Here is a 72089-nt window from a genome sequence, read left to right as displayed (position 1 = left end):
TGTCATCTGTCATCTGTCATCGGTCATCTGTCATCTGTCATTTGTCATCTGTCATCTGTCATTTGTCATCTGTCATTTGCCCTCTGTCATCTGTCATCTGTCATCTGTTATCTGTCATCTGTCATCTGTCATCTGTCATCTGTCATCTGTCATCTGTCTTCTGTCTTTTTTCATATGTCATCTGTCATTTGTCATCTGTCATCTGTCATTTGTCATTTGCCATCTGTCATCTGTCATCTGTCATCTGTCATCTGTCATCTGTCATCTGTCATCTGTAAAATGTCATCTGTCATCTGTCTTCTGTCATCTGTCATCTGTCATCTGTCATCTGTCATCTGTCATCTGTCATCTGTCATCTGTCATCTGTCATCTGTCATCTCTCATCTGTAATCTGTCATGTGTCATCTGTCATCTGCAATCGGTCATCTGTCATATGTCATCTGTCATCTGTCATCTGTCATCTGTCATCTGTCATCTGTCATCTGTCATCTGTCATCTGTCATCTGTCTTCTGTCATCTGTCATCTGTCTTCTGTCTTTTTTCATATGTCATCTGTCATTTGTCATCTGTCATCTGTCATCTGTCATTTGTCATTTGCCATCTGTCATCTGTCATCTATCATCTGTTATCTGTCATCTGTCATCTGTCATCTGTCATCTGTCATCTGTCATCTGTCATCTGTCATCTGTCATCTGTCATCTGTCATCTCTCATCTGTAATCTGTCATCTGTCATCTGTCATCTGTCATCTGTCATCTGTCATCTGTCATCTCTCATCTGTAATCTGTCATGTGTCATCTGTCATCTGCAATCGGTCATCTGTCATATGTCATCTGTCATCTGTCATCTGTCATCTGTCATCTGTCATCTGTCATCTGTCATCTGTCATCTGTCATCTGTCATCTGTCTTCTGTCATCTGTCATCTGTCTTCTGTCTTTTTTCATATGTCATCTGTCATTTGTCATCTGTCATCTGTCATCTGTCATTTGTCATTTGCCATCTGTCATCTGTCATCTATCATCTGTTATCTGTCATCTGTCATCTGTCATCTGTCATCTGTCATCTGTCATCTGTCATCTGTCATCTGTCATCTGTCATCTGTCATCTCTCATCTGTAATCTGTCATCTGTCATCTGTCATCTGTCATCTGTCATCTGTCATCTCTCATCTGTAATCTGTCATGTGTCATCTGTCATCTGCAATCGGTCATCTGTCATCTGTCATCTGTCATTTGTCATCTGTCATCTGTCATTTGTCATCTGTCATTTGCCATCTGTCATCTGTCATCTGTCATCTGTCATCTGTCATCTGTCATCTGTCATCTGTCATCTGTCATCTGTCATCTGTCATCTCTCATCTGTCATCTGTCATCTGTCATCTGTCATCTGTCATCTGTCATCTGTCATATGTCATCTGTCATCTGTCATCTGTCATCTGTCATCTGTCATCTGTCATCTGTCATCTGTCATCTGTCTTCTGTCATCTGTCATCTGTCTTCTGTCTTTTTTCATATGTTATCTGTCATTTGTCATCTGTCATCTGTCATTTGTCATCTGTCATTTGCCATCTGTCATCTGTCATCTATCATCTGTTATCTGTCATCTGTCATCTGTCATCTGTCATCTGTCATCTGTCATCTGTCATCTGTCATCTGTCATCTGTCATCTGTCATCTGTCATCTGTCATCTGTCATCTGTCATCTGTCATCTGTCATCTGTCATCTGTCATCTGTCATCTGTCATCTGTCATCTCTCATCTGTAATCTGTCATCTGTCATCTGTCATCTGTCATCTGTCATCTGTCATCTGTCATCTGTCATCTGTCATCTGTCATCTGTCATCTGTCATCTGTCATCTGTCATCTGTCATCTGTCATCTCTCATCTGTAATCTGTCATCTGTCATATGTCATCTGTCATCTGTCATCTGTCATCGGTCATCTGTCATCTGTCATTTGTCATCTGTCATCTGTCATTTGTCATCTGTCATTTGCCATCTGTCATCTGTCATCTGTCATCTGTCATCTGTCATCTGTCATCTGTCATCTGTCATCTGTCATCTGTCTTCTGTCTTTTTTCATATGTCATCTGTCATTTGTCATCTGTCATCTGTCATCTGTCATTTGTCATTTGCCATCTGTCATCTGTCATCTATCATCTGTTATCTGTCATCTGTCATCTGTCATCTGTCATCTGTCATCTGTCATCTGTCATCTGTCATCTGTCATCTGTCATCTGTCATCTGTCATCTCTCATCTGTAATCTGTCATCTGTCATCTGTCATCTGTCATCTCTCATCTGTAATCTGTCATGTGTCATCTGTCATCTGCAATCGGTCATCTGTCATATGTCATATGTCATCTGTCATCTGTCATCTGTCATCTGTAATCTGTCATCTGTCATCTGTCATCTGTCATCTGTCATCTGTCATCTGTCATCTGTCTTCTGTCATCTGTCATCTGTCTTCTGTCTTTTTTCATATGTCATCTGTCATTTGTCATCTGTCATCTGTCATTTGTCATCTGTCATTTGCCATCTGTCATCTGTCATCTATCATCTGTTATCTGTCATCTGTCATCTGTCATCTGTCATCTGTCATCTGTCATCTGTCATCTCTCATCTGTAATCTGTCATGTGTCATCTGTCATCTGCAATCGGTCATCTGTCATATGTCATATGTCATCTGTCATCTGTCATCTGTCATCTGTCATCTGTCATCTGTCATCTGTCATCTGTCTTCTGTCATCTGTCATCTGTCTTCTGTCTTTTTTCATATGTCATCTGTTATTTGTCATCTGTCATCTGTCATTTGTCATCTGTTATTTGCCATCTGTCATCTGTCATCTATCATCTGTTATCTGTCATCTGTCATCTGTCATCTGTCATCTGTCATCTGTCATCTGTCATCTGTCATCTGTCATCTGTCATCTGTCATCTGTCATCTGTCATCTGTCATCTCTCATCTGTAATCTGTCATCTGTCATCTGTCATCTGTCATCTGTCATCTGTCATCTGTCATCTCTCATCTGTAATCTGTCATGTGTCATCTGTCATCTGCAATCGGTCATCTGTCATATGTCATATGTCATCTGTCATCTCTCATCTGTCATCTGTCATCTGTCTTCTGTCATCTGTCATCTGTCTTCTGTCTTTTTTCATATATCATCTGTCATTTGTCATCTGTCATCTGTCATTTGTCATCTGTCATCTGTCATCTGTCATCTGTCATCTCTCATCTGTAATCTGTCATCTGTCATCTGTCATCTGTCATCTGTCATCGGTCATCTGTCATCTGTCATCTGTCATCTGTCATCTGTCATCTGTCATCTGTCATCTGTCTTCTGTCCTTTTTCATGTGTCATCTGTCATTTGTCATCTGTCATCTGTCATTTGTCATCTGTCATGTGCCATCTGTCATCTGTCATCTATCATCTGTTATCTGTCATCTGTCATCTGTCATCTGTCATCTGTCATCTGCCATCTGTCATCTGCCATCTGTCATCTGTCATCTGTCATCTGTCATCTGTCATCTGTTATCTGTCATCTGTCATCTGTCATCTGTCATCTGTCATCTGTCATCTCTCATCTGTAATCTGTCATGTGTCATCTGTCATCTGCAATCGGTCATCTGTCATATGTCATATGTCATCTGTCAACTTTTATATGTCATCTATCATCTGTCATCTGTCATCTGTCATCTGTCATCTGTCATCTGTCTTCTGTCAATTGTCATCTGTCATCTGTCATCTGTTATCTGTCATCTGTCATCAGTTATCTGTCATCGGTCATCTGTCATCTGTCATCTGTAATCTGTCATCTGTCATCTGTCATCTGTCATCTGTCTTCTGTCTTTTTTCATATGTCATCTGTCATTTGTCATCTGTCATCTGTCATTTGTCATCTGTCATTTGCCATCTGTCATCTGTCATCTATCATCTGTTATCTGCCATCTGTCATCTGTCATCTGTCATCTGTCATCTGTCATCTGTCATCTGTCATCTGTCATCTGTCATCTGCCATCTGTCATCTGTCATCTGTCATCTGTCATCTGTCTTCTGTCTTTTTTCATATGTCATCTGTCATTTGTCATCTGTCATCTGTCATCTGTCATTTGTCATCTGTCATCTATCATCTGTTATCTGTCATCTGTCATCTGTCATCTGTCATCTGTCATCTGTCATCTGTCATCTGTCATCTGTCATCTGTCATCTGTCATCTGTCATCTGTCATCTCTCATCTGTAATCTGTCATCTGTCATCTGTCATCTGTCATCTGTCATCTGTCATCTCTCATCTGTAATCTGTCATGTGTCATCTGTCATCTGCAATCGGTCATCTGTCATATGTCATATGTCATCTGTCATCTGTCATCTGTCATCTGTAATCTGTCATCTGTCATCTGTCATCTGTCATCTGTCATCTGTCATCTGTCTTCTGTCATCTGTCATCTGTCTTCTGTCTTTTTTCATATGTCATCTGTCATTTGTCATCTGTCATCTGTCATTTGTCATCTGTCATTTGCCATCTGTCATCTGTCATCTATCATCTGTTATCTGTCATCTGTCATCTGTCATCTGTCATCTGTCATCTGTCATCTGTCATCTCTCATCTGTAATCTGTCATGTGTCATCTGTCATCTGCAATCGGTCATCTGTCATATGTCATATGTCATCTGTCATCTGTCATCTGTCATCTGTCATCTGTCATCTGTCATCTGTCATCTGTCTTCTGTCATCTGTCATCTGTCTTCTGTCTTTTTTCATATGTCATCTGTTATTTGTCATCTGTCATCTGTCATTTGTCATCTGTTATTTGCCATCTGTCATCTGTCATCTATCATTTGTTATCTGTCATCTGTCATCTGTCATCTGTCATCTGTCATCTGTCATCTGTCATCTGTCATCTGTCATCTGTCATCTGTCATCTGTCATCTGTCATCTGTCATCTCTCATCTGTAATCTGTCATCTGTCATCTGTCATCTGTCATCTGTCATCTGTCATCTGTCATCTCTCATCTGTAATCTGTCATGTGTCATCTGTCATCTGCAATCGGTCATCTGTCATATGTCATATGTCATCTGTCATCTCTCATCTGTCATCTGTCATCTGTCATCTGTCATCTGTCATCTGTCATCTGTCTTCTGTCATCTGTCATCTGTCTTCTGTCTTTTTTCATATGTCATCTGTCATTTGTCATCTGTCATCTGTCATTTGTCATCTGTCATCTGTCATCTGTCATCTGTCATCTCTCATCTGTAATCTGTCATCTGTCATCTGTCATCTGTCATCTGTCATCGGTCATCTGTCATCTGTCATCTGTCATCTGTCATCTGTCATCTGTCATCTGTCATCTGTCTTCTGTCCTTTTTCATGTGTCATCTGTCATTTGTCATCTGTCATCTGTCATTTGTCATCTGTCATGTGCCATCTGTCATCTGTCATCTATCATCTGTTATCTGTCATCTGTCATCTGTCATCTGTCATCTGTCATCTGCCATCTGTCATCTGCCATCTGTCATCTGTCATCTGTCATCTGTCATCTGTCATCTGTTATCTGTCATCTGTCATCTGTCATCTGTCATCTGTCATCTGTCATCTCTCATCTGTAATCTGTCATGTGTCATCTGTCATCTGCAATCGGTCATCTGTCATATGTCATATGTCATCTGTCAACTTTTATATGTCATCTATCATCTGTCATCTGTCATCTGTCATCTGTCATCTGTCATCTGTCTTCTGTCAATTGTCATCTGTCATCTGTCATCTGTTATCTGTCATCTGTCATCAGTTATCTGTCATCGGTCATCTGTCATCTGTCATCTGTAATCTGTCATCTGTCATCTGTCATCTGTCATCTGTCTTCTGTCTTTTTTCATATGTCATCTGTCATTTGTCATCTGTCATCTGTCATTTGTCATCTGTCATTTGCCATCTGTCATCTGTCATCTATCATCTGTTATCTGCCATCTGTCATCTGTCATCTGTCATCTGTCATCTGTCATCTGTCATCTGTCATCTGTCATCTGTCATCTGCCATCTGTCATCTGTCATCTGTCATCTGTCATCTGTCATCTGTCATCTGTCATCTGTAATCTGTCATCTGTCATCTGTCATCTGTCATCTGTCTTCTGTCATCTGTCATCTGTCATCTGTCATCTGTCATCTGTCATCTGTCATCTGTCATCTGTCATCTGTCATCTGTCATCTGTCATCTTTCATCTGTCCTCTATCATTTGTCATCTGTGTTCTGTCATCTGTCATCTGTCATTTGTCATCTGTCATCTGTCATCTGTCTTCTGTTATTTGTCATTTGTCATCTGTCATCTGTTATCTGTCATCTGTCATCTGTAAAATGTCATCTGTCATCTGTATTCTGTCATCTGTCATCTGTCATCTGTCATCTGTCATCTGTCATCTGTCATCTGTCATCTGTCATCTGTCATCTGTCATCTGTCATCTCTCATCTGTAATCTGTCATGTGTCATCTGTCATCTGCAATCGGTCATCTGTCATATGTCATCTGTCATCTGTCATCTGTCATCTGTCATCTGTCATCTGTCATCTGTCATCTGTCATCTGTCATCTGTCATCTGTCATCTGTCATCTGTCTTCTGTCATCTGTCATCTGTCTTCTGTCTTTTTTCATATGTCATCTGTCATTTGTCATCTGTCATCTGTCATTTGTCATCTGTCATTTGCCATCTGTCATCTGTCATCTGTCATCTGTCATCTGTCATCTGTCATCTGTCATCTGTAAAATGTCATCTGTCATCTGTCTTCTGTCATCTGTCATCTGTCATCTGTCATCTGTCATCTGTCATCTGTCATCTGTCATCTGTCATCTGTCATCTCTCATCTGTAATCTGTCATGTGTCATCTGTCATCTGCAATCGGTCATCTGTCATATGTCATCTGTCATCTGTCATCTGTCATCTGTCATCTGTCATCTGTCATCTGTCATCTGTCATCTGTCTTCTGTCATCTGTCATCTGTCTTCTGTCTTTTTTCATATGTCATCTGTCATTTGTCATCTGTCATCTGTCATTTGTCATCTGTCATTTGCCATCTGTCATCTGTCATCTATCATCTGTTATCTGTCATCTGTCATCTGTCATCTGTCATCTGTCATCTGTCATCTGTCATCTGTCATCTGTCATCTGTCATCTGTCATCTGTCATCTGTCATCTGTCATCTGTCATCTCTCATCTGTAATCTGTCATCTGTCATCTGTCATCTATCATCTGTCATCTGTCATCTGTCATCTGTCATCTGTCATCTGTCATCTGTCATCTGTCATCTGTCATCTGTCATCTGTCATCTGTCATCTGTCATCTGTCATCTGTCATCTGTCATCTCTCATCTGTAATCTGTCATCTGTCATATGTCATCTGTCATCTGTCATCTGTCATCGGTCATCTGTCATCTGTCATTTGTCATCTGTCATCTGTCATTTGTCATCTGTCATTTGCCATCTGTCATCTGTCATCTGTCATCTGTTATCTGTCATCTGTCATCTGTCATCTGTCATCTGTCATCTGTCATCTGTCATCTGTCTTCTGTCTTTTTTCATATGTCATCTGTCATTTGTCATCTGTCATCTGTCATTTGTCATTTGCCATCTGTCATCTGTCATCTATCATCTGTTATCTGTCATCTGTCATCTGTCATCTGTCATCTGTCATCTGTCATCTGTCATCTGTCATCTGTCATCTGTCATCTGTCATCTGTCATCTGTCATCTGTCATCTGTCATCTCTCATCTGTAATCTGTCATCTGTCATCTGTCATCTGTCATCTGTCATCTGTCATCTGTCATCTGTCATCTCTCATCTGTAATCTGTCATGTGTCATCTGTCATCTGCAATCGGTCATCTGTCATATGTCATATGTCATCTGTCATCTGTCATCTGTCATCTGTCATCTGTCATCTGTCATCTGTCATCTGTCATCTGTCATCTGTCATCTGTCTTCTGTCATCTGTCATCTGTCATCTGTCATCTGTCATCTGTCATCTGTCATCTGTCATCTGTCATCTGTCATCTGTCATCTGTCATCTGTCATCTCTCATCTGTAATCTGTCATCTGTCATCTGTCATCAATCATCTGTCATCTGTCATCTGTCATCTGTCATCTGTCATCTGTCATCTGTCATCTGTCATCTGTCATCTGTCATCTGTCATCTGTCATCTGTCATCTATCATCTGTTATCTGTCATCTGTCATCTGTCATCTGTCATCTGTCATCTGTCATCTGTCATCTGTCATCTGTCATCTGTCATCTGTCATCTGTCATCTGTCATCTGTCATCTGTCATCTGTCATCTGTCATCTGTCATCTGTCATCTGTCATCTGTCATCTGTCATCTGTCATCTCTCATCTGTAATCTGTCATCTGTCATCTGTCATCTGTCATCTGTCATCTGTCATCTGTCATCTGTCATCTGTCATCTGTCATCTGTCATCTGTCATCTGTCATCTGTCATCTGTCATCTGTCATCTGTCATCTCTCATCTGTAATCTGTCATCTGTCATATGTCATCTGTCATCTGTCATCTGTCATCGGTCATCTGTCATCTGTCATTTGTCATCTGTCATCTGTCATTTGTCATCTGTCATTTGCCATCTGTCATCTGTCATCTGTCATCTGTCATCTGTCATCTGTCATCTGTCATCTGTCATCTGTCATCTGTCATCTGTCATCTGTCATCTGTCATCTGTCATCTCTCATCTGTAATCTGTCATCTCTCATCTGTAATCTGTCATCTGTCATCTGTCATCTGTCATCTGTCATCTGTCATCTGTCATCTGTCATCTCTCATCTGTAATCTGTCATGTGTCATCTGTCATCTGCAATCGGTCATCTGTCATATGTCATATGTCATCTGTCATCTGTCATCTGTCATCTGTCATCTGTCATCTGTCATTTGTCATCTGTCATCTGTCATCTGTCATTTGTCATTTGCCATCTGTCATCTGTCATCTATCATCTGTTATCTGTCATCTGTCATCTGTCATCTGTCATCTGTCATCTGTCATCTGTCATCTGTCATCTGTCATCTGTCATCTGTCATCTGTCATCTCTCATCTGTAATCTGTCATCTGTCATCTGTCATCTGTCATCTGTCATCTGTCATCTCTCATCTGTAATCTGTCATGTGTCATCTGTCATCTGCAATCGGTCATCTGTCATATGTCATATGTCATCTGTCATCTGTCATCTGTCATCTGTCATCTGTCATCTGTCATCTGTCATCTGTCACCTGTCATCTGTCATCTGTCTTCTGTCATCTGTCATCTGTCTTCTGTCTTTTTTCATATGTCATCTGTCATTTGTCATCTGTCATCTGTCATTTGTCATCTGTCATTTGCCATCTGTCATCTGTCATCTATCATCTGTTATCTGTCATCTGTCATCTGTCATCTGTCATCTGTCATCTGTCATCTGTCATCTGTCATCTGTCATCTGTCATCTGTCATCTGTCATCTGTCATCTGTCATCTGTCATCTGTCATCTGTCATCTGTCATCTGTCATTTGTCATCTGTCATCTGTCATCTGTCATTTGTCATTTGCCATCTGTCATCTGTCATCTGTCATCTGTCATCTGTCATCTGTCATCTGTCATCTCTCATCTGTAATCTGTCATGTGTCATCTGTCATCTGCAATCGGTCATCTGTCATATGTCATATGTCATCTGTCATCTGTCATCTGTCATCTGTCATCTGTCATCTGTCATCTGTCATCTGTCTTCTGTCATCTGTCATCTGTCTTCTGTCTTTTTTCATATGTCATCTGTTATTTGTCATCTGTCATCTGTCATTTGTCATCTGTCATTTGCCATCTGTCATCTGTCATCTATCATCTGTTATCTGTCATCTGTCATCTGTCATCTGTCATCTGTCATCTGTCATCTGTCATCTGTCATCTGTCATCTGTCATCTGTCATCTGTCATCTGTCATCTGTCATCTGTCATCTCTCATCTGTAATCTGTCATCTGTCATCTGTCATCTGTCATCTGTCATCTGTCATCTGTCATCTGTCATCTCTCATCTGTAATCTGTCATGTGTCATCTGTCATCTGCAATCGGTCATCTGTCATATGTCATATGTCATCTGTCATCTCTCATCTGTCATCTGTCATCTGTCATCTGTCATCTGTCATCTGTCATCTGTCTTCTGTCATCTGTCATCTGTCTTCTGTCTTTTTTCATATGTCATCTGTCATTTGTCATCTGTCATCTGTCATTTGTCATCTGTCATCTGTCATCTGTCATCTGTCATCTCTCATCTGTAATCTGTCATCTGTCATCTGTCATCTGTCATCTGTCATCGGTCATCTGTCATCTGTCATCTGTCATCTGTCATCTGTCATCTGTCATCTGTCATCTGTCTTCTGTCCTTTTTCATGTGTCATCTGTCATTTGTCATCTGTCATCTGTCATTTGTCATCTGTCATGTGCCATCTGTCATCTGTCATCTGTCATCTGTTATCTGTCATCTGTCATCTGTCATCTGTCATCTGTCATCTGTCATCTGTCATCTCTCATCTGTAATCTGTCATGTGTCATCTGTCATCTGCAATCGGTCATCTGTCATATGTCATATGTCATCTGTCAACTTTTATATGTCATCTATCATCTGTCATCTGTCATCTGTCATCTGTCATCTGTCATCTGTCTTCTGTCAATTGTCATCTGTCATCTGTCATCTGTTATCTGTCATCTGTCATCAGTTATCTGTCATCGGTCATCTGTCATCTGTCATCTGTAATCTGTCATCTGTCATCTGTCATCTGTCATCTGTCATCTGTCTTCTGTCTTTTTTCATATGTCATCTGTCATTTGTCATCTGTCATCTGTCATTTGTCATCTGTCATTTGCCATCTGTCATCTGTCATCTATCATCTGTTATCTGCCATCTGTCATCTGTCATCTGTCATCTGTCATCTGTCATCTGTCATCTGTCATCTGTCATCTGTCATCTGTCATCTGTCATCTGCCATCTGTCATCTGTCATCTGTCATCTGTCATCTGTCATCTGTCATCTGTCATCTGTAATCTGTCATCTGTCATCTGTCATCTGTCATCTGTCTTCTGTCATCTGTCATCTGTCATCTGTCATCTGTCATCTGTCATCTGTCATCTGTCATCTGTCATCTGTCATCTGTCATCTGTCATCTTTCATCTGTCCTCTATCATTTGTCATCTGTGTTCTGTCATCTGTCATCTGTCATTTGTCATCTGTCATCTGTCATCTGTCTTCTGTTATTTGTCATTTGTCATCTGTCATCTGTTATCTGTCATCTGTCATCTGTGATCGGTCATCTGTCATCTGTAATCTGTCATGTGTCATCTGTCATCTGTCATCTGTCATCTGTCATCTGTCATCTGTCATCTGTCATCTGTCATCTGTCATCTGTCATCTGTCATCTGTCATCTGTCATCTGTAAAATGTCATCTGTCATCTGTATTCTGTCATCTGTCATCTGTCATCTGTCATCTGTCATCTGTCATCTGTCATCTGTCATCTGTCATCTGTCATCTGTCATCTGTCATCTCTCATCTGTAATCTGTCATGTGTCATCTGTCATCTGCAATCGGTCATCTGTCATATGTCATCTGTCATCTGTCATCTGTCATCTGTCATCTGTCATCTGTCATCTGTCATCTGTCATCTGTCATCTGTCATCTGTCTTCTGTCATCTGTCATCTGTCTTCTGTCTTTTTTCATATGTCATCTGTCATTTGTCATCTGTCATCTGTCATTTGTCATCTGTCATTTGCCATCTGTCATCTGTCATCTGTCATCTGTCATCTGTCATCTGTCATCTGTCATCTGTAAAATGTCATCTGTCATCTGTCTTCTGTCATCTGTCATCTGTCATCTGTCATCTGTCATCTGTCATCTGTCATCTGTCATCTGTCATCTGTCATCTCTCATCTGTAATCTGTCATGTGTCATCTGTCATCTGCAATCGGTCATCTGTCATATGTCATCTGTCATCTGTCATCTGTCATCTGTCATCTGTCATCTGTCATCTGTCATCTGTCATCTGTCATCTGTCTTCTGTCATCTGTCATCTGTCTTCTGTCTTTTTTCATATGTCATCTGTCATTTGTCATCTGTCATCTGTCATTTGTCATCTGTCATTTGCCATCTGTCATCTGTCATCTATCATCTGTTATCTGTCATCTGTCATCTGTCATCTGTCATCTGTCATCTGTCATCTGTCATCTGTCATCTGTGATCTGTCATCTGTCATCTGTCATCTGTCATCTGTCATCTGTCATCTGTCATCTCTCATCTGTAATCTGTCATCTGTCATCTGTCATCTATCATCTGTCATCTGTCATCTGTCATCTGTCATCTGTCATCTGTCATCTGTCATCTGTCATCTGTCATCTGTCATCTGTCATCTGTCATCTGTCATCTGTCATCTGTCATCTCTCATCTGTAATCTGTCATCTGTCATCTGTCATATGTCATCTGTCATCTGTCATCTGTCATCGGTCATCTGTCATCTGTCATTTGTCATCTGTCATCTGTCATTTGTCATCTGTCATTTGCCATCTGTCATCTGTCATCTGTCATCTGTTATCTGTCATCTGTCATCTGTCATCTGTCATCTGTCATCTGTCATCTGTCATCTGTCTTCTGTCTTTTTTCATATGTCATCTGTCATTTGTCATCTGTCATCTGTCATTTGTCATTTGCCATCTGTCATCTGTCATCTATCATCTGTTATCTGTCATCTGTCATCTGTCATCTGTCATCTGTCATCTTTCATCTGTCATCTGTCATCTGTCATCTGTCATCTGTCATCTGTCATCTGTCATCTGTCATCTCTCATCTGTAATCTGTCATCTGTCATCTGTCATCTGTCATCTGTCATCTGTCATCTGTCATCTGTCATCTGTCATCTCTCATCTGTAATCTGTCATGTGTCATCTGTCATCTGCAATCGGTCATCTGTCATATGTCATATGTCATCTGTCATCTGTCATCTGTCATCTGTCATCTGTCATCTGTCATCTGTCATCTGTCATCTGTCATCTGTCTTCTGTCATCTGTCATCTGTCTTCTGTCTTTTTTCATATGTCATCTGTCATTTGTCATCTGTCATCTGTCATTTGTCATCTGTCATTTGCCATCTGTCATCTGTCATCTATCATCTGTTATCTGTCATCTGCAATCGGTCATCTGTCATATGTCATCTGTCATCTCTCATCTGTCATCTGTCATCTGTCATCTGTCATCTGTCATCTGTCATCTGTCTTCTGTCATCTGTCATCTGTCTTCTGTGTTTTTTCATATGTCATCTGTCATTTGTGATCTGTCATCTGTCATTTGTCATCTGTCATCTGTCATCTGTCATCTGTCATCTCTCATCTGTAATCTGTAATCTGTCATCTGTCATCTGTCATCTGTCATCGGTCATCTGTCATCTGTCATCTGTCATCTGTCATCTGTCATCTGTCATCTGTCATCTGTCTTCTGTCCTTTTTCATGTGTCATCTGTCATTTGTCATCTGTCATCTGTCATTTGTCATCTGTCATGTGCCATCTGTCATCTGTCATCTATCATCTGTTATCTGTCATCTGTCATCTGTCATCTGTCATCTGTCATCTGCCATCTGTCATCTGCCATCTGTCATCTGTCATCTGTCATCTGTCATCTGTTATCTGTCATCTGTCATCTGTCATCTGTCATCTGTCATCTGTCATCTGTCATCTCTCATCTGTAATCTGTCATGTGTCATCTGTCATCTGCAATCGGTCATCTGTCATATGTCATATGTCATCTGTCAACTTTTATATGTCATCTATCATCTGTCATCTGTCATCTGTCATCTGTCTTCTGTCAATTGTCATCTGTCATCTGTCATCTGTTATCTGTCATCTGTCATCAGTTATCTGTCATCGGTCATCTGTCATCTGTCATCTGTAATCTGTCATCTGTCATCTGTCATCTGTCATCTGTCATCTGTCTTCTGTCTTTTTTCATATGTCATCTGTCATTTGTCATCTGTCATCTGTCATTTGTCATCTGTCATTTGCCATCTGTCATCTGTCATCTATCATCTGTTATCTGCCATCTGTCATCTGTCATCTGTCATCTGTCATCTGTCATCTGTCATCTGTCATCTGTCATCTGTCATCTGTCATCTGCCATCTGTCATCTGTCATCTGTCATCTGTCATCTGTCATCTGTCATCTGTCATCTGTCATCTGTAATCTGTCATCTGTCATCTGTCATCTGTCATCTGTCTTCTGTCATCTGTCATCTGTCATCTGTCATCTGTCATCTGTCATCTGTCATCTGTCATCTGTCATCTGTCATCTGTCATCTGTCATCTTTCATCTGTCCTCTATCATTTGTCATCTGTGTTCTGTCATCTGTCATCTGTCATTTGTCATCTGTCATCTGTCATCTGTCTTCTGTTATTTGTCATTTGTCATCTGTCATCTGTTATCTGTCATCTGTCATCTGTGATCGGTCATCTGTCATCTGTAATCTGTCATGTGTCATCTGTCATCTGTCATCTGTCATCTGTCATCTGTCATCTGTCATCTGTCATCTGTCATCTGTCATCTGTCATCTGTCATCTGTCATCTGTCATCTGTCATCTGTCATCTGTCATCTGTAAAATGTCATCTGTCATCTGTATTCTGTCATCTGTCATCTGTCATCTGTCATCTGTCATGTGTCATCTGTCATCTGTCATCTGTCATCTCTCATCTGTTATCTGTCATGTGTCATCTGTCATCTGCAATCGGTCATCTGTCATATGTCATATGTCATCTGTCATCTGTCATCTGTCATCTGTCATCTGTCATCTGTCATCTGTCATCTGTCATCTGTCTTCTGTCATCTGTCATCTGTCTTCTGTCTTTTTTCATATGTCATCTGTCATTTGTCATCTGTCATCTGTCATTTGTCATCTGTCATTTGCCATCTGTCATCTGTCATCTATCATCTGTTATCTGTCATCTGTCATCTGTCATCTGTTATCTGTCATCTGTCATCTGTCATCTGTCATCTGTCATCTGTCTTCTGTCAATTGTCATCTGTCATCTGTTATCTGTCATCTGCAATCGGTCATCTGTCATATGTCATATGTCATCTGTCATCTGTCATCTGTCATCTGTCATCTGTCATCTGTTATCTGTCATCTGTCATCTGTCTTCTGTCATATGTCATCTGTCTTCTGTCTTTTTTCATATGTCATCTGTCATTTGTCATCTGTCATCTGTCATCTGTCATCTGTCTTCTGTCATCTGTCATCTGTCTTCTGTCTTTTTTCATATGTCATCTGTCATTTGTCATCTGTCATCTGTCATTTGTCATCTGTCATTTGCCATCTGTCATCTGTCATCTATCATCTGTTATCTGTCATCTGTCATCTGTCATCTGTTATCTGTCATCTGTCATCTGTCATCTGTCATCTGTCATCTGTCTTCTGTCAATTGTCATCTGTCATCTGTCATCTGTTATCTGTCATCTATCATCTGTTATCTGTCATCTGTCATCTGTCATCTGTTATCTGTCATCTGTCATCTGTCATCTGTCATCTGTCATCTGTCTTCTGTCAATTGTCATCTGTCATCTGTCATCTGTTATCTGTCATCTGCAATCGGTCATCTGTCATATGTCATATGTCATCTGTCATCTGTCATCTGTCATCTGTCATCTGTCATCTGTTATCTGTCATCTGTCATCTGTCTTCTGTCATATGTCATCTGTCTTCTGTCTTTTTTCATATGTCATCTGTCATTTGTCATCTGTCATCTATCATCTGTCATCTGTCATTTGTCATTTGTCATCTGTCATTTGCCATCTGTCATCTGTCATCTATCATCTGTCATCTGTCATTTGTCATCTGTCATTTGCCATCTGTCATCTGTCATCTATCATCTGTTATCTGTCATCTGTCTTCTGTCATCTGTCATCTGTCATCTGTCATCTGTCATCTGTCATCTGTCATCTGTCATCTGTCATCTGTCATCTCTCATCTGTAATCTGTCATCTGTCATCTGTCATCTGTCATCTGTCATCGGTCATCTGTCATCTGTCATCTGTCATCTGTCATCTGTCATCTGTCATCTGTCATCTGTCATCTGTCATCTGTCATCTGTTTTCTGTCATCTGTCATCTGTCTTCTGTCTTTTTTCATATGTCATCTGTCATTTGTCATCTGTCATTTGTTATCTGTCATTTGCCATCTGTCATCTGTCATCTATCATCTGTTATCTGTCATCTGTCATCTGTCATCTGTCGTCTGCCATCTGTCATCTGTCATCTGCCATCTGTCATCTGCCATCTGTCATCTGTCATCTGTCATTTGTCATCTGTCATTTGTCATCTGTCATTTGCCATCTGTCATCTATCATCTGTTATCTGTCTTCTGTCATCTGTCATCTGTCATCTGTCATCTGTCATCTGTATTCTGTCATTTGTCATCTATCATCTGTTATCTGTCATCTGTTATCTGTCATCTGTCATTTGTCATCTGTCATCGGTCATCTGTTATCTGTCATCTGTTATCTGTCATCTGTCATCTGTCTCATGTCATCTGTCTTCTGTCCTTTTTCATATGTCATCTGTCATTTGTCATCTGTCATCTGTCATTTGTCATCTGTCATTTGCCATCTGTTATCTGTCATCTATCATCTGTTATCTGTCATCTGTCATCTGTCATCTGTCATCTGTCATCTGTCATCTGTCATCTGCCATCTGTCATCTGCCATCTGTCATCAGTCATCTGTCATCTGTCATCTGTTATCTGTCATCTGTCATCTGTCATCTGTCATCTCTCATCTGTAATCTGTCATGTGTCATCTGTCATCTGCAATCGGTCATCTGTCATATGTCATATGTCATCTGTCAACTTTCATATGTCATCTATCATCTGTCATCTGTCATCTGTCATCTGTCATCTGTCTTCTGTCAATTGTCATCTGTCATCTGTCATCTGTTATCTGTCATCTGTCATCAGTTATCTGTCATCGGTCATCTGTCATCTGTCATCTGTCATCTGTAACCTGTCATCTGTCATCTGTCATCTGTCATCTGTCTTCTGTCTTTTTTCATATGTCATCTGTCATTTGTCATCTGTCATCTGTCATTTGTCATCTGTCATTTGCCATCTGTCATCTGTCATCTATCATCTGTTATCTGCCATCTGTCATCTGTCATCTGTCATCTGTCATCTGTCATCTGTCATCTGTCATCTGTCATCTGTCATCTGTCATCTGTCATCTGTCATCTGTCATCTGCCATCTGTCATCTGTCATCTGTCATCTGTCATCTGTCATCTGTCATCTGTCATCTGTCATCTGTCATCTGTCATCTGTCATCTGTAATCTGTCATCTGTCACCTGTCATCTGTCATCTGTCTTCTGTCATCTGTCATCTGTCATCTGTCATCTGTCATCTGTCATCTGTCATCTGTCATCTGTCATCTGTCATCTTTCATCTGTCCTCTATCATTTGTCATCTGTGTTCTGTCATCTGTCATTTGTCATCTGTCATCTGTTATCTGTCTTCTGTTATTTGTCATTTGTCATCTGTCATCTGTTATCTGTCATCTGTGATCGGTCATCTGTCATCTGTAATCTGTCATGTGTCATCTGTCATCTGTCATCTGTCATCTGTCATCTGTCATCTGTAAAATGTCATCTGTCATCTGTCTTCTGTCATCTGTCATCTGTCATCTGTCATCTGTCATCTGTAATCTGTCAACTGTCATCTGTCATCTGTCATCTGTCATCTGTCATCTGTCATCTCTCATCTGTAATCTGTCATGTGTCATCTGTCATCTGCAATCGGTCATCTGTCATATGTCATATGTCATCTGTGAACTTTCATATGTCATCTATCATCTGTCATCTGTCATCTGTCATCTGTCATCTGTCATCTGTCATCTGTAAAATGTCATCTGTCATCTGTCTTCTGTCATCTGTCATCTGTCATCTGTCATCTGTCATCTGTCATCTGTCATCTGTCATCTGTCATCTGTAAAATGTCATCTGCCATCTGTCTTCTGTCATCTGTCATCTGTCATCTGTCATCTGTCATCTGTCGTCTGCCATCTGTCATCTGTCATCTGCCATCTGTCATCTGCCATCTGTCATCTGTCATCTGTCATTTGTCATCTGTCATTTGTCATCTGTCATTTGCCATCTGTCATCTATCATCTGTTATCTGTCTTCTGTCATCTGTCATCTGTCATCTGTCAGCTGTCATCTGTCATCTGTCATCTGTATTCTGTCATTTGTCATCTATCATCTGTTATTTGTCATCTGTTATCTGTCATCTGTCATTTGTCATCTGTCATCGGTCATCTGTCATCTGTTATCTGTCATCTGTCATCTGTCATCTGTCATCTGTCGTCTGCCATCTGTCATCTGTCATCTGCCATCTGTCATCTGCCATCTGTCATCTGTCATCTGTCATTTGTCATCTGTCATTTGTCATCTGTCATTTGCCATCTGTCATCTATCATCTGTTATCTGTCTTCTGTCATCTGTCATCTGTCATCTGTCATCTGTCATCTGTATTCTGTCATTTGTCATCTATCATCTGTTATCTGTCATCTGTCATCTGTTATCTGTCATCTGTTATCTGTCATCTGTCATTTGTCATCTGTCATCGGTCATCTGTCATCTGTTATCTGTCATCTGTCATCTGTCATCTGTCATCTGTCGTCTGCCATCTGTCATCTGTCATCTGCCATCTGTAATCTGTCATCTGTCATCTGTCATCTGTCATCTGTCATCTGTCATCTGTCATCTCTCATCTGTAATCTGTCATGTGTCATCTGTCATCTGCAATCGGTCATCTGTCATATGTCATATGTCATCTGTCATCTCTCATCTGTCATCTGTCATCTGTCATCTGTCATCTGTCATCTGTCATCTGTCTTCTGTCATCTGTCATCTGTCTTCTGTCTTTTTTCATATGTCATCTGTCATTTGTCATCTGTCATCTGTCATTTGTCATCTGTCATCTGTCATCTGTCATCTGTCATCTCTCATCTGTAATCTGTCATCTGTCATCTGTCATCTGTCATCTGTCATCGGTCATCTGTCATCTGTCATCTGTCATCTGTCATCTGTCATCTGTCATCTGTCATCTGTCTTCTGTCCTTTTTCATGTGTCATCTGTCATTTGTCATCTGTCATCTGTCATTTGTCATCTGTCATGTGCCATCTGTCATCTGTCATCTATCATCTGTTATCTGTCATCTGTCATCTCTCATCTGTCATCTGTCATCTGCCATCTGTCATCTGCCATCTGTCATCTGTCATCTGTCATCTGTCATCTGTCATCTGTTATCTGTCATCTGTCATCTGTCATCTGTCATCTGTCATCTGTCATCTGTCATCTCTCATCTGTAATCTGTCATGTGTCATCTGTCATCTGCAGTCGGTCATCTGTCATATGTCATATGTCATCTGTCAACTTTTATATGTCATCTATCATCTGTCATCTGTCATCTGTCATCTGTCATCTGTCATCTGTCTTCTGTCAATTGTCATCTGTCATCTGTCATCTGTTATCTGTCATCTGTCATCAGTTATCTGTCATCGGTCATCTGTCATCTGTCATCTGTAATCTGTCATCTGTCATCTGTCATCTGTCATCTGTCTTCTGTCTTTTTTCATATGTCATCTGTCATTTGTCATCTGTCATCTGTCATTTGTCATCTGTCATTTGCCATCTGTCATCTGTCATCTATCATCTGTTATCTGCCATCTGTCATCTGTCATCTGTCATCTGTCATCTGTCATCTGTCATCTGTCATCTGTCATCTGTCATCTGCCATCTGTCATCTGTCATCTGTCATCTGTCATCTGTCATCTGTCATCTGTCATCTGTAATCTGTCATCTGTCATCTGTCATCTGTCATCTGTCTTCTGTCATCTGTCATCTGTCATCTGTCATCTGTCATCTGTCATCTGTCATCTGTCATCTGTCATCTGTCATCTGTCATCTGTCATCTTTCATCTGTCCTCTATCATTTGTCATCTGTGTTCTGTCATCTGTCATCTGTCATTTGTCATCTGTCATCTGTCATCTGTCTTCTGTTATTTGTCATTTGTCATCTGTTATCTGTCATCTGTCATCTGTGATCGGTCATCTGTCATCTGTAATCTGTCATGTGTCATCTGTCATCTGTCATCTGTCATCTGTCATCTGTCATCTGTCATCTGTCATCTGTCATCTGTCATCTGTCATCTGTCATCTGTAAAATGTCATCTGTCATCTGTATTCTGTCATCTGTCATCTGTCATCTGTCATCTGTCATCTGTCATCTGTCATCTGTCATCTGTCATCTGTCATCTGTCATCTGTCATCTCTCATCTGTAATCTGTCATGTGTCATCTTTCATCTGCAATCGGTCATCTGTCATATGTCATCTGTCATCTGTCATCTGTCATCTGTCATCTGTCATCTGTCATCTGTCATCTGTCATCTGTCATCTGTCATCTGTCTTCTGTCATCTGTCATCTGTCTTTTGTCTTTTTTCATATGTCATCTGTCATTTGTCATCTGTCATCTGTCATTTGTCATCTGTCATTTGCCATCTGTCATCTGTCATCTGTCATCTGTCATCTGTCATCTGTCATCTGTAAAATGTCATCTGTCATCTGTCTTCTGTCATCTGTCATCTGTCATCTGTCATCTGTCATCTGTCATCTGTCATCTGTCATCTGTCATCTCTCATCTGTAATCTGTCATGTGTCATCTGTCATCTGCAATCGGTCATCTGTCATATGTCATCTGTCATCTGTCATCTGTCATCTGTCATCTGTCATCTGTCATCTGTCATCTGTCATCTGTCATCTGTCTTCTGTCATCTGTCATCTGTCTTCTGTCTTTTTTCATATGTCATCTGTCATTTGTCATCTGTCATCTGTCATTTGTCATCTGTCATTTGCCATCTGTCATCTGTCATCTATCATCTGTTATCTGTCATCTGTCATCTGTCATCTGTCATCTGTCATCTGTCATCTGTCATCTGTCATCTGTCATCTGTCATCTGTCATCTGTCATCTGTCATCTGTCATCTGTCATCTCTCATCTGTAATCTGTCATCTGTCATCTGTCATCTATCATCTGTCATCTGTCATCTGTCATCTGTCATCTGTCATCTGTCATCTGTCATCTGTCATCTGTCATCTGTCATCTGTCATCTGTCATCTGTCATCTGTCATCTCTCATCTGTAATCTGTCATCTGTCATCTGTCATATGTCATCTGTCATCTGTCATCTGTCATCGGTCATCTGTCATCTGTCATTTGTCATCTGTCATCTGTCATTTGTCATCTGTCATTTGCCATCTGTCATCTGTCATCTGTCATCTGTTATCTGTCATCTGTCATCTGTCATCTGTCATCTGTCATCTGTCATCTGTCATCTGTCTTCTGTCTTTTTTCATATGTCATCTGTCATTTGTCATCTGTCATCTGTCATTTGTCATTTGCCATCTGTCATCTGTCATCTATCATCTGTTATCTGTCATCTGTCATCTGTCATCTGTCATCTGTCATCTGTCATCTGTCATCTGTCATCTGTCATCTGTCATCTGTCATCTGTCATCTGTCATCTGTCATCTCTCATCTGTAATCTGTCATCTGTCATCTGTCATCTGTCATCTGTCATCTGTCATCTGTCATCTGTCATCTGTCATCTCTCATCTGTAATCTGTCATGTGTCATCTGTCATCTGCAATCGGTCATCTGTCATATGTCATATGTCATCTGTCATCTGTCATCTGTCATCTGTCATCTGTCATCTGTCATCTGTCATCTGTCATCTGTCATCTGTCATCTGTCATCTGTCATCTGTCTTCTGTCATCTGTCATCTGTCTTCTGTCTTTTTTCATATGTCATCTGTCATTTGTCATCTGTCATCTGTCATTTGTCATCTGTCATTTGCCATCTGTCATCTGTCATCTATCATCTGTTATCTGTCATCTGTCATCTGTCATCTGTCATCTGTCATCTGTCATCTGTCATCTCTCATCTGTAATCTGTCATGTGTCATCTGTCATCTGCAATCGGTCATCTGTCATATGTCATATGTCATCTGTCATCTGTCATCTGTCATCTGTCATCTGTCATCTGTCATCTGTCATCTGTCTTCTGTCATCTGTCATCTGTCTTCTGTCTTTTTTCATATGTCATCTGTTATTTGTCATCTGTCATCTGTCATTTGTCATCTGTCATTTGCCATCTGTCATCTGTCATCTATCATCTGTTATCTGTCATCTGTCATCTGTCATCTGTCATCTGTCATCTGTCATCTGTCATCTGTCATCTGTCATCTGTCATCTGTCATCTGTCATCTCTCATCTGTAATCTGTCATCTGTCATCTGTCATCTGTCATCTGTCATCTGTCATCTGTCATCTGTCATCTGTCATCTCTCATCTGTAATCTGTCATGTGTCATCTGTCATCTGCAATCGGTCATCTGTCATATGTCATCTGTCATCTCTCATCTGTCATCTGTCATCTGTCATCTGTCATCTGTCATCTGTCATCTGTCATCTGTCTTCTGTCATCTGTCATCTGTCTTCTGTGTTTTTTCATATGTCATCTGTCATTTGTCATCTGTCATCTGTCATTTGTCATCTATCATCTGTCATCTGTCATCTGTCATCTCTCATCTGTAATCTGTCATCTGTCATCTGTCATCTGTCATCTGTCATCTGTCATCGGTCATCTGTCATCTGTCATCTGTCATCTGTCATCTGTCATCTGTCATCTGTCATCTGTCTTCTGTCCTTTTTCATGTGTCATCTGTCATTTGTCATCTGTCATCTGTCATTTGTCATCTGTCATGTGCCATCTGTCATCTGTCATCTATCATCTGTTATCTGTCATCTGTCATCTGTCATCTGTCATCTGTCATCTGCCATCTGTCATCTGCCATCTGTCATCTGTCATCTGTCATCTGTCATCTGTTATCTGTCATCTGTCATCTGTCATCTGTCATCTGTCATCTGTCATCTGTCATCTCTCATCTGTAATCTGTCATGTGTCATCTGTCATCTGCAATCGGTCATCTGTCATATGTCATATGTCATCTGTCAACTTTTATATGTCATCTATCATCTGTCATCTGTCATCTGTCATCTGTCATCTGTCATCTGTCTTCTGTCTTTTGTCATCTGTCATCTGTCATCTGTTATCTGTCATCTGTCATCAGTTATCTGTCATCGGTCATCTGTCATCTGTCATCTGTAATCTGTCATCTGTCATCTGTCATCTGTCATCTGTCATCTGTCTTCTGTCTTTTTTCATATGTCATCTGTCATTTGTCATCTGTCATCTGTCATTTGTCATCTGTCATTTGCCATCTGTCATCTGTCATCTATCATCTGTTATCTGCCATCTGTCATCTGTCATCTGTCATCTGTCATCTGTCATCTGTCATCTGTCATCTGTCATCTGTCATCTGCCATCTGTCATCTGTCATCTGTCATCTGTCATCTGTCATCTGTCATCTGTCATCTGTCATCTGTCATCTGTAATCTGTCATCTGTCATCTGTCATCTGTCATCTGTCTTCTGTCATCTGTCATCTGTCATCTGTCATCTGTCATCTGTCATCTGTCATCTGTCATCTGTCATCTGTCATCTGTCATCTGTCATCTTTCATCTGTCCTCTATCATTTGTCATCTGTGTTCTGTCATCTGTCATCTGTCATTTGTCATCTGTCATCTGTCATCTGTCTTCTGTTATTTGTCATTTGTCATCTGTCATCTGTTATCTGTCATCTGTCATCTGTGATCGGTCATCTGTCATCTGTAATCTGTCATGTGTCATCTGTCATCTGTCATCTGTCATCTGTCATCTGTCATCTGTCATCTGTCATCTGTCATCTGTCATCTGTCATCTGTCATCTGTCATCTGTCATCTGTCATCTGTAAAATGTCATCTGTCATCTGTATTCTGTCATCTGTCATCTGTCATCTGTCATCTGTCATCTGTCATCTGTCATCTGTCATCTGTCATCTGTCATCTCTCATCTGTAATCTGTCATGTGTCATCTGTCATCTGCAATCGGTCATCTGTCATATGTCATATGTCATCTGTCATCTGTCATCTGTCATCTGTCATCTGTCATCTGTCATCTGTCATCTGTCATCTGTCATCTGTCTTCTGTCATCTGTCATCTGTCTTCTGTCTTTTTTCATATGTCATCTGTCATTTGTCATCTGTCATCTGTCATTTGTCATCTGTCATTTGCCATCTGTCATCTGTCATCTATCATCTGTTATCTGTCATCTGTCATCTGTCATCTGTTATCTGTCATCTGTCATCTGTCATCTGTCATCTGTCATCTGTCTTCTGTCAATTGTCATCTGTCATCTGTCATCTGTTATCTGTCATCTGCAATCGGTCATCTGTCATATGTCATATGTCATCTGTCATCTGTCATCTGTCATCTGTCATCTGTTATCTGTCATCTGTCATCTGTCTTCTGTCATATGTCATCTGTCTTCTGTCTTTTTTCATATGTCATCTGTCATTTGTCATCTGTCATCTGTCATTTGTCATCTGTCATTTGCCATCTGTCATCTGTCATCTATCATCTGTCATCTGTCATTTGTCATCTGTCATTTGCCATCTGTCATCTGTCATCTATCATCTGTTATCTGTCATCTGTCTTCTGTCATCTGTCATCTGTCATCTGTCATCTGTCATCTGTCATCTGTCATCTGTCATCTGTCATCTGTCATCTCTCATCTGTAATCTGTCATCTGTCATCTGTCATCTGTCATCTGTCATCGGTCATCTGTCATCTGTCATCTGTCATCTGTCATCTGTCATCTGTCATCTGTCATCTGTCATCTGTTTTCTGTCATCTGTCATCTGTCTTCTGTCTTTTTTCATATGTCATCTGTCATTTGTCATCTGTCATTTGTTATCTGTCATTTGCCATCTGTCATCTGTCATCTATCATCTGTTATCTGTCATCTGTCATCTGTCATCTGTCGTCTGCCATCTGTCATCTGTCATCTGCCATCTGTCATCTGCCATCTGTCATCTGTCATCTGTCATTTGTCATCTGTCATTTGTCATCTGTCATTTGCCATCTGTCATCTATCATCTGTTATCTGTCTTCTGTCATCTGTCATCTGTCATCTGTCATCTGTCATCTGTATTCTGTCATTTGTCATCTATCATCTGTTATCTGTCATCTGTTATCTGTCATCTGTCATTTGTCATCTGTCATCGGTCATCTGTTATCTGTCATCTGTTATCTGTCATCTGTCATCTGTCTCATGTCATCTGTCTTCTGTCCTTTTTCATATGTCATCTGTCATTTGTCATCTGTCATCTGTCATTTGTCATCTGTCATTTGCCATCTGTTATCTGTCATCTATCATCTGTTATCTGTCATCTGTCATCTGTCATCTGTCATCTGTCATCTGTCATCTGCCATCTGTCATCTGCCATCTGTCATCTGTCATCTGTCATCTGTCATCTGTTATCTGTCATCTGTCATCTGTCATCTGTCATCTCTCATCTGTAATCTGTCATGTGTCATCTGTCATCTGCAATCGGTCATCTGTCATATGTCATATGTCATCTGTCAACTTTCATATGTCATCTATCATCTGTCATCTGTCATCTGTCATCTGTCATCTGTCTTCTGTCAATTGTCATCTGTCATCTGTTATCTGTTATCTGTCATCTGTCATCAGTTATCTGTCATCGGTCATCTGTCATCTGTCATCTGTCATCTGTAACCTGTCATCTGTCATCTGTCATCTGTCATCTGTCTTCTGTCTTTTTTCATATGTCATCTGTCCTTTGTCATCTGTCATCTGTCATTTGTCATCTGTCATCTGTCATCTGTCATCTGTCATCTGTCATCTGCCATCTGTCATCTGTCATCTGTCATCTGTCATCTGTCATCTGTCATCTGTCATCTGTCATCTGTCATCTGTCATCTGTCATCTGTCATCTGTAATCTGTCATCTGTCACCTGTCATCTGTCATCTGTCTTCTGTCATCTGTCATCTGTCATCTGTCATCTGTCATCTGTCATCTGTCATCTGTCATCTGTCATCTGTCATCTTTCATCTGTCCTCTATCATTTGTCATCTGTGTTCTGTCATCTGTCATTTGTCATCTGTCATCTGTTATCTGTCTTCTGTTATTTGTCATTTGTCATCTGTCATCTGTTATCTGTCATCTGTGATCGGTCATCTGTCATCTGTAATCTGTCATGTGTCATCTGTCATCTGTCATCTGTCATCTGTCATCTGTCATCTGTAAAATGTCATCTGTCATCTGTCTTCTGTCATCTGTCATCTGTCATCTGTCATCTGTCATCTGTCAACTGTCATCTGTCATCTGTCATCTGTCATCTGTCATCTGTCATCTCTCATCTGTAATCTGTCATGTGTCATCTGTCATCTGCAATCGGTCATCTGTCATATGTCATATGTCATCTGTGAACTTTCATATGTCATCTATCATCTGTCATCTGTCATCTGTCATCTGTCATCTGTCATCTGTCATCTGTAAAATGTCATCTGTCATCTGTCTTCTGTCATCTGTCATCTGTCATCTGTCATCTGTCATCTGTCATCTGTCATCTGTCATCTGTAAAATGTCATCTGCCATCTGTCTTCTGTCATCTGTCATCTGTCATCTGTCATCTGTCATCTGTCGTCTGCCATCTGTCATCTGTCATCTGCCATCTGTCATCTGCCATCTGTCATCTGTCATCTGTCATTTTTCATCTGTCATTTGTCATCTGTCATTTGCCATCTGTCATCTATCATCTGTTATCTGTCTTCTGTCATCTGTCATCTGTCATCTGTCAGCTGTCATCTGTCATCTGTCATCTGTATTCTGTCATTTGTCATCTATCATCTGTTATCTGTCATCTGTTATCTGTCATCTGTCATTTGTCATCTGTCATCGGTCATCTGTCATCTGTTATCTGTCATCTGTCATCTGTCATCTGTCATCTGTCGTCTGCCATCTGTCATCTGTCATCTTCCATCTGTCATCTGCCATCTGTCATCTGTCATCTGTCATTTGTCATCTGTCATTTGTCATCTGTCATTTGCCATCTGTCATCTATCATCTGTTATCTGTCTTCTGTCATCTGTCATCTGTCATCTGTCATCTGTCATCTGTATTCTGTCATTTGTCATCTATCATCTGTTATCTGTCATCTGTTATCTGTCATCTGTCATTTGTCGTCCGTCATTTGCCATCTGTCATCTGTCATCTATCACCTGTTATCTGTCATCTGTCATCTGTCATCTGTCATCTGTCATCTGTCATCTGTCATCTGTCATCTGTCATCTGCCATCTGTCATCTGCCATCTGTCATCTGTCATCTGTCATCTGTCATCTGTTATCTGTCATCAGTCATCTGTCATCTGTCATCTGTCATCTGTCATCTGTCATCTCTCATCTGTAATCTGTCATGTGTCATCTGTCATCTGCAATCGGTCATCTGTCATATGTCATATGTCATCTGTCAACTTTCATATGTCATCTATCATCTGTCATCTGTCATCTGTCATCTGTCATCTGTCATCTGTCATCTGTCTTCTGTCAATTGTCATCTGTCATCTGTTATCTGTCATCTGTCATCAGTTATCTGTCATCGGTCATCTGTCATCTGTCATCTGTAATCTGTCATCTGTCGTCTGTCATCTGTCATCTGTCTTCTGTCATTTTTCATATGTCATCTGTCATTTGTCATCTGTCATCTGTCATTTGTCATCTGTCATTTGCCATCTGTCATCTATCATCTGTTATCTGCCATCTGTCATCTGTCATCTGTCATCTGTCATCTGTCATCTGTCATCTGTCATCTGTCATCTGTCATCTGTCATCTGCCATCTGTCATCTGTCATCTGTCATCTGTCATCTGTCATCTGTCATCTGTCATCTGTCATCTGTCATCTGTCATCTGTAATCTGTCATCTGTCATCTGTCATCTGTCATCTGTCTTCTGTCATCTGTCATCTGTCATCTGTCATCTGTCATCTGTCATCTGTCATCTGTCATCTGTCATCTTTCATCTGTCCTCTATCATTTGTCATCTGTGTTCTGTCATCTGTCATCTGTCATTTGTCATCTGTCATCTGTCTTCTGTTATTTGTCATTTGTCATCTGTCATCTGTTATCTGTCATCTGTCATCTGTGATCGGTCATCTGTCATCTGAAATCTGTCATGTGTCATCTGTCATCTGTCATCTGTCATCTGTCATCTGTCATCTGTCATCTGTCATCTGTCATCTGTCATCTGTCATCTGTAAAATGTCATCTGTCATCTGTCTTCTGTCATCTGTCATCTGTCATCTGTCATCTGTCATCTGTCATCTGTCATCTGTCATCTCTCATCTGTAATCTGTCATGTGTCATCTGTCATCTGCAATCGGTCATCTGTCATATGTCATATGTCATCTGTCATCTGTCATCTGTCATCTGTCATCTGTCATCTGTCATCTGTCATCTGTCATCTGTCTTCTGTCATCTGTCATCTGTCTTCTGTCTTTTTTCATATGTCATCTGTCATTTGTCATCTGTCATCTGTCATTTGTCATCTGTCATTTGCCATCTGTCATCTGTCATCTATCATCTGTTATCTGTCTTCTGTCATCTGTCATCTGTCATCTGTCATCTGTCATCTGTCATCTGTCATCTGTCATCTGTCATCTGTCATCTGTCATCTGTCATCTCTCATCTGTAATCTGTCATCTGTCATCTGTCATCTGTCATCTGTCATCTGTCATCGGTCATCTGTCATCTGTCATCTGTCATCTGTCATCTGTCATCTGTCATCTGTCATCTGTCATCTGTCATCTGTCATCTGTCATCTGTCATCTGTCATCTGTCTTCTGACTTTTTTCATATGTCATCTGTCATTTGTCATCTGTCATCTGTCATTTGTCATCTGTCATTTGCCATCTGTCATCTGTCATCTATCATCTGTCATCTGTCATCTGTCTTCTGTCATCTGTCATCTGTCTTCTGTCTTTTTTCATATGTCATCTGTCATTTGTCATCTGTCATCTGTCATTTGTCATCTGTCATTTGCCATCTGTCATCTATCATCTGTCATCTGTCATTTGTCATCTGTAATTTGCCATCTGTCATCTGTCATCTATCATCTGTTATCTGTCATCTGTCTTCTGTCATCTGTCATCTGTCATCTGTCATCTGTCATCTGTCATCTGTCATCTGTCTTCTGTCAATTGTCATCTGTCATCTGTCATCTGTTATCTGTCATCTGCAATCGGTCATCTGTCATATGTCATATGTCATCTGTCATCTGTCATCTGTCATCTGTCATCTGTCATCTGTCATCTGTCATCTGTCATCTGTCTTATGTCATCTGTCATCTGTCTTCTGTCTTTTTTCATATGTCATCTGTCATTTGTCATCTGTCATCTGTCATTTGTCATCTGCCATTTGCCATCTGTCATCTGTCATCTATCATCTGTCATCTGTCATTTGTCATCTGTCATCTGTCATTTGCCATCTGTCATCTGTCATCTATCATCTGTTATCTATCATCTGTCTTCTGTCATCTGTCATCTGTCATCTGTCATCTGTCATCTGTCATCTGTCATCTGTCATCTGTCATCTGTCATCTGTCATCTGTCATCTGTCATCTCTCATCTGTTATCTGTCATCTGTCATCTGTCATCTGTCATCGGTCATCTGTCATCTGTCATCTGTCATCTGTCATCTGTCATCTGTCATCTGTCATCTGTCATCTGTCATCTGTCATCTGTCATCTGTCATCTGTCATCTGTCATTTGTCATCTGTCTTCTGTCATCTGTCATCTGTCTTCTGTCTTTTTTCATATGTCATCTGTCATTTGTCATCTGTCATTTGTCATCTGTCATTTGCCATCTGTCATCTGTCATCTATCATTTGTTATCTGTCATCTGTCATCTGTCATCTGTCGTCTGCCATCTGTCATCTGTCATCTGCCATCTGTCATCTGCCATCTGTCATCTGTCATTTGTCATCTGTCATTTGTCATCTGTCATTTGCCATCTGTCATCTATCATCTGTTATCTGTCTTCTGTCATCTGTCATCTGTCATCTGTCATCTGTCATCTGTATTCTGTCATTTGTCATCTATCATCTGTTATCTGTCATCTGTTATCTGTCATCTGTCATTTGTCATCTGTCATCTGTCATCGGTCATCTGTCATCTGTTATCTGTCATCTGTCATCTGTCATCTGTCATCTGTCATCTGTCTTCTGTCCTTTTTCATATGTCATCTGTCATCTGTCATCTGTCGTTTGTCATCTGTCATTTGCCTTCTGTCATCTGTCATCTATCATCTGTTATCTGTCATCTGTCATCTGTCATCTGTCATCTGTCATCTGTCATCTGTCATCTGTCATCTGTCATCTGCCATCTGTCATCTGCCATCTGTCATCTGTCATCTGTCATCTGTCATCTGTCATCTGTTATCTGTCATCTGTCATCTGTCATCTGTCATCTGTCATCTCTCATCTGTAATCTGTCATGTGTCATCTGTCATCTGCAATCGGTCATCTGTCATATGTCATATGTCATCTGTCAACTTTCATATGTCATCTATCATCTGTCATCTGTCATCTGTCATCTGTCATCTGTCATCTGTCATCTGTCATCTGTCTTCTGTCAATTGTCATCTGTCATCTGTCATCTGTTATCTGCCATCTGTCATCAGTTATCTGTCATCGGTCATCTGTCATCTGTCATCTGTAATCCGTCATCTGTCATCTGTCATCTGTCATCTGTCTTCTGTCTTTTTTCATATGTCATCTGTCATTTGTCATCTGTCATCTGTCATTTGTCATCTGTCATTTGCCATCTGTCATCTGTCATCTATCATCTGTTATCTGCCATCTGTTATCTGTCATCTGTCATCTGTCATCTGTCATCTGTCATCTGTCATCTGTCATCTGTCATCTGTCATCTGTCATCTGTCATCTGTCATCTGTCATCTGTCATCTGTCATCTGTCATCTGTCTTCTGTCATCTGTCATCTGTCATCTGTCATCTGTCATCTGTCATCTGTCATCTGTCATCTGTCATCTTTCATCTTTCATCTGTCCTCTATCATTTGTCATCTGTGTTCTGTCATCTGTCATCTGTCATTTGTCATCTGTCATCTGTCATCTGTCTTCTGTTATTTGTCATTTGTCATCTGTTATCTGTCATCTGTCATCTGTGATCGGTCATCTGTCATCTGTAATCTGTCATGTGTCATCTGTCATCTGTCATCTGTCACCTGTCATCTGTCATCTGTCATCTGTCATCTGTCATCTGTCATCTGTCATCTGTCATCTGTCATCTGTCATCTGTCATCTGTAAAATGTCATCTGTCATCTGTCTTCTGTCATCTGTCATCTGTCATCTGTCATCTGTCATCTGTCATCTGTCATCTGTCATCTGTCATCTGTCATCTGTCATCTCTCATCTGTAATCTGTCATTTGTCATCTGTCATCTGCAATCGGTCATCTGTCATATGTCATATGTCATCTGTCATCTGTCATCTGTCATCTGTCATCTGTCATCTGTCTTCTGTCATTTGTCATCTGTCATCTGTCATCTGTTATCTGTCATCTGTCATCTGTCATCTGTCATCTGTCATCTGTGATCTGTCATCTGTCATCTGTCATCTGTCATCTGTCATCTGTCTTCTGTCAATTGTCATCTGTCATCTGTCATCTGTTATCTGTCATCTGCAATCGGTCATCTGTCATATGTCATATGTCATCTGTCATCTGTCATCTGTCATCTGTCATCTGTCATCTGTCATCTGTCATCTGTCTTCTGTCATATGTCATCTGTCTTCTGTCTTTTTTCATATGTCATCTGTCATTTGTCATCTGTTATCTGTCATTTGTCATCTGTCATTTGCCATCTGTCATCTGTCATCTATCATCTGTCATCTGTCATTTGTCATCTGTCATTTGCCATCTGTCATCTGTCATCTATCATCTGTTATCTGTCATCTGTCTTCTGTCATCTGTCATCTGTCATCTGTCATCTGTCATCTGTCATCTGTCATCTATCATCTGTCATCTGTCATCTGTCATCTCTCATCTGTAATCTGTCATCTGTCATCTGTCATCTGTCATCTGTCATCTGTCATCGGTCATCTGTCATCTGTCATCTGTCATCTGTCATCTGTCATCTGTCATCTGTCATCTGTCATCTGTCATCTGTCATCTGTCATCTGTCATCTGTCTTCTGTCATCTGTCATCTGTCTTCTGTCTTTTTTCATATGTCATCTGTCATTTGTCATCTGTCATCTGTCATTTGTCATCTGTCATTTGCCATCTGTCATCTGTCATCTGTCATCTATCATCTGTTATCTGTCATCTGTCATCTGTCATCTTTCGTCTGCCATCTGTCATCTGTCATCTGCCATCTGTCATCTGCCATCTGTCATCTGTCATCTGTCATTTGTCATCTGTCATTTGTCATCTGTCATTTGCCATCTGTCATCTATCATCTGTTATCTGTCTTCTGTCATCTGTCATCTGTCATCTGTCATCTGTCATCTGTATTCTGTCATTTGTCATCTATCATCTGTTATCTGTCATCTGTTATCTGTCATTTGTCATTTGTCATCTGTCATCGGTCATCTGTTATCTGTCATCTGTCATCTGTCATCTGTCATCTGTCTTCTGTCCTTTTTCATATGTCATCTGTCATTTGTCATCTGTCATCTGTCATTTTTCATCTGTCATTTGCCATCTGTTATCTGTCATCTATCATCTGTTATCTGTCATCTGTCATCTGTCATCTGTCATCTGTCATCTGTCATCTGTCATCTGTCATCTGCCATCTGTCATCTGCCATCTGTCATCTGTCATCTGTCATCTGTCATCTGTTATCTGTCATCTGTCATCTGTCATCTGTCATCTGTCATCTGTCATCTGTCATCTCTCATCTGTAATCTGTCATGTGTCATCTGTCATCTGCAATCGGTCATCTGTCATATGTCATATGTCATCTGTCAACTTTCATATGTCATCTATCATCTGTCATCTGTCATCTGTCATCTGTCATCTATCATCTGTCTTCTGTAAATTGTCATCTGTCATCTGTCATCTGTTATCTGTCATCTGTCATCAGTTATCTGTCATCGGTCATCTGTCATCTGTAACCTGTCATCTGTCATCTGTCATCTGTCATCTGTCTTCTGTCTTTTTTCATATGTCATCTGTCATTTGTCATCTGTCATCTGTCATTTGTAATCTGTCATTTGCCATCTGTCATCTGTCATCTATCATCTGTTATCTGCCATCTGTCATCTGTCATCTGTCATCTGTCATCTGTCATCTGTCATCTGTCATCTGTCATCTGTCATCTGTCATCTGTCATCTGCCATCTGTCATCTGTCATCTGTCATCTGTCATCTGTCATCTGTCATCTGTCATCTGTCATCTGTCATCTGTAATCTGTCATCTGTCATCTGTCATCTGTCATCTGTCTTCTGTCATCTGTCATCTGTCATCTGTCATCTGTCATCTGTCATCTGTCATCTGTCATCTGTCATCTGTCATCTGTCATCTGTCATCTGTCATCTTTCATCTGTCCTCTATCATTTGTCATCTGTGTTCTGTCATCTGTCATCTGTCATTTGTCATCTGTCATCTGTCATCTGTCTTCTGTTATTTGTCATTTGTCATCTGTCATCTGTTATCTGTCATCTGTCATCTGTGATCGGTCATCTGTCATCTGTAATCTGTCATGTGTCATCTGTCATCTGTCATCTGTCATCTGTCATCTGTCATCTGTAAAATGTCATCTGTCATCTGTCTTCTGTCATCTGTCATCTGTCATCTGTCATCTGTCATCTGTCAACTGTCATCTGTCATCTGTCATCTGTCATCTGTCATCTGTCATCTCTCATCTGTAATCTGTCATGTGTCATCTGTCATTTGCAATCGGTCATCTGTCATATGTCATATGTCATCTGTGAACTTTCATATGTCATCTATCATCTGTCATCTGTCATCTGTCATCTGTCATCTGTAAAATGTCATCTGTCATCTGTCTTCTGTCATCTGTCATCTGTCATCTGTCATCTGTCATCTGTCATCTGTCATCTGTCATCTGTCATCTGTCATCTGTAAAATGTCATCTGTCATCTGTCTTCTGTCATCTGTCATCTGTCATCTGTCATCTGTCATCTGTCGTCTGCCATCTGTCATCTGTCATCTGCCATCTGTCATCTGCCATCTGTCATCTGTCATCTGTCATTTGTCATCTGTCATTTGTCATCTGTCATTTGCCATCTGTCATCTATCATCTGTTATCTGTCTTCTGTCATCTGTCATCTGTCATCTGTCATCTGTCATCTGTCATCTGTCATCTGTCATCTGTATTCTGTCATTTGTCATCTATCATCTGTTATCTGTCATCTGTTATCTGTCATCTGTCATTTGTCATCTGTCATCGGTCATCTGTCATCTGTTATCTGTCATCTGTCATCTGTCATCTGTCATCTGTCGTCTGCCATCTGTCATCTGTCATCTGTCATCTGTCATCTGTCATCTGTCATTTGTCATCTGTCATCTGTCATCTGTCATCTGTCATCTGTCATCTGTCATCTGTCATCTGTAAAATGTCATCTGTCATCTGTCTTCTGTCATCTGTCATCTGTCATCTGTCATCTGTCATCTGTCATCTGTCATCTGTCATCTGTCATCTGTCATCTGTCATCTCTCATCTGTAATCTGTCATGTGTCATCTGTCATCTGCAATCGGTCATCTGTCATATGTCATATGTCATCTGTCATCTGTCATCTGTCATCTGTCATCTGTCATCTGTCATCTGTCATCTGTCTTCTGTCATCTGTCATCTGTCTTCTGTCTTTTTTCATATGTCATCTGTCATTTGTCATTTGTCATCTGTCATTTGCCATCTGTCATCTGTCATCTATCATCTGTTATCTGTCATCTGTCATCTGTCATCTGTCATCTGTCATCTGTCATCTGTCATCTGTCATCTGTCATCTCTCATCTGTAATCTGTCATCTGTCATCTGTCATCTGTCATCTGTCATCTGTCATCGGTTATCTGTCATCTGTCATCTGTCATCTGTCATCTGTCATCTGTCATCTGTCATCTGTCATCTGTCATCTGTCATCTGTCATCTGTCTTCTGTCATCTGTCATCTGTCTTCTGTCTTTTTTCATATGTCATCTGTCATTTGACATCTGTCATCTGTCATTTGTCATCTGTCATTTGCCATCTGTCATCTGTCATCTATCATCTGTCATCTGTCATCTGTCTTCTGTCATCTGTCATCTGTCTTCTGTCTTTTTTCATATGTCATCTGTCATTTGTCATCTGTCATCTGTCATTTGTCATCTGTCATTTGCCATCTGTCATCTGTCATTTGTCATCTGTAATTTGCCATCTGTCATCTGTCATCTATCATCTGTTATCTGTCATCTGTCTTCTGTCATCTGTCATCTGTCATCTGTCATCTGTCATCTGTCATCTGTCATCTGTCATCTGTCATCTGTCATCTGTCATCTCTCATCTGTAATCTGTCATCTGTCATCTGTCATCTGTCATCTGTCATCTGTCTTCTGTTATTTGTCATTTGTCATCTGTCATCTGTTATCTGTCATCTGTCATCTGTGATCGGTCATCTGTCATCTGAAATCTGTCATGTGTCATCTGTCATCTGTCATCTGTCATCTGTCATCTGTCATCTGTCATCTGTCATCTGTCATCTGTCATCTGTCATCTGTCATCTGTCATCTGTCATCTGTAAAATGTCATCTGTCATCTGTCTTCTGTCATCTGTCATCTGTCATCTGTCATCTGTCATCTGTCATCTGTCATCTGTCATCTCTCATCTGTAATCTGTCATGTGTCATCTGTCATCTGCAATCGGTCATCTGTCATATGTCATATGTCATCTGTCATCTGTCATCTGTCATCTGTCATCTGTCATCTGTCATCTGTCATCTGTCATCTGTCTTCTGTCATCTGTCATCTGTCTTCTGTCTTTTTTCATATGTCATCTGTCATTTGTCATCTGTCATCTGTCATTTGTCATCTGTCATTTGCCATCTGTCATCTGTCATCTATCATCTGTTATCTGTCATCTGTCATCTGTCATCTGTCATCTGTCATCTGTCATCTGTCATCTGTCATCTGTCATCTGTCATCTGTCATCTGTCATCTGTCATCTGTCATCTCTCATCTGTAATCTGTCATCTGTCATCTGTCATCTGTCATCTGTCATCGGTCATCTGTCATCTGTCATCTGTCATCTGTCATCTGTCATCTGTCATCTGTCATCTGTCATCTGTCATCTGTCATCTGTCATCTGTCATCTGTCTTCTGTCATTTGTCATCTGTCTTCTGTCTTTTTTCATATGTCATCTGTCATTTGTCATCTGTCATCTGTCATTTGTCATCTGTCATTTGCCATCTGTCATCTGTCATCTATCATCTGTCATCTGTCATCTGTCTTCTGTCATCTGTCATCTGTCTTCTGTCTTTTTTCATATGTCATCTGTCATTTGTCATCTGTCATCTGTCATTTGTCATCTGTCATTTGCCATCTGTCATCTGTCATCTATCATCTGTCATCTGTCATTTGTCATCTGTAATTTGCCATCTGTCATCTGTCATCTATCATCTGTTATCTGTCATCTGTCTTCTGTCATCTGTCATCTGTCATCTGTCATCTGTCATCTGTCATCTGTCATCTGTCATCTGTCATCTGTCATCTGTCATCTGTCTTCTGTCAATTGTCATCTGTCATCTGTCATCTGTTATCTGTCATCTGCAATCGGTCATCTGTCATATGTCATCTGTCATCAGTCATCTGTCATCTGTCATCTGTCATCTGTCTTCTGTCATCTGTCATCTGTCTTCTGTCTTTTTTCATATGTCATCTGTCATTTGTCATCTGTCATTTGCCATCTGTCATCTGTCATCTATTATCTGTCATCTGTCATTTGTCATCTGTCATCTGTCATTTGCCATCTGTCATCTGTCATCTATCATCTGTTATCTGTCATCTGTCTTCTGTCATCTGTCATCTGTCATCTGTCATCTGTCATCTGTCATCTGTCATCTGTCATCTGTCATCTGTCATCTGTCATCTGTCATCTCTCATCTGTAATCTGTCATCTGTCATCTGTCATCTGTCATCGGTCATCTGTCATCTGTCATCTGTCATCTGTCATCTGTCATCTGTCATCTGTCATCTGTCATCTGTCATCTGTCATCTGTCTTCTGTCATCTGTCATCTGTCTTCTGTCTTTTTTCATATGTCATCTGTCATTTGTCATCTGTCATCTGTCATTTGTCATCTGTCATTTGCCATCTGTCATCTGTCATCTATCATCTGTTATCTGTCATCTGTCATCTGTCATCTGTCATCTGTCATCTGTCGTCTGCCATCTGTCATCTGTCATCTGCCATCTGTCATCTGCCATCTGTCATTTGTCATCTGTCATTTGTCATCTGTCATTTGCCATCTGTCATCTATCATCTGTTATCTGTCTTCTGTCATCTGTCATCTGTCATCTGTCATCTGTCATCTGTTATCTGTCATCTGTCATCTGCCATCTGCCATCTGTCATCTGTCATCTGTCATCTGTCATCGGTCATCTGTCATCTGTCATCTGTCATCTGTCATCTGTCATCTGTCATCTGTCATCTGTCGTCTGCCATCTGTCATCTGTCATCTGCCATCTGTCATCTGCCATCTGTCATTTGTCATCTGTCATTTGTCATCTGTCATTTGCCATCTGTCATCTGTCATCTATTATCTGTCATCTGTATTCTGTCATTTGTCATCTGTCATCTGTCATCTGTCATCTGTCATCTGTCATCTGTCATCTGCCATCTGTCATCTGCCATCTGTCATCTGTCATCTGTCATCTGTCATCTGTCATCTGTTATCTGTCATCTGTCATCTGTCATCTGTCATCTGTTATCTGTCATCTGTCATCTGTCATCTGTCATCTGTCATCTGTCATCTGTCATCTGTCATCTGTCATCTGCCATCTGCCATCTGTCATCTGTCATCTGTCATCTGTCATCGGTCATCTGTCATCTGTTATCTGTCATCTGTCATCTGTCATCTGTCATCTGTCTTCTGTCCTTTTTCATATGTCATCTGTCATCTGTCATTTGTCATCTGTCATTTGCCATCTGTCATCTGTCATCTATCATCTGTTATCTGTCATCTGTCATCTGTCATCTGTCATCTGTCATCTGTCATCTGTCATCTGTCATCTGTCATCTGTCATCTGCCATCTGTCAACTGCCATCTGTCATCTGTCATCTGTCATCTGTCATCTGCCATCTGTCATCTGCCATCTGTCATCTGTCATCTGTCATCTGTCATCTGTCATGTGTCATCTGTCATCTGCAATCGGTCATCTGTCATATGTCATATGTCATCTGTCAACTTTCATATGTCATCTATCATCTGTCATCTGTCATCTGTCATCTGTCATCTGTCATCTGTCTTCTGTCAATTGTCATCTGTCATCTGTCATCTGTTATCTGTCATCTGTCATCAGTTATCTGTCATCGGTCATCTGTCATCTGTAATCTGTAATCTGTCATCTGTCATCTGTCATCTGTCATCTGTCTTCTGTCTTTTTTCATATGTCATCTGTCATTTGTCATCTGTCATCTGTCATTTGTCATCTGTCATTTGCCATCTGTCATCTGTCATGTATCATCTGTTATCTGCCATCTGTCATCTGTCATCTGTCATCTGTCATCTGTCATCTGTCATCTGTCATCTGTCATCTGTCATCTGTCATCTGTCATCTGTCATCTGTCATCTGTAATCTGTCACCTGTCATCTGTCATCTGTCATCTGTCTTCTGTCATCTGTCATCTGTCATCTGTCATCTGTCATCTGTCATCTGTCATCTGTCATCTGTCATCTGTCATCTGTCATCTTTCATCTGTCCTCTATCATTTGTCATCTGTGTTCTGTCATCTGTCATCTGTCATTTGTCATCTGTCATCTGTCATCTGTCTTCTGTTATTTGTCATTTGTCATCTGTCATCTGTTATCTGTCATCTGTCATCTGTGATCGGTCATCTGTCATCTGTAATCTGTCATGTGTCATCTGTCATCTGTCATCTGTCACCTGTCATCTGTCATCTGTCATCTGTCATCTGTCATCTGTCATCTGTCATCTGTCATCTGTCATCTGTCATCTGTCTTCTGTCATCTGTCTTCTGTCATCTGTCATCTGTCATCTGTCATCTGTCATCTGTCATCTGTCATCTGTCATCTGTCATCTGTCATCTGTCATCTGTCATCTGTCATCTGTCATCTGTCATCTCTCATCTGTAATCTGTCATGTGTCATCTGTCATCTGCAATCGGTCATCTGTCATATGTCATATGTCATCTGTGAACTTTCATATGTCATCTATCATCTGTCATCTGTCATCTGTCATCTGTCATCTGTCATCTGTCATCTGTCTTCTGTCATTTGTCATCTGTCATCTGTCATCTGTTATCTGTCATCTGTCATCTGTCACCTGTCACCTGTCATCGGTCATCTGTCATCTGTCATCTGTCATCTGTCTTCTGTCTTTTTTCATATGTCATCTGTCATTTGTCATCTGTCATCTGTCATTTGTCAACATTCATTTGCCATCTGTCATCTGTCATCTATCATCTGTTATCTGTCATGTGTCATCTGTCATCTGTCATCTGTCATCTGTCATATGTCATCTGTCATCTGTCATCTGTCATTTGTCATCTGTCATCTGTCATTTGTCATCTGCCATTTGCCATCTGTCATCTGTTATCTATCATTTGTTATCTGTCATCTGTCATCTCTCATCTGTCATCTGTCATCTGTCATCTGTCTTCTGTCTTCTATCATTTGTCATCTGTCATCTCTCATCTGTCATCTGTCATCTATTATCTGTCATCTGTCATTTGTCATCGGTCATCTGTCATCTGTTATCTGTCATCTGTCATCTGTCATTTGTAAAATGTCATCTGTCATCTGTCTTCTGTCATCTGTCATCTGTCATCTGTCATCTGTCATCTGTCGTCTGCCATCTGTCATCTGTCATCTGCCATCTGTCATCTGCCATCTGTCATCTGTCATTTGTCATCTGTCATTTGTCATCTGTCATTTGCCATCTGTCATCTATCATCTGTTATCTGTCTTCTGTCATCTGTCATCTGTCATCTGTCATCTGTTATCTGTCATCTGTCATCTGTCATCTGTCATCTGTCTTCTGTCCTTTTTCATATGTCATCTGTCATCTGTCATCTGTCATCTGTCATCTGTCATCTGTCATCTGTCATCTGTCATCTGTCATCTGTCATCTGTCATCTGTCATCTGTCATCTGCCATCTGTCATCTGTCATCTGTCATCTGTCATCTGTCATCTGTCATCTGTCATCTGTCATCTGTCATCTGTAATCTGTCATCTGTCATCTGTCATCTGTCATCTGTCTTCTGTCATCTGTCATCTGTCATCTGTCATCTGTCATCTGTCATCTGTCATCTGTCATCTGTCATCTTTCATCTGTCCTCTATCATTTGTCATCTGTGTTCTGTCATCTGTCATCTGTCATTTGTCATCTGTCATCTGTCATCTGTCTTCTGTTATTTGTCATTTGTCATCTGTCATCTGTTATCTGTCATCTGTCATCTGTGATCGGTCATCTGTCATCTGTAATCTGTCATGTGTCATCTGTCATCTGTCATCTGTCATCTGTCATCTGTCATCTGTCATCTGTCATCTGTCATCTGTAAAATGTCATCTGTCATCTGTCTTCTGTCATCTGTCATCCGTCATCTGTCATCTGTCATCTGTCATCTGTCATCTGTCATCTGTCATCTGTCATCTGTCATCTGTCATCTCTCATCTGTAATCTGTCATGTGTCATCTGTCATCTGTAATCTGTCATCTGTCATCTGTCATCTGTCATCTGTCATCTGTCATCTGTCATCTGTCATCTGTCATCTGTCTTCTGTCATCTGTCATCTGTCTTCTGTCTTTTTTCATATGTCATCTGTCATTTGTCATCTGTCATCTGTCATTTGTCATCTGTCATTTGCCATCTGTCATCTGTCATCTATCATCTGTTATCTGTCATCTGTCATCTGTCATCTGTCATCTGTCATCTGTCATCTGTCATCTGTCATCTGTCATCTGTCATCTGCCATCTGTCATCTGTCATTTGTCATCTGTCATTTGTCATCTGTCATTTGCCATCTGTCATCTATCATCTGTTATCTGTCTTCTGTCATCTGTCATCTGTCATCTGTCATCTGTCATCTGTATTCTGTCATTTGTCATCTATCATCTGTTATCTGTCATCTGTTATCTGTCATCTGTCATTTGTCATCTGTCATCGGTCATCTGTCATCTGTTATCTGTCATCTGTCATCTGTCATCTGTCATCTGTCTTCTGTCCTTTTTCATATGTCATCTGTCATCTGTCATCTGTCATCTGTCATCTGTCATCTGTCATCTGTCATCTGTCATCTGTCTTCTGTCATCTGTCATCTGTCTTCTGTCTTTTTTCATATGTCATCTGTCATTTGTCATCTGTCATCTGTCATTTGTCATCTGTCATTTGCCATCTGTCATCTGTCATCTATCATCTGTTATCTGTCATCTGTCATCTGTCATCTGTCATCTGTCATCTGTCATCTGTCATCTGTCATCTGTCATCTGTCATCTGCCATCTGTCATCTGTCATTTGTCATCTGTCATTTGTCATCTGTCATTTGTCATCTGTCATCGGTCATCTGTCATCTGTTATCTGTCATCTGTCATCTGTCATCTGTCATCTGTCTTCTGTCCTTTTTCATATGTCATCTGTCATCTGTCATCTGTCATCTGTCATCTGTCATCTGTCATCTGTCATCTGTCATCTGTCATCTGTCATCTGTCATCTGTCATCTGTCATCTGCCATCTGTCATCTGTCATCTGTCATCTGTCATCTGTCATCTGTCATCTGTCATCTGTCATCTGTCATCTGTAATCTGTCATCTGTCATCTGTCATCTGTCATCTGTCATCTGTCTTCTGTCATCTGTCATCTGTCATCTGTCATCTGTCATCTGTCATCTTTCATCTGTCCTCTATCATTTGTCATCTGTGTTCTGTCATCTGTCATCTGTCATTTGTCATCTGTCATCTGTCATCTGTCTTCTGTTATTTGTCATTTGTCATCTGTCATCTGTTATCTGTCATCTGTCATCTGTGATCGGTCATCTGTCATCTGTAATCTGTCATGTGTCATCTGTCATCTGTCATCTGTCATCTGTCATCTGTCATCTGTCATCTGTCATCTGTCATCTGTCATCTGTCATCTGTCATCTGTCATCTGTCATCTGTAAAATGTCATCTGTCTTCTGTCATCTGTCATCTGTCATCTGTCATCTGTCATCTGTCATCTGTCATCTGTCATCTGTCATCTGTCATCTGTCATCTGTCATCTGTCATCTGTCATCTCTCATCTGTAATCTGTCATGTGTCATCTGTCATCTGTAATCTGTCATCTGTCATCTGTCATCTGTCATCTGTCATCTGTCATCTGTCATCTGTCATCTGTCATCTGTCATCTGTCATCTGTCTTCTGTCATCTGTCATCTGTCTTCTGTCTTTTTTCATATGTCATCTGTCATTTGTCATCTGTCATCTGTCATTTGTCATCTGTCATTTGCCATCTGTCATCTGTCATCTATCATCTGTTATCTGTCATCTGTCATCTGTCATCTGTCATCTGTCATCTGTCATCTGTCATCTGTCATCTGTCATCTGTCATCTGTCATCTGCAATCTGTCATCTCTCATCTGTAATCTGTCATCTGTCATCTGTCATCTGTCATCTGTCATCGGTCATCTGTCATCTGTCATCTGTCATCTGTCATGTGTCATCTGTCATCTGTCATCTGTCATCTGTCATCTGTCATCTGTCATCTGTCTTCTGTCATCTGTCATCTGTCTTCTGTCTTTTTTCATATGTCATCTGTCATTTGTCATCTGTCATCTGTCATTTGTCATCTGTCATTTGCCATCTGTCATCTGTCATCTATCATCTGTCATCTGTCATCTGTCTTCTGTCATCTGTCATCTGTCTTCTGTCTTTTTTCATATCTCATCTGTCATTTGTCATCTGTCATCTGTCATTTGTCATCTGTCATTTGCCATCTGTCATCTGTCATCTATCATCTATCATCTGTCATCTGTCATTTGTCATCTGTCATTTGCCATCTGTCATCTGTTATCTGTCATCTGTCTTCTGTCATCTGTCATCTGTCATCTGTCATCTGTCATCTGTCATCTGTCATCTGTCATCTGTCATCTGTCATCTGTCATCTGTCATCTGTCATCTGTCATCTGTCATCTGTCATCTGTCATCTGTCATCTGTCATCTGTCTTCTGTCAATTGTCATCTGTCATCTGTCATCTGTTATCTGTCATCTGCAATCGGTCATCTGTCATATGTCATATGTCATCTGTCATCTGTCATCTGTCATCTGTCATCTGTCATCTGTCATCTGTCATCTGTCATCTGTCATCTGTCTTCTGTCATCTGTCATCTGTCTTCTGTCTTTTTTCATATGTCATCTGTCATTTGTCATCTGTCATCTGTCATTTGTCATCTGTCATTTGCCATCTGTCATCTGTCATCTATCATCTGTCATTTGCCATCTGTCATCTGTCATCTATCATCTGTTATCTGTCATCTGTCTTCTGTCATATGTCATCTGTCATCTGTCATCTGTCATCTGTCATCTGTCATCTGTCATCTGTCATCTGTCATCTCTCATCTGTAATCTGTCATCTGTCATCTGTCATCTGTCATCTGTCATCGGTCATCTGTCATCTGTCATCTGTCATCTGTCATCTGTCATCTGTCATCTGTCATCTGTCATCTGTCATCTGTCATCTGTCATCTGTCATCTGTCTTCTGTCATCTGTCATCTGTCTTCTGTCTTTTTTCATATGTCATCTGTCATTTGTCATCTGTCATCTGTCATTTGTCATCTGTCATTTGCCATCTGTCATCTGTCATCTATCATCTGTTATCTGTCATCTGTCATCTGTCATCTGTCATCTGTCATCTGTCGTCTGCCATCTGTCATCTGTCATCTGCCATCTGTCATCTGCCATCTGTCATCTGTCATCTGTCATTTGTCATCTGTCATTTGTCATCTGTCATTTGCCATCTGTCATCTATCATCTGTTATCTGTTTTCTGTCATCTGTCATCTATCATCTGTCATCTGTATTCTGTCATTTGTCATCTATCATCTGTTATCTGTCATCTGTTATCTGTCATCTGTCATTAGTCATCTGTCATCGGTCATCTGTCATCTGTTATCTGTCATCTGTCATCTGTCATCTGTTATCTGTCTTCTGTCCTTTTTCATATGTCATCTGTCATTTGTCATCTGTCATCTGTCATTTGTCATCGGTCATTTGCCATCTGTCATCTGTCATCTATCATCTGTTATCTGTCATCTGTCATCTGTCATCTGTCATCTGTCATCTGTCATCTGCCATCTGTCATCTGCCATCTGTCATCTGTCATCTGTCATCTGTCATCTGTTATCTGTCATCTGTCATCTGTCATCTGTCATCTGTCATCTCTCATCTGTAATCTGTCATGTGTCATCTGTCATCTGCAATCGGTCATCTGTCATCTGCAATCGGTCATCTGTCATCTGTCTTCTGTCAATTGTCATCTGTCATCTGTCATCTGTTATCTGTCATCTGTCATCAGTTATCTGTCATCGGTCGTCTGTCATCTGTCATCTGTAATCTGTCATCTATCATCTGTCATCTGTCATCTGTCTTCTGTCTTTTTTCATATGTCATCTGTCATGTGTCATATGTCATCTGTCATTTGTCATCTGTCATTTGCCATCTGTCATCTGTCATCTATCATCTGTTATCTGCCATCTGTCATCTGTCATCTGTCATCTGTCATCTGTCGTCTGCCATCTGTCATCTGTCATCTGCCATCTGTCATCTGCCATCTGTCATCTGTCATCTGTCATTTGTCATCTGTCATCTGTCATCTGTCATCTGTCATCTGTCATCTGTCATCTGTCATCTGTAAAATGTCATCTGTCATCTGTCTTCTGTCATCTGTCATCTGTCATCTGTCATCTGTCATCTGTCATCTGTCATCTGTCATCTGTCATCTCTCATTTGTAATCTGTCATGTGTCATCTGTCATCTGCAATCGGTCATCTGTCATATGTCATATGTCATCTGTGAACTTTCATATGTCATCTATCATCTGTCATCTGTCATCTGTCATCTGTCATCTGTCATCTGTCATCTGTCATCTGTCATCTGTCTTCTGTCATTTGTCATCTGTCATCTGTCATCTGTTATCTGTCATCTGTCATCTGTGATCTGTCATCGGTCATCTGTCATCTGTCATCTGTCATCTGTCATCTGTCATCTGTCATCTGTCATCTGTCATCTGTCATCTGTCTTCTGTCTTTTTTCATATGTCATCTGTCATTTGTCATCTGTCATCTGTCATTTGTCAACATTCATTTGCCATCTGTCATCTGTCATCTATCATCTGTTATCTGTCATCTGTCATCTGTCATCTGTCATCTGTCATCTGTCATCTGTCATATGTCATCTGTCATCTGTCATCTGTCATTTGTCATCTGTCATCTGTCATTTGTCATCTGCCATTTGCCATCTGTCATCTGTTATCTATCATCTGTTATCTGTCATCTGTCATCTCTCATCTGTCATCTGTCATCTGTCATCTGTCATCTGTCTTCTATCATTTGTCATCTGTCATCTCTCATCTGTCATCTGTCATCTGTTATCTGTCATCTGTCATTTGTCATCGGTCATCTGTCATCTGTTATCTGTCATCTGTCATCTGTCATCTGTCATCTGTCATCTGTCATCTGTCTTCTGTCTTTTTTCATATGTCATCTGTCATTTGTCATCTGTCATCTGTCATTCGTCATCTGTCATTTGCCATCTGTCATCTGTAATCTATCATCTGTTATCTGTCATCTGTCATCTGTCATCTGTCATCTGTCATCTGTCATCTGTCATCTGTCATCTGTCATCTGTCATATGTCATCTGTCATCTGTCATCTGTCATCTGTCATTTGCTATCTGTCATCTGTCATCTGTCATTTGTCATCTGTCATCTGTCATTTGTCATCTGCCATTTGCCATCTGTCATCTGTTATCTATCATCTGTTATGTGTCATCTCTCATCTGTCATCTGTCATCTGTTATCTGTCATCTGTCACTTGTCATCGGTCATCTGTCATCTGTTATCTGTCATCTGTCATCTGTCATCTGTCATCTGTCTTCTGTCTTTTTTCATATGTCATCTGTCATTTGTCATCTGTCATCTGTCATTTGTCATCTGTCTTCTGTCTTTTTTCATATGTCATCTGTCATTTGTCATCTGTCATCTGTCATTTGTCATCTGTCATTTGCCATCTGTCATCTGTCATCTATCATCTATTATCTGCCATCTGTCATCTGTCATCTGTCATCTGTCATCTGTCATCTGTCATCTGTCATCTGTCATCTATCATCTGTTATCTGCCATCTGTCATCTGTCATCTGTCATCTGTCATCTGTCATCTGTCATCTGTCATGTGTCATCTGTCATCTGCAGTCGGTCATCTGTCATATGTCATCTGTCATCTGTCATCTGCCATCTGTCATCTGTCATCTGTCATCTGTCATCTGTCTTCTGTCATCTGTCATCTGTCTTCTGTCTTTTTTCATATGTCATCTGTCATTTGTCATCTGTCATCTGTCATTTGCCATCTGTCATCTGTCATCTATCATCTGTTATCTGTCATCTGTCATCTGTCATCTGTCATCTGTCATCTGTCTTTTTTCATATGTCATCTGTCATTTGTCATCTGTCATCTGTCATTTGTCATCTGTCATTTGCCATCTGTCATCTGTCATCTATCATCTGTTATCTGCCATCTGTCATCTGTCATCTGTAAAATGTCATCTGTCATCTGTCTTCTGTCATCTGTCATCTGTCATCTGTCATCTGTCATCTGTCATCTGTCATCTGTCATCTGTCATCTGTCATCTGTTATCTGTCATCTGTCATCTCTCATCTGTAATCTGTCGTGTGTCATCTGTCATCTGCAATCGGTCATCTGTCATATGTCATATGTCATCTGTCATCTGTCATCTGTCATCTGTCATCTGTCATCTGTCATCTGTCATCTGTCATCTGTCATCTGTAAAATGTCATCTGTCATCTGTCTTCTGTCATCTGTCATCTTTCATCTGTCATCTGTCATCTGTCATCTGTCATCTGTCATCTGTCATCTGTCATCTGTCATCTGTCATCTGTCATCTGTCATCTGTCATCTCTCATCTGTAATCTGTCATGAGTCATCTGTCATCTGCAATCGGTCATCTGTCATATGTCATCTGTCATCTGTCATCTGTCATCTGTCATATGTCATCTGTCATCTGTCATCTGTCAACTGTCTTCTATCATCTGTCATCTGTCTTCTGTCTTTTTTCATATGTCATCTGTCATTTGTCATCTGTCATCTGTCATTTGTCATCTGTCATTTGCCATCTGTCATCTGTCATCTTTCATCTGTTATCTGTCATCTGTCGTCTGTCATCTGTCATCTGTCATCTGTCATCTGTCATCTGTCATCTGTCATCTGTCATCTGTCATCTGTCATCTGTCATCTGTCATCTCTCATCTGTAATCTGTCATCTGTCATCTGTCATCTGTCTTTTTTCATATGTCATCTGTCATTTGTCATCTGTCATCTGTCATTTGTCATCTGTCATTTGCCATCTGTCATCTGTCATCTATCATCTGTTATCTGTCATCTGTCATCTGTCATCTGTCATCTGTCATCTGTCGTCTGCCATCTGTCATCTGTCATCTGCCATCTGCCATCTGCCATCTGTCATCTGTCATCTGTCATTTGTCATCTGTCATTTGTCATCTGTCATTTGCCATCTGTCATCTATCATCTGTTATCTGTCTTCTGTCATCTGTCATCTGTCATCTGTCATCTGTATTCTGTCATTTGTCATCTATCATCTGTTATCTGTCATCTGTTATCTGTCATCTGTCATTTGTCATCTGTCATCGGTCATCTGTCATCTGTTATCTGTCATCTGTCATCTGTCATCTGTCATCTGTCATCTGTCTTCGGTCCTTTTTCATATGTCATCTGTCATTTGTCATCTGTCATCTGTCATTTGTCATCTGTCATTTGCCATCTGTCATCTGTCATCTATCATCTGTTATCTGTCATCTGTCATCTGTCATCTGTCATCTGTCATCTGTCATCTGTCATCTGCCATCTGTCATCTGCCATCTGTCATCTGTCATCTGTCATCTGTCATCTGTTATCTGTCATCTGTCATCTGTCATCTGTCATCTGTCATCTGTCATCTGTCATCTCTCATCTGTAATCTGTCATGTGTCATCTGTCATCTGCAATCGGTCATCTGTCATATGTCATATGTCATCTGTCAACTTTCATATGTCATCTATCATCTGTCATCTGTCATCTGTCATCTGTCATCTGTCATCTGTCATCTGTCTTCTGTCAATTGTCATCTGTCATCTGTCATCTGTTATCTGTCATCTGTCATCAGTTATCTGTCATCGGTCATCTGTCATCTGTCATCTGTAATCTGTCATCTGTCATCTGTCATCTGTCATCTGTCTTCTGTCTTTTTTCATATGTCATCTGTCATTTGTCATCTGTCATCTGTCATTTGTCATCTGTCATTTGCCATCTGTCATCTGTCATCTATCATCTGTTATCTGCCATCTGTCATCTGTAATCTGTCATCTGTCATCTGTCATCTGTCATCTGTCATCTGTCATCTGTCATCTGTCATCTGTCATCTGTCATCTGCCATCTGTCATCTGTCATCTGTCATCTGTCATCTGTCATCTGTCATCTGTCATCTGTCATCTGTCATCTGTCATCTGTCATCTGTAATCTGTCATCTGTCATCTGTCATCTGTCATCTGTCTTCTGTCATCTGTCATCTGTCATCTGTCATCTTTCATCTATCCTCTATCATTTGTCATCTGTGTTCTGTCATCTGTCATCTGTCATTTGTCATCTGTCATCTGTCATCTGTCTTCTGTTATTTGTCATTTGTCATCTGTCATCTGTTATCTGTCATCTGTCATCTGTGATCGGTCATCTGTCATCTGTAATCTGTCATGTGTCCTCTGTCATCTGTCATCTGTCATCTGTCATCTGTCATCTGTCAGCTGTCATCTGTCATCTGTAAAATGTCATCTGTCATCTGTCTTCTGTCATCTGTCATCTGCAATCTGTCATCTGTCATCTGCCATCTGTCATCTGTCATCTGTCATCTCTCATCTGTAATCTGTCATGTGTCATCTGTCATCTGCAATCGGTCATCTGTCATATGTCATATGCCATCTGTGAACTTTCATATGTCATCTATCATCTGTCATCTGTCATTTGTCATCTGTCATCTGTCATCTGTCATCTGTCATCTGTCATCTGTCATCTGTCTTCTGTCATTTGTCATCTGTCATCTGTCATCTGTTATCTGTCATCTGTCATCTGTCATCTGTCATCGGTCATCTGTCATCTGTCATCTGTCATCTGTCATCTGTCATCTGTCATCTGTCATCTGTCATCTGTCATCTGTCTTCTGTCTTTTTTCATATGTCATCTGTCATTTGTCATCTGTCATCTGTCATTTGTCAACATTCATTTGCCATCTGTCATCTGTCATCTATCATCTGTTATCTGTCATCTGTCATCTATCATCTGTCATCTGTCGTCTGTCATATGTCATCTGTCATCTGTCATCTGTCATTTGTCATCTGTCATCTGTCATTTGTCATCTGCCATTTGCCATCTGTCATCTGTTATCTATCATCTGTTATCTGTCATCTGTCATCTCTCATCTGTCATCTGTCATCTGTCATCTGTCATCTGTCTTCTATCATTTGTCATCTGTCATCTCTCATCTGTCATCTGTCATCTGTTATCTGTTATCTGTCATTTGTCATCGGTCATCTGTCATCTGTTATCTGTCATCTGTCATCTGTCATCTGTAAAATGTCATCTGTCATCTGTCTTCTGTCATCTGTCATCTGTCATCTGTCATCTGTCGTCTGCCATCTGTCATCTGTCATCTGCCATCTGCCATCTGTCATCTGCCATCTGTCATCTGTCATCTGTCATTTGTCATCTGTCATCTATCATCTGTTATCTGTCTTCTGTCATCTGTCATCTGTCATCTGTCATCTGTCATCTGTATTCTGTCATTTGTCATCTATCATCTGTTATCTGTCATCTGTTATCTGTCATCTGTCATTTGTCATCTGTCATCGGTCATCTGTCATCTGTTATCTGTCATCTGTCATCTGTCATCTGTCATCTGTCTTCTGTCCTTTTTCATATGTCATCTGTCATTTGTCATCTGTCATCTGTCATTTGTCATCTGTCATTTGCCATCTGTCATCTGTCATCTATCATCTGTTATCTGTCATCTGTCATCTGTCATCTGTCATCTGTCATCTGTCATCTGTCATCTGTCATCTGCCATCTGTCATCTGCCATCTGTCATCTGTCATCTGTCATCTGTCATCTGTCATCTGTTATCTGTCATCTGTCATCTGTCATCTGTCATCTGTCATCTCTCATCTGTAATCTGTCATGTGTCATCTGTCATCTGCAATCGGTCATCTGTCATATGTCATATGTCATCTGTCAACTTTCATATGTCATCTATCATCTGTCATCTGTCGTCTGTCATCTGTCATCTGTCATCTGTCATCTGTCATCTGTCTTCTGTCAATTGTCATCTGTCATCTGTCATATGTTATCTGTCATCTGTCATCAGTTATCTGTCATCGGTCATCTGTCATCTGTAATCTGTCATCTGTCATCTGTCATCTGTCATCTGTCATCTGTCTTCTGTCTTTTTTCATATGTCATCTGTCATTTGTCATCTGTCATCTGTCATTTGTCATCTGTCATTTGCCATCTGTCATCTGTCATCTATCATCTGTTATCTGCCAACTGTCATCTGTCATCTGTCATCTGTCATCTGTCATCTGTCATTTGCCATCTGTCATCTGTCATCTGCCATCTGTCATCTGTCATCTGTCATCTGTCATCTGTCATCTGTCATCTGTTATCTGTCATCTGTCATCTGTCATCTGTCATCTGTCATCTGTAATCTGTCATCTGTCATCTGTCATCTGTCATCTGTCTTCTGTCATCTGTCATCTGTCATCTGTCATCTGTCATCTGTCATCTGTCATCTGTCATCTGTCATCTGTCATCTGTCATCTTTCATCTGTCCTCTATCATTTGTCATCTGTGTTCTGTCATCTGTCGTCTGTCATTTGTCATCTGTCATCTGTCATCTGTCTTCTGTTATTTGTCATTTGTCATCTGTCATGTGTTATCTGTCATCTGTCATCTGTGATCGGTTATCTGTCATCTGTAATCTGTCATGTGTCATCTGTCATCTGTCATCTGTCATCTGTCATCTGTCATCTGTCATCTGTCATCTGTCATCTGTCATCTGTCATCTGTCATCTGTCATCTGTCATCTGTAAAATGTCATCTGTCTTCTGTCATCTGTCATCTGTCATCTGTCATCTGTCATCTGTCATCTGTCATCTCTCATCTGTAATCTGTCATGTGTCATCTGTCATCTGCAATCGGTCATCTGTCATATGTCATATGTAATCTGTCATCTGTCATCTGTCATCTGTCATCTGTCATCTGTCATCTGTCATCTGTCATCCGTCTTCTGTCATCTGTCATCTGTCTTCTGTCTTTTTTCATATGTCATCTGTCATTTGTCATCTGTCATCTGTCATTTGTCATCTGTCATCTGTCATCTGTCATCTGTCATCTGTCATCTGTCATCTGTCATCTCTCATCTGTAATCTGTCATCTGTCATCTGTCATCTGTCATCTGTCATCTGTCATCGGTCATCTGTCATCTGTCATCTGTCGTCTGTCATCTGTCATCTGTCATCTGTCATCTGTCATCTGTCATCTGTCATCTGTCATCTGTCATCTGTCTTCTGTCATCTGTCATCTGTCTTCTGTCTTTTTTCATATGCCATCTGTCATTTGTCATCTGTCATCTGTCATTTGTCATCTGTCATTTGCCATCTGTCATCTGTCATCTATCATCTGTCATCTGTCATCTGTCTTCTGTCATCTGTCATCTGTCTTCTGTCTTTTTTCATATGTCATCTGTCATTTGTCATCTGTCATCTGTCATTTGTCATCTGTCATTTGCCATCTGTCATCTGTCATCTATCATCTGTCATCTGTCATCTGTCTTCTGTCTTTTTTCATATGTCATCTGTCATTTGTCATCTGTCATCTGTCATTTGTCATCTGTCATTTGCCATCTGTCATCTGTCATCTATCATCTGTCATCTGTCATCTGTCTTCTGTCATCTGTCATCTGTCTTCTGTCTTTCTTCATATGTCATCTGTCATTTGTCATCTGTCATCTGTCATTTGCCATCTGTCATCTGTCATCTGTCTTCTGTCATCTGTCATCTGTCTTCTGTCTTTTTTCATATGTCATCTGTCATTTGTCATCTGTCATCTGTCATTTGTCATCTGTCATTTGCCATCTGTCATCTGTCATCTATCATCTGTCATCTGTCATCTGTCTTCTGTCATCTGTCATCTGTCTTCTGTCTTTTTTCATATGTCATCTGTCATTTGTCATCTGTCATCTGTCATTTGTCATCTGTCATTTGCCATCTGTCATCTGTCATCTATCATCTGTCATCTGTCATTTGCCATCTGTCATCTGTCATCTATCATCTGTTATCTGTCATCTGTCTTCTGTCATCTGTCATCTGTCAACTGTCATCTGTCATCTGTCATCTGTCTTCTGTCAATTGTCATCTGTCATCTGTTATCTGTCATCTGCAATCGGTCATCTGTCATATGTCATATGTCATCTGTCATCTGTCATCTGTCATCTGTCATCTGTCATCTGTCATCTGTCATCTGTCATCTGTCATCTGTCATCTGTCATCTGTCTTCTGTCATCTGTCATCTGTCTTCTGTCTTTTTTCATATGTCATCTGTCATTTGCCATCTGTCATCTGTCATCTATCATCTGTTATCTGTCATCTGTCTTCTGTCATCTGTCATCTGTCATCTGTCATCTGTCATCTGTCATCTGTCATCTGTCATCTGTCATCTTTCATCTGTCATCTGTCATCTGTCATCTCTCATCTGTAATCTGTCATCTGTCATCTGTCATCTGTCATCGGTCATCTGTCATCTGTCATCTGTCATCTGTCATCTGTCATCTTTCATCTGTCATCTGTCATCTGTCATCTGTCATCTGTCATCCGTCTTCTGTCATCTGTCATCTGTCTTCTGTCTTTTTTCATATGTCATCTGTCATTTGTCATCTGTCATCTGTCATTTGTCATCTGTCATTTGCCATCTGTCATCTGTCATCTGTCATCTGTCATCTGTCATCTGTCATCTGTCATCTGTCTTCTGTCAATTGTCATCTGTCATCTGTCATATGTTATCTGTCATCTGTCATCAGTTATCTGTCATCGGTCATCTGTCATCTGTAATCTGTCATCTGTCATCTGTCATCTGTCATCTGTCATCTGTCTTCTGTCTTTTTTCATATGTCATCTGTCATTTGTCATCTGTCATCTGTCATTTGTCATCTGTCATTTGCCATCTGTCATCTGTCATCTATCATCTGTTATCTGCCACCTGTCATCTGTCATCTGTCATCTGTCATCTGTCATCTGTCATTTGCCATCTGTCATCTGTCATCTGTCATCTGTCATCTGTCATCTGTCATCTGTCATCTGTCATCTGTCATCTGTTATCTGTCATCTGTCATCTGTCATCTGTCATCTGTCATCTGTCATCTGTCATCTGTAATCTGTTATCTGTCATCTGTCATCTGTCATCTGTCTTCTGTCATCTGTCATCTGTCATCTGTCATCTGTCATCTGTCATCTGTGATCTGTCATCTGTCATCTGTCATCTGTCATCTTTCATCTGTCCTCTATCATTTGTCATCTGTGTTCTGTCATCTGTCATCTGTCATTTGTCATCTGTCATCTGTCATCTGTCTTCTGTTATTTGTCATTTGTCATCTGTCATGTGTTATCTGTCATCTGTCATCTGTGATCGGTTATCTGTCATCTGTAATCTGTCATGTGTCATCTGTCATCTGTCATCTGTCATCTGTCATCTGTCATCTGTCATCTGTCATCTGTCATCTGTCATCTGTCATCTGTCATCTGTCATCTGTCATCTGTCATCTGTCATCTGTAAAATGTCATCTGTCTTCTGTCATCTGTCATCTGTCATCTGTCATCTGTCATCTGTGATCTCTCATCTGTAATCTGTCATGTGTCATCTGTCATCTGCAATCGGTCATCTGTCATATGTCATATGTAATCTGTCATCTGTCATCTGTCATCTGTCATCTGTCATCTGTCATCTGTCATCCGTCTTCTGTCATCTGTCATCTGTCTTCTGTCTTTTTTCATATGTCATCTGTCATTTGTCATCTGTCATCTGTCATTTGTCATCTGTCATCTGTCATCTGTCATCTGTCATCTGTCATCTGTCATCTGTCATCTCTCATCTGTAATCTGTCATCTGTCATCTGTCATCTGTCATCGGTCATCTGTCATCTGTCGTCTGTCATCTGTCATCTGTCATCTGTCATCTGTCATCTGTCATCTGTCATCTGTCATCTGTCATCTGTCTTCTGTCATCTGTCATCTGTCTTCTGTCTTTTTTCATATGCCATCTGTCATTTGTCATCTGTCATCTGTCATTTGTCATCTGTCATTTGCCATCTGTCATCTGTCATCTATCATCTGTCATCTGTCATCTGTCTTCTGTCATCTGTCATCTGTCTTCTGTCTTTTTTCATATGTCATCTGTCATTTGTCATCTGTCATCTGTCATTTGTCATCTGTCATTTGCCATCTGTCATCTGTCATCTATCATCTGTCATCTGTCATCTGTCTTCTGTCTTTTTTCATATGTCATCTGTCATTTGTCATCTGTCATCTGTCATTTGTCATCTGTCATTTGCCATCTGTCATCTGTCATCTATCATCTGTCATCTGTCATCTGTCTTCTGTCATCTGTCATCTGTCTTCTGTCTTTCTTCATATGTCATCTGTCATTTGTCATCTGTCATCTGTCATTTGCCATCTGTCATCTGTCATCTGTCTTCTGTCATCTGTCATCTGTCTTCTGTCTTTTTTCATATGTCATCTGTCATTTGTCATCTGTCATCTGTCATTTGTCATCTGTCATTTGCCATCTGTCATCTGTCATCTATCATCTGTCATCTGTCATCTGTCTTCTGTCATCTGTCATCTGTCTTCTGTCTTTTTTCATATGTCATCTGTCATTTGTCATCTGTCATCTGTCATTTGTCATCTGTCATTTGCCATCTGTCATCTGTCATCTATCATCTGTCATCTGTCATTTGCCATCTGTCATCTGTCATCTATCATCTGTTATCTGTCATCTGTCTTCTGTCATCTGTCATCTGTCAACTGTCATCTGTAATCTGTCATCTGTCTTCTGTCAATTGTCATCTGTCATCTGTTATCTGTCATCTGCAATCGGTCATCTGTCATATGTCATATGTCATCTGTCATCTGTCATCTGTCATCTGTCATCTGTCATCTGTCATCTGTCATCTGTCATCTGTCATCTGTCATCTGTCATCTGTCTTCTGTCATCTGTCATCTGTCTTCTGTCTTTTTTCATATGTCATCTGTCATTTGCCATCTGTCATCTGTCATCTATCATCTGTTATCTGTCATCTGTCTTCTGTCATCTGTCATCTGTCATCTGTCATCTGTCATCTGTCATCTGTCATCTGTCATCTTTCATCTGTCATCTGTCATCTGTCATCTGTCATCTGTCATCTGTCATCTGTCATCTGTCATCTGTCATCTGTCATCTGTCATCTGTCATCCGTCTTCTGTCATCTGTCATCTGTCTTCTGTCTTTTTTCATATGTCATCTGTCATTTGTCATCTGTCATCCGTCTTCTGTCATCTGTCATCTGTCTTCTGTCTTTTTTCATATGTCATCTGTCATTTGTCATCTGTCATCTGTCATTTGTCATCTGTCATTTGCCATCTGTCATCTGTCATCTATCATCTGTTATCTGTCACCTGTCATCTGTCATCTGTCATCTGTCATCTGTCATCTGTCATCTGTCGTCTGCCATCTGTCATCTGTCATCTGCCATCTGTCATCTGCCATCTGTCATCTGTCATCTGTCATTTGTCATCTGTCATTTGTCATCTGTCATTTGCCATCTGTCATCTATCATCTGTTATCTGTCTTCTGTCATCTGTCATCTGTCATCTGTCATCTGTCATCTGTCATCTGTATTCTGTCATTTGTCATCTATCATCTGTTATCTGTCATCTGTTATCTGTCATCTGTCATTTGTCATCTGTCATCGGTCATCTGTCATCTGTTATCTGTCATCTGTCATCTGTCATCTGTCATCTGTCATCTGTCATCTGTCTTCTGTCCTTTTTCATATGTCATCTGTCATTTGTCATCTGTCATCTGTCATTTGTCATCTGTCATTTGCCATCTGTCATCTGTCATCTATCATCTGTTATCTGTCATCTGTCATCTGTCATCTGTCGTCTGTCATCTGTCATCTGTCATCTGTCATCTGCCATCTGTCATCTGCCATCTGTCATCTGTCATCTGTCATCTGTCATCTGTCATCTGTTATCTGTCATCTGTCATCTGTCATCTGTCATCTGTCATCTGTCATCTGTCATCTCTCATCTGTAATCTGTCATGTGTCATCTGTCATCTGCAATCGGTCATCTGTCATATGTCATATGTCATCTGTCAACTTTCATATGTCATCTATCATCTGTCATCTGTCATCTGTCATCTGTCATCTGTCATCTGTCATCTGTCATCTGTCATCTGTCTTCTGTCAATTGTCATCTGTCATCTGTCATCTGTTATCTGTCATCTGTCATCAGTTATCTGTCATCGGTCATCTGTCATCTATCATCTGTAAACTGTCATCTGTCATCTGTCATCTGTCATCTGTCTTCTGTCTTTTTTCATATGACATCTGTCATTTGTCATCTGTCATCTGTCATTTGTCATCTGTCATTTGCCATCTGTCATCTGTCATCTATCATCTGTTATCTGCCATCTGTCATCTGTCATCTGTCATCTGTCATCTGTCATCTGTCATCTGTCATCTGTCATCTGTCATCTGTCATCTGTCATCTGTCATCTGTCATCTGTCATCTGTCATCTGTCATCTGTCATCTGCCATCTGTCATCTGTCATCTGTCATCTGTCATCTGTCATCTGTCATCTGTCATCTGTCATCTGTAATCTGTCATCTGTCATCTGTCATCTGTCATCTGTCATCTGTCTTCTGTCATCTGTCATCTGTCATCTGTCATCTGTCATCTGTCATCTGTCATCTGTCATTTGTCATCTTTCATCTGTCCTCTATCATTTGTCATCTGTGTTCTGTCATCTGTCATCTGTCATCTGTCATCTGTCATCTGTCATCTGTCATCTGTCATCTGTCATCTGTCATCTGTCATCTGTCATCTGTCATCTGTCATCTGTCATCTGTCATCTGCCATCTGTCATCTGTCATCTGTCATCTGTCATCTGTCATCTGTCATCTGTCATCTGTCATCTGTCATCTGTCATCTCTCATCTGTAATCTGTCATGTGTCATCTGTCATCTGCAATCGGTCATCTGTCATATGTCATATGTCATCTGTCAACTTTCATATGTCATCTATCATCTGTCATCTGTCATCTGTCATCTGTCATCTGTCATCTGTCTTCTGTCAATTGTCATCTGTCATCTGTCATCTGTTATCTGTCATCTGTCATCAGTTATCTTCCATCGGTCATCTGTCATCTGTCATCTGTCATCTGTAATCTGTCATCTGTCATCTGTCATCTGTCATCTGTCTTCTGTCTTTTTTCATATGTCATCTGTCATTTGTCATCTGTCATCTGTCATTTGTCATCTGTCATTTGCCATCTGTCATCTGTCATCTATCATCTGTTATCTGCCATCTGTCATCTGTCATCTGTCATCTGTCGTCTGTCATATGTCATCTGTCATCTGTCATCTGTCATTTGTCATCTGTCATCTGTCATTTGTCATCTGCCATTTGCCATCTGTCATCTGTTATCTATCATCTGTTATCTGTCTTCTGTCATCTCTCATCTGTCATCTGTCATCTGTCATCTGTCTTCTATCATTTGTCATTTGTCATCTCTCATCTGTCATCTGTCATCTGTCATCTGTTATCTGTTATATGTCATTTGTCATCGGTCATCTGTCATCTGTTATCTGTCATCTGTCATCTGTAAAATGTCATCTGTCATCTGTCTTCTGTCATCTGTCATCTGTCATCTGTCATCTGTCGTCTGTCGTCTGCCATCTGTCATCTGTCATATGCCATCTGCCATCTGTCATCTGCCATCTGTCATCTGTCATCTGTAATTTGTCATCTGTCATCTATCATCTGTTATCTGTCTTCTGTCATCTGTCATCTGTCATCTGTCATCTGTCATCTGTCATCTGTATTCTGTCATTTGTCATCTATCATCTGTTATCTGTCATCTGTTATCTGTCATCTGTCATTTGTCATCTGTCATCGGTCATCTGTCATCTGTTATCTGTCATCTGTCATCTGTCATCTGTCATCTGTCTTCTGTCCTTTTTCATATGTCATCTGTCATTTGTCATCTGTCATCTGTCATTTGTCATCTGTCATTTGCCATCTGTCATCTGTCATCTATCATCTGTCATCTGTAATTTGTCATCTGTCATCTATCATCTGTTATCTGTCTTCTGTCATCTGTCATCTGTCATCTGTCATCTGTCATCTGTCATCTGTCGTCTGCCATCTGTCATCTGTCATCTGCCATCTGTCATCTGTCATCTGTAATTTGTCATCTGTCATCTATCATCTGTTATCTGTCTTCTGTCATCTGTCATCTGTCATCTGTCATCTGTCATCTGTCATCTGTCGTCTGTCATCTGTCATCTGTCATCTGTCGTCTGCCATCTGTCATCTGCCATCTGCCATCTGTCATCTGCCATCTGTCATCTGTCATCTGTAATTTGTCATCTGTCATCTATCATCTGTTATCTGTCTTCTGTCATCTGTCATCTGTCATCTGTCATCTGTCATCTGTCATCTGTCGTCTGCCATCTGTCATCTGTCATCTGCCATCTGCCATCTGTCATCTGCCATCTGTCATCTGTCATCTGTAATTTGTCATCTGTCATCTATCATCTGTTATCTGTCTTCTGTCATCTGTCATCTGTCATCTGTCATCTGTCATCTGTCATCTGTATTCTGTCATTTGTCATCTATCATCTGTCATCTGCCATCTGCCATCTGTCATCTGCCATCTGTCATCTGTCATCTGTAATTTGTCATCTGTCATCTGTCATCTGTTATCTGTCATCTGTCATCAGTTATCTGTCATCGGTCATCTGTCATCTATCATCTGTAATCTGTCATCTGTCATCTGTCATCTGTCATCTGTCTTCTGTCTTTTTTCATATGACATCTGTCATTTGTCATCTGTCATCTGTCATTTGTCATCTGTCATTTGCCATCTGTCATCTGTCATCTATCATCTGTTATCTGCCATCTGTCATCTGTCATCTGTCATCTGTCATCTGTCATCTGTCATCTGTCATCTGTCATCTGTCATCTGTCATCTGTCATCTGTCATCTGTCATCTGTCATCTGTCATCTGTCATCTGTCATCTGCCATCTGTCATCTGTCATCTGTCATCTGTCATCTGTCATCTGTCATCTGTCATCTGTCATCTGTAATCTGTCATCTGTCATCTGCCATCTGTCATCTGTCATCTGCCATCTGCCATCTGTCATCTGCCATCTGTCATCTGTCATCTGTAATTTATGATCTGTCATCTATCATCTGTTATCTGTCTTCTGTCATCTGTCATCTGTCATCTGTCATCTGTTATCTGCCATCTGTCATCTGTCATCTGTCATCTATCATCTGTTATCTGTCATCTGTTATCTGTCATCTGTCATTTGTCATCTGTCATCTGTCATTTGTCATCTGCCATTTGCCATCTGTCATCTGTTATCTATCATCTGTTATCTGTCTTCTGTCATCTCTCATCTGTCATCTGTCATCTGTCATCTGTCTTCTATCATTTGTCATTTGTCATCTCTCATCTGTCATCTGTCATCTGTTATCTGTTATCTGTCATTTGTCATCTGTCATTTGCCATCTGTCATCTGTCATCTATCATCTGTTATCTGTCATCTGTCTTCTGTCATCTGTCATCTGTCATCTGTCATCTGTCATCTGTCATCTGTCATCTGTCATCTGTCATCTGTCATCTGTCATCTGTCATCTGTCATCTGTCATCTGTCATCTGTCATCTGTCATCTGTCATCTGTCTTCTGTCAATTGTCATCTGTCATCTGTCATCTGTTATCTGTCATCTGCAATCGGTCATCTGTCATATGTCATCTGTCATCTGTCATCTGTCATCTGTCATCTGTCATCTGTCATCTGTCATCTGTCTTCTGTCATCTGTCATCTGTCATCTGTCTTCTGTCTTTTTTCATATGTCATCTGTCATTTGTCATCTGTCATCTGTCATTTGTCATCTGTCATTTGCCATCTGTCATCTGTCATCTATCATCTGTCATCTGTCATTTGTCATCTGTCATTTGCCATCTGTCATCTGTCATCTATCATCCGTTATCTGTCATCTGTCTTCTGTCATCTGTCATCTGTCATCTGTCATCTGTCATCTGTCATCTGTCATCTGTCATCTGTCATCTGTCATCTGTCAACTGTCATCTGTCATCTGTCATCTGTCATCTGTCATCTGTCTTCTGTCAATTGTCATCTGTCATCTGTCATCTGTTATCTGTCATCTGCAATCGGTCATCTGTCATATGTCATATGTCATCTGTCATCTGTCATCTGTCATCTGTCATCTGTCATCTGTCTTCTGTCATCTGTCATCTGTCTTCTGTCTTTTTTCATTTGTCATCTGTCATTTGCCATCTGTCATCTGTCATCTATCATCTGTTATCTGCCATCTGTCATCTGTCATCTGTCATCTGTCATCTGTCATCTGTCATCTGTCATCTGTCATCTGTCATCTGCCATCTGTCATCTGTCATCTGTCATCTGTCATCTGTCATCTGTCATCTGTCATCTGTAATCTGTCATCTGTCATCTGTCATCTGTCATCTGTCATCTGTCTTCTGTCATCTGTCATCTGTCATCTGTCATCTGTCATCTGTCATCTGTCATCTGTCATCTGTCATCTGTCATCTGTCATCTGTCATCTTTCATCTGTCCTCTATCATTTGTCATCTGTGTTCTGTCATCTGTCATTTGTCATCTGTCATCTGTCTTCTGTTATTTGTCATTTGTCATCTGTCATCTGTGATCGGTCATCTGTAATCTGTCATGTGTCATCTGTCATCTGTCATCTGTCATCTGTCATCTGTCATCTGTCATCTGTCATCTGTCATCTGTCATCTGTCATCTGTCATCTGTCATCTCTCATCTGTAATCTGTCATCTGTCATCTGTCATCTGTCATCTGTCATCGGTCATCTGTCATCTGTCATCTGTCATCTGTCATCTGTCATCTGTCATCTGTCATCTGTCATCTGTCATCTGTCATCTGTCATCTATCATCTGTTATCTGTCATCTGTCATCTGTCATCTGTCATCTGTCATCTGTCATCTGTCATCTGTCATCTGTCATGTGTCATCTGTCATCTGTCATCTGTCATTTGTCATCTGTCATCTGTCATTTGTCATCTGTCATTTGCCATCTGTCATCTGTCATCTATCATCTGTCATCTGTCATTTGTCATCTGTCATTTGCCATCTGTCATCTGTCATCTGTCATCTGTCATCTGTCATCTGTCATCTGTCATCTGTTATCTGTCATCTGTCATCTGTCATCTGTCATCTGTCATCTGTCATCTGTCATCTGTCATCTGCCATCTGTCATCTGTCATCTGCCATCTGTCATCTGTCATCTGTCATCTGTCATCTGTCATCTGTCATCTATTATCTGTCTTCTGTCTTTTTTCATATGTCATCTGTCATTTGTCATCTGTCATCTGTCATCTATCATCTGTTATCTGTCATCTGTCATCTGTCATCTGTCATCTGTCATCTGTCATCTGTCATCTGTCATCTGTCATCTGTCATCTGTCATCTGTCATCTGTCATTTGTCATCTGTCATCTGTCATTTGTCATCTGTCATTTGCCATCTGTCATCTGTCATCTGTCATCTGTCATCTGTCATCTGTCATCTTTCATCTGTTATTTGTCATCTTTTATCTGTCATCTGTCATCTCTCATTTGTCATCTGTCATCTGTCATCTGTCATCTGTCATCTGTCATCTGTCATCTGTCATCTGTCATCTGTCATCTGTCATCTGTCATCTGTCATCTGTCATCTGTCATCTGTCATCTTTCATCTGTAATTTGTCATGTGTCATCTGTCATCTGCAATCGGTCATCTGTCATATGTCATCTGTCATCTTTTATATGTCATCTATCATCTGTCATCTGTAATATGTCATGTGTCATCTGTCATCTGTCATCTATCATCTGTCATCTGTCATTTGTCATCTGTCATTTGCCATCTGTCATCTGTCATCTGTCATCTGTCATCTGTCATCTGTCATCTGTCATCTGTCATCTGTCATCTGTCATCTGTCATCTGTCATCTGTTATCTGTCATCTGTCATCTGTCATCTGTCATCTGTCATCTGTCATCTGTCATCTGTCATCTGTCATCTGTCATCTGTCATCTGTCATCTGCCATCTGTCATCTGTCATCTGTCATCTGTCATCTGTCATCTATTATCTGTCTTCTGTCTTTTTTCATATGTCATCTGTCATTTGTCATCTGTCATCTGTCATCTATCATCTGTTATCTGTCATCTGTCATCTGTCATCTGTCATCTGTCATCTGTCATCTGTCATCTGTCATCTGTCATCTGTCATCTGTCATCTGTCATCTGTCATCTGTCATCTGTCATCTGTCATCTGTCATCTGTCATTTGTCATCTGTCATCTGTCATTTGTCATCTGTCATTTGCCATCTGTCATCTGTCATCTATCATCTGTCATCTGTCATTTGTCATCTGTCATTTGCCATCTGTCATCTGTCATCTGTCATCTGTCATCTGTCATCTGTCATCTGTCATCTGTCATCTGTCATCTGTCATCTGTCATCTGTTATCTGTCATCTGTCATCTGTCATCTGTCATCTGTCATCTGTCATCTGTCATCTGTCATCTGTCATCTGTCATCTGTCATCTGTCATCTGTCATCTGTCATCTTTCATCTGTAATCTGTCATGTGTCATCTGTCATCTGCAATCGGTCATCTGTCATATGTCATCTGTCATCTTTTATATGTCATCTATCATCTGTCATCTGTAATATGTCATGTGTCATCTGTCATCTTTCATCTGTTATTTGTCATCTTTTATCTGTCATCTGTCATCTCTCATCTGTAATCTGTCATGTGTCATATGTCATCTGTCATCTTTCATCTGTCTTCTATCATTTGTCATCTGTGTTCTGTCATCTGTCATCTGTCATCTGTCATTTTTCATCTGTCATTTGCCATCTGTCATCTGTCATCTATCATCTGTCATCTGTCATCTGTCATCTGTCATCTTTCGTCTGTCTTCTATCATTTGTCATCTGTGTTCTGTCATTTGTCATCTGTGATTTGTCATCTGTCATCTGTCATCTGTCTTCTGTTATATGTCATATGTCATCTATCATCTTTCATATGTCATCTATCATCTGTCATTTGTCATGTGTCATCTGTCATCTGTCATCTGTCTTCTGTCATCTGTCATCTGTCATTTTTCATCTGTCATTTGCCATCTGTCATCTGTCATCTGTCATCTATCATCTGTCATCTGTCATCTGTCATCTGTCATCTTTCATCTGTCTTCTATCATTTGTCATCTGTGTTCTGTCATCTGTCATCTGTCATCTGTCATCTTTCGTCTGTCTTCTATCATTTGTCATCTGTGTTCTGTCATTTGTCATCTGTGATTTGTCATCTGTCATCTGTCATCTGTCATCTGTTATATGTCATCTGTCATCTGTGATCGGTCATCTGTCATCTGTAATCTGTCATGTGTCATCTGTCATCTGTCATCTGTCATCTGTCATCTGTCATCTGTCATCTGTCATCTGTCATCTGTAAAATGTCATCTGTCATCTGTCTTCTGTCATCTGTCATCTGTCATCTGTCATCTGTCATCTGTCATCTGTCATCTGTCATCTGTCATTTGTCATCTGTCACCTCTCATCTGTAATCTGTCATGTGTCATCTGTCATCTGCAATCGGTCATCTGTCATCTGTCATCTGTCATCTGTCATCTGTCATCTGTCATCTGTCATCTGTCATCTGTCATCTGTCATCTGTCATCTGTCATCTGTCATCTGTCATCTGTCATCTGTCATCTGTCATCTGTCATCTGTCATCTGTCATCTGTCATCTGTCATCTGTCATCTGTCTTCTGTCATTTGTCATCTGTCATCTGTCATCTGTTATATGTCATCTGTCATCTGTCATCTGTCATCGGTCATCTGTCATCTGTCATCTGTCATCTGTCATCTGTCATCTGTCATCTGTCTTCTGTCTTTTTTCATATGTCATCTGTCATTTGTCATCTGTCATCTGTCATTTGTCAACATTCATTTGCCATCTGTCATCTGTCATCTATCATCTGTTATCTGTCATCTGTCATCTGTCATCTGTCATCTGTCATCTGTCATCTGTCATCTGTCATCTGTCATCTGTCATCTGTCATCTGTCATCTGTCATCTGTCATCTGTCATCCGTCATCTTTCATCTGTAATCTGTCATCTGTCATCTATCATCTGTTATCTGTCATCTGTCATCTGTCATCTGTCATCTGTCATCTGTCATCTGTCATCTGTCATCTGTCATCTGTCATCTGTCATCTGTCATCTGTCATCTGTCATCTGTCATCTGTCATCTGTCATCTGTCATTTGTCATCTGTCATCTGTCATTTGTCATCTGTCATTTGCCATCTGTCATCTGTCATCTATCATCTGTCATCTGTCATTTGTCATCTGTCATTTGCCATCTGTCATCTGTCATCTGTCATCTGTCATCTGTCATCTGTCATCTGTCATCTGTCATCTGACATCTGTCATCTGTTATCTGTCATCTGTCATCTGTCATCTGTCATCTGTCATCTGTCATCTGTCATCTGTCATCTGTCATCTTTCATCTGTAATCTGTCATGTGTCATCTGTCATCTGCAATCGGTCATCTGTCATATGTCATCTGTCATCTTTTATATGTCATCTATCATCTGTCATCTGTAATATGTCATGTGTCATCTGTCATCTGTCATCTTTCATCTGTTATTTGTCATCTTTTATCTGTCATCTGTCATCTCTCATCTGTAATCTGTCATGTGTCATATGTCATCTGTCATCTTTCATCTGTCTTCTATCATTTGTCATCTGTGTTCTGTCATCTGTCATCTGTGATTTGTCATCTGTCATCTGTCATCTGTTATCTGTCATCTGTCATCTGTGATCGGTCATCTGTCATCTGTAATCTGTCATGTGTCATCTGTCATCTGTCATCTGTCATTTTTCATCTGTCATTTGCCATCTGTCATCTGTCATCTATCATCTGTCATCTGTCATCTGTCATCTGTCATCTTTCGTCTGTCTTCTATCATTTGTCATCTGTGTTCTGTCATTTGTCATCTGTGATTTGTCATCTGTCATCTGTCATCTGTCTTCTGTTATATGTCATATGTCATCTATCATCTTTCATATGTCATCTATCATCTGTCATTTGTCATGTGTCATCTGTCATCTGTCATCTGTCTTCTGTCATCTGTCATCTGTCATTTTTCATCTGTCATTTGCCATCTGTCATCTGTCATCTGTCATCTATCATCTGTCATCTGTCATCTGTCATCTGTCATCTTTCATCTGTCTTCTATCATTTGTCATCTGTGTTCTGTCATCTGTCATCTGTGATTTGTCATCTGTCATCTGTCATCTGTCTTCTGTTATTTGTCATTTGTCATCTGTCATCTGTTATCTGTCATCTGTCATCTGTGATCGGTCATCTGTCATCTGTAATCTGTCATGTGTCATCTGTCATCTGTCATCTGTCATCTGTCATCTGTCATCTGTCATCTGTCATCTGTCATCTGTCATCTGTAAAATGTCATCTGTCATCTGTCTTCTGTCATCTGTCATCTGTCATCTGTCATCTGTCATCTGTCATCTGTCATCTGTCATCTGTCATCTGTCATCTGTCATCTGTCATCTGTCATCTGTCACCTCTCATCTGTAATCTGTCATGTGTCATCTGTCATCTGCAATCGGTCATCTGTCATATGTCATATGTCATCTGTGAACTTTCATATGTCATCTATCATCTGTCATCTGTCATCTGTCATCTGTCATCTGTCATCTGTCATCTGTCATCTGTCTTCTGTCATTTGTCATCTGTCATCTGTCATCTGTTATCTGTCATCTGTCATCTGTCATCTGTCATCGGTCATCTGTCATCTGTCATCTGTCATCTGTCATCTGTCATCTGTCTTCTGTCTTTTTTCATATGTCATCTGTCATTTGTCATCTGTCATCTGTCATTTGTCAACATTCATTTGCCATCTGTCATCTGTCATCTATCATCTGTTATCTGTCATCTGTCATCTGTCATCTGTCATCTGTCATCTGTCATATGTCATCTGTCATCTGTCATCTGTCATTTGTCATCTGTCATCTGTCATTTGTCATCTGCCATTTGCCATCTGTCATCTGTTATCTATCATCTGTTATCTGTCATCTGTCATCTGTCATCTGTCATCTGTCTTCTATCATTTGTCATCTGTCATCTCTCATCTGTCAACTGTCATCTGTTATCTGTCATCTGTCATTTGTCATCTGTCATCTGTCATCTGTTATCTGTCATCTGTCATCTGTCATCTGTCATCTGTCATCTGTCTTCTGTCTTTTTTCATATGTCATCTGTCATTTGTCATCTGTCATTTGTCATCTGTCATTTGCCATCTGTCATCTGTCATCTATCATCTGTTATCTGTCATCTGTCATCTGTCATCTGTCATATGTCATCTGTCATCTGTCATCTGTCATCTGTCATATGTCATCTGTCATCTGTCATCTGTCATCTGTCATTTGCCATCTGTCATCTGTCATCTGTCATTTGTCATCTGTCATCTGTCATTTGTCATCTGCCATTTGCCATCTGTCATCTGTTATCCGTCATCTGTCATCTGTCATCTGTCATCTGTCATCTGTGGTCTGTCATCTGTCATCTGTCATGTGTCATCTGTCATCTGTCTTCTGTCATCTGTCATCTGTCTTTTGTCATCTGTCATTTGCCATCTGTCATCTGTCATCTATCATCTGTCATCTGTAATCTGTCATCTGTCATCTGTCATCTGTCATCTGTCATCTGTCATCTGTCATCTGTCATCTGTCTTCTGTCTTTTGTCATCTGTCATCTGTCATCTGTTATCTGTCATCTGTCATCTGTCATCTATTATCTGTCATCTATCATCTGTCATCTGTCATCTGTCATCTGTCATCTGTCATCTCTCATCTGTAATCTGTCATGTGTCATCTGTCATATGTCATATGTAATCTGTCATCTTTCATATGTCATCTATCATCTGTCATCTGTAATCTGTCATGTGTCATCAGTCATCTGTCATCCTTCATATGTTATCTATCATCTGTCATTTGTCATGTGTCATATGTCATCTGTCATTTTTCGTATGTCATATGTCAATTATCATTTATCATCTGCCATCAGGCATCTGTCATCTGTCATATGTCATCTGTCTTCTGTCATTTGTCATCTGTCATATGTCATCTGTCATCTGTATCTGTCATCTGTCTTCTGTCATCTGTCATCTGTCTTTTGTCATCTGTCATTTGCCATCTGTCATCTGTCATCTATCATCTGTCATCTGTAATCTGTCATCTGTCATCTGTCATCTGTCATCTGTCATCTGTCATCTGTCATCTGTCATCTGTTATCTGTCATCTGTCTTCTGTCTTTTGTCATCTGTCATCTGTCATCTGTCATCTGTTATCTGTCATCTGTCATCTGTCATCTATCATCTGTCATCTGTCATCTGTCATCTGTCATCTGTCATCTGTCATCTGTCATCTGTCATCTGTCATCTGTCATCTGTCATCTGTCATCTGTCATCTGTTATCTGTCATCTGTCATCTGTCATCTGTCATCTGTCATCTGTCATCTGTCATCTGTCATCTGTCATCTATCATCTGTCATCTGCCATCTGTCATCTGTTATCTGTCATCTGTCACCTGTCATCTGTCATCTGTCATCTGTCATCTGTCATCTGTCATCTGACATCTGTCATTTGTCATCTGTCATCTGTCATCTGTCTTCTGTCATTTGTCATCTGTCATCTGTTATCTGTCATCTGTCATGTGTCATCTGTGATCTGTCATCTGTCATCTGTCATCTGTCATCTGTCATCTGTCATCTGTCTTCTGTCTTTTTTCATATGTCATCTGTCATTTGTCATCTGTCATCTGTCATTTGTCAACATTCATTTGCCATCTGTCATCTGTCATCTATCATCTGTTATCTGTCATCTGTCATCTGTCATCTGTCATCTGTCATCTGTCATATGTCATCTGTCATCTGTCATCTGTCATCTGTCATCTATCATCTGTCATCTGTCATCTGTCATCTGTCATCTGTCGTCTGTCATCTGTCATCTGTCATCTGTCATCTGTCATCTGTTATCTGTCATCTGTCATCTGTCATCTGTCATCTGTCATCTGTCATCTGTCATCTGTCATCTGTCATCTATCATCTGTCATCTGCCATCTGTCATCTGTTATCTGTCATCTGTCACCTGTCATCTGTCATCTGTCATCTGTCATCTGTCATCTGTCATCTGTCATCTGACATCTGTCATTTGTCATCTGTCATCTGTCATCTGTCTTCTGTCATTTGTCATCTGTCATCTGTTATCTGTCATCTGTCATGTGTCATCTGTGATCTGTCATCTGTCATCGGTCATCTGTCATCTGTCATCTGTCATCTGTCATCTGTCATCTGTCATCTGTCTTCTGTCTTTTTTCATATGTCATCTGTCATTTGTCATCTGTCATCTGTCATTTGTCAACATTCATTTGCCATCTGTCATCTGTCATCTATCATCTGTTATCTGTCATCTGTCATCTGTCATCTGTCATCTGTCATATGTCATCTGTCATCTGTCATCTGTCATTTGTCATCTGTCATCTGTCATTTGTCATCTGCCATTTGCCATCTGTCATCTGTTATCTATCATCTGTTATCTGTCATCTGTCATCTGTCATCTGTCATCTGTCTTCTATCATTTGTCATCTGTCATCTCTCATCTGTCAACTGTCATCTGTTATCTGTCATCTGAAATTTGTCATCTGTCATCTGTCATCTGTTATCTGTCATCTGTCATCTGTCATCTGTCATCTGTCATCTGTCATCTGTCTTCTGTCTTTTTTCATATGTCATCTGTCATTTGTCATCTGTCATCTGTCATTTGTCATCTGTCATTTGCCATCTGTCATCTGTCATCTATCATCTGTTATCTGTCATCTGTCATCTGTCATCTGTCATATGTCATCTGTCATCTGTCATCTGTCATCTGTCATATGTCATCTGTCATCTGTCATCTGTCATCTGTCATTTGCCATCTGTCATCTGTCATCTGTCATTTGTCATCTGTCATCTGTCATTTGTCATCTGCCATTTGCCATCTGTCATCTGTTATCCGTCATCTGTCATCTGTCATCTGTCATCTGTCATCTGTGGTCTGTCATCTGTCATCTGTCATGTGTCATCTGTCATCTGTCTTCTGTCATCTGTCATCTGTCTTTTGTCATCTGTCATTTGCCATCTGTCATCTGTCATCTATCATCTGTCATCTGTAATCTGTCATCTGTCATCTGTCATCTGTCATCTGTCATCTGTCATCTGTCATCTGTCTTCTGTCTTTTGTCATCTGTCATCTGTCATCTGTTATCTGTCATCTGTCATCTGTCATCTATTATCTGTCATCTATCATCTGTCATCTGTCATCTGTCATCTCTCATCTGTAATCTGTCATGTGTCATCTGTCATATGTCATATGTAATCTGTCATCTTTCATATGTCATCTATCATCTGTCATCTGTAATCTCTCATGTGTCATCAGTCATCTGTCATCTTTCATATGTTATCTATCATCTGTCATTTGTCATGTGTCATATGTCATCTGTCATTTTTCGTATGTCATATGTCAATTATCATTTATCATCTGCCATCAGGCATCTGTCATCTGTCATATGTCATCTGTCTTCTGTCATTTGTCATCTGTCATATGTCATCTGTCATCTGTATCTGTCATCTGTCTTCTGTCATCTGTCATCTGTCTTTTGTCATCTGTCATTTGCCATCTGTCATCTGTCATTTATCATCTGTCATCTGTAATCTGTCATCTGTCATCTGTCATCTGTCATCTGTCATCTGTCATCTGTCATCTGTCATCTGTTATCTGTCATCTGTCTTCTGTCTTTTGTCATCTGTCATCTGTCATCTGTTATCTGTCATCTGTCATCTGTCATCTGTCATCTATCATCTGTCATCTGTCATCTGTCATCTGTCATCTGTCATCTGTCATCTGTCATCTGTCATCTGTCATCTGTCATCTGTCATCTGTCATCTGTCATCTGTTATCTGTCATCTGTCATCTGTCATCTGTCATCTGTCATCTGTCATCTGTCATCTGTCATCTGTCATCTATCATCTGTCATCTGCCATCTGTCATCTGTTATCTGTCATCTGTCACCTGTCATCTGTCATCTGTCATCTGTCATCTGTCATCTGTCATCTGACATCTGTCATTTGTCATCTGTCATCTGTCATCTGTCTTCTGTCATTTGTCATCTGTCATCTGTTATCTGTCATCTGTCATGTGTCATCTGTGATCTGTCATCTGTCATCTGTCATCTGTCATCTGTCATCTGTCATCTGTCATCTGTCATCTGTCATCTGCAATCGGTCATCTGTCATATGTCATCTGTCATCTTCCATATGTCATATATCATCTGTCATCTGTAATCTGTCATGTGTCATCTGTCATCTGTCATATGTCATCTGTCATCTTTCATATGTTATCTATCATCTGTCATCTGTAATCTGTCATGTGTCATCTGTCATCTTTCATCTGTCATCTGTCATCTGTCATTTGCCATCTGTCATCTGTCATCTGTCATCTGTCATCTATCATCTGTCATCTGTCATCTGTCATCTGTCATCTGTCATTTGCCATCTGTCATCTGTCATCTGTCATCTGTTATCTATCATCTGTCATCTGTCATATGTCATCTGTCATCTGTCATCTGGCATCTGTCATCTGTCATTTGTCATCTGTCATCTGTCATCCGTCATCTGTCTTCTGTCTTTTATCATCTGTCATCTGTTATCTGTCATCTGTCATCTGTCATCTGTCATCTGTTATCTGTCATCTGTCACCTGTCTTCTGTCATTTGTCATCTGTCATCTGCTATCTGTCATCTGTCATCTGTCATCTGTCATCTGTCATCTTTCATCTGTTATCTGTCATCTGTTCTCTGTCATCTGTCATCTGTCATCTGTCATCTGTCATCTGTCATATATCATCTGTCATCTGTCATTTGTCATCTGTCATTTGTCTTCAGTATTTTGTCATCTGTCATCTGTCATCTGTCATCTGTTATCTGTCACCTGTCATCTGTCATTTGTCATCTGTCATCTGTCATTTGTCATCTGTCATTTGCCATCTGTCATCTGTCATCTGTCATATGTCATCTGTCATCTGTCATCTGGCATCTGTCATCTGTCATCTGTCA

Source organism: Condylostylus longicornis, unplaced genomic scaffold, assembly GCF_029603195.1.
Source record: "Condylostylus longicornis isolate FDR11 unplaced genomic scaffold, ASM2960319v2 ptg000220l, whole genome shotgun sequence".
In the NCBI taxonomy this organism is placed as follows: Eukaryota; Metazoa; Arthropoda; class Insecta; order Diptera; family Dolichopodidae; genus Condylostylus; species Condylostylus longicornis.
Note: the sequence above shows the minus strand (reverse complement) of the source record.